Below are 72,089 nucleotides of genomic sequence, written 5' to 3' on the forward strand. Positions count from 1 at the left end.
ACACTACACCACACACCAACCTGACATACACTACACCACACACCACAACCTGATCTACACTACACCACACACCGACCTGACATACACTACACCACACACACCAACCTGACATACAGTACACCACACACCGATCTGACATACACTACACCACACACCAACCTGACATACACTACACCACACACACCGACCTGACATACACTACACCACACACCCCAACCTGACATACACTACACCACACACCAACCTGACATACACTACACCACACACCACAACCTGACGTACACTACACCACACACCAACCTGACATACACTACACCACACACACCAACCTGACATACAGTACACCACACACCGACCTGACATACACTACACCACACACCAACCTGACATACACTACACCACACACACCGACCTGACATACACTACACCACACACCCCAACCTGACATACACTACACCACACACCACAACCTGACGTACACTACACCACACACCGACCTGACATACACTACACCACACACACCAACCTGACATACACTACACCACACACACCAAACTGACATACACTACACCACACACCAACCTGACATACACTACACCACACACCAACCTGACATACACTACACCACACACACCAACCTGACATACACTACACCACACACACCAACCTGACATACACTACAACACACACCAACCTGACATACACTACACCACACACAGACCTGACATACACAACACCACACACACCACAACCTGACATACACTACACCACACACCCCAACCTGACATACACTACACCACACACCAACCTGACATACACTACACCACACACAGACCTGACATACACTACACCACACACACCAACCTGACATACACTACTCCACACACCAACCTGACATACACTACACCACACACCAACCTGACATACACTACACCACACACAGACCTGACATACACAACACCACACACACCAACCTGACATACACTACACCACACACACCGACCTGACATACACTACACCACACACCCCAACCTGACATACACTACACCACACACAGACCTGACATAAACTACACCACACACAGACCTGACATACACTACACCACACACAGACCTGATGTACACTACACCACACACACCGACCTGACATACAGTACACCACACACCGACCTGACATACACTACACCACACACACCAACCTGACATACACTACACCACACACACCGACCTGACATACACTACACCACACACCCCAACCTGACATACACTACACCACACACACCGACCTGACATACACAACACCACACACCCCAACCTGACATACACTACATCACACACAGACCTGACATACACTACACCACACACCGAACTGACATACACTACACTACACACCCCAACCTGACATACACTACACCACACACAGACCTGACATACACTACACCACACACAGACCTGACATACACTACACCACACACACCAACCTGACATACACTACACCACACACCCCAACCTGACGTACACTACACCACACACACCGACCTGACATACACTACACCACACACCAACCTAACGTACACTACACCATACACACCGACCTGACATACACTACACCACACACAGACCTGACATATACAACACCATACACACCAACCTGACATACACAACACCACACACCGAACTGACATACACTACACCACACACACACCAACCTGACATACACTACACCACACACCAACCAGACATACACAACACCACACACCGACCTGACATACTCTACACCAAACACCAACCTAATGTACACTACACCATACACACCGACCTGACATACACTACACCAAACACAGACATGACATACACTACACCACACACTGTCCTGACATATACAACACCTTACACACCAACCTGACATACACAACACCACACACCAAACTGACATACACTACACCACACACACAGACCTGACATACACTACACCACACACAGACCTGACATATACAACACTACACCACACACCGACCTGACATACACTACAACACACACACACCAACCTGACATACACTACACCACTCACCGAACTGACGTACACTACACCACACACAGACCTGACATACACAACACCACACACACCAACCTGACATACACTACACCACACACAGACCTGACATACACAACACCACACACACCAACCTGACAAAGTGTGTCAGGTTGGTGTCTGTGGCGTAGTGTACATCAGATTGATGTATGGTGTGGTATAGTGTACGTCAGGTTCGTGTATGTGTTGTAGTGTATGTCAGGTTGTTGTGTGTGTGTGTGTGTGTGTGTGGTGTATACTGCACCACACACACACCAACCTGACGTACACTACACCACACCACACACCAATCTGATGTACACTACATACTTTCCATACGCGACATGGTGTCCGATAACAATTGGAGCTAATTTTCCATTCAAAAAGTCAAATGGCGCTCCTTCCCTTCCGGACCCTGCCGTGCGCCCAAACAGTGGTTTATGACCACATATGAGGTATCAGTGTACTCAGGAGAAATTGCCAACAAATTTAGGATCCATTTTATCCTTTTGCCCATGTGAAAATGAAAAACTTGAGGCTAAAACAACATTTTTGTTGGAAAAATTAAAATGTCTATTTTTTCCTTCCACATTGCTTTAGTTCCTGTGAGGCACCTGAAGGGTTAATAATCTTCTTGAATGTAGTTTTGAGCACGTTGAGGGGTGCAGTTTTTGGAATGGTGTCACTTTTGGGTGTTTTCTGTCATATTGACCCCTCAAAGTGACTTCAAATGTGAGGTGGTCGCTTAAAAAAAAATGGTGTTGTAAAAATGAGAAATCGCTGGTCGACTTTTAACCCTTATAACTTCCTAAGAAAATTTTTTTTTCCCAAAATTGTGCTGATGTAAAGTAGACATGTGGGAAATGTTATTTATTAACTATTTTGTGTCACATAACTCTCTGGTTTAATAGAATAAAAATTAAAAATTTGGGAACTGTGAAATTTCCAATTTTTTCACAAATAAACGCAAAAATTATTGACCTAAATTTACCACTAACATGAAGCCCAATATGTAACAAAAAAACAATCTCAGAATCGCTAGGATCCGTTGAAGCGTTCCTGAGTTATAACCTCATAAAGGGACACTGGTCAGAATTGCGAAAAATGGCCAGGTCATTAAGGTCAAAATAGGCTGGGTCATGAAGGGGTTAAACCTTATATAAGTCAGTTCAGATATGGTGTACCAAGATGGCGTCTGTGTCTTCAGACAACACCCTGGAAGGAATCCTTGGAATGCAGAAGCTGAGATACTGGATACCATATATAGAAGTGAAGCTGAAATGGACCTATCATAGACTGATACTGGCTACTCAGGAGATTGTGTGACACCCATCTCCTGTCTCTTTGTCTGGAGAATAAACTTCAGTTGTGTGCAAGCCTTTGCTGAGAAAGGAGTAGACATCTAACTCTGTGCTCGGTGTGACTCTTTAAGCGCGCACTTGGCCTTTATTGGGTCAGGTACAAGCAATCATATAGATCTCGCTATAAGGGATCACCCTCACACTAATACCAGGGGGTAGGTGGATCCTCCAGGTTGTAAGTTCTATACAAAAGGACTTTCAATGCCCAAAGTCATTTGAACAGTTTTAGGTGGAGGAGAATGTTGTGGTCTAGAGGCAAAATGGTGATCATGGTAATACGGCCGGACTACACCACCGATAAAGCAGCCACAGCCGGTGACTGAGAGGAATCTGTGACTTCTCTGCATTCAGTGGTTACTACTCACCTGGGTAGTCATATGTGGGAATCTCCTCTTTACACCACTCATCATCTCTCACATATGTCTCTGTAGTATTAATATGGGTCAGATCTTCACCCTGAAACAAATATTGTAAAAGTCACCGACAGATGGAGAAGTCCCATCTATGATCAGCTCTAATCCTGCCATCTCCACCGTTCTCATCACACAAGTATAAAACATATAATACTGGTGGATAAAACAAGACTGAGCACAAGACCTTCACAGCCATCTACACTTCATAGGGGAGATCTCCTGACACCTTCTCTCCATCTACCTGATGATCCTGAGGAGCACTGGGATCTTCTTGTTTACAGTCCTGTGGAAGAAGAGGATGGGGACATCTCTCTGGTGTTGTCCTCTTACTGGATAGATCTGGAGGAAACACATACAGGGACTGAATTCATTCTCTACATACAGATAATTATAGGCCGTGTGTATTTAGTCCTGTCTATTACCTGGAGATGTGAGGGGCTGGGGAACCTCCATTATGACGTTCTTGTACAGATCTTTGTGTCCTTCTAAATACTCCCACTCCTCCATGGAGAAATAGACAGCGACATCCTGACACCTTATAGGAACCTGACACATACAATGATACCGTCATCCCCCCGATCCCTTCATAGTGTTACTGTATAATGTCCCAGCATTCCCAGCAGTGTCACCTCTCCAGTCAGCAGCTCAATGATCTTGTAGATGAGGTCTAGGATCTTCTCGTCATTGATGTCCTCATGGATCAGGGGGTGAGGTGGAGGCCCCGTGATTGGGCTCAGGGGTCTTCCCCATCCCTCAGACACAGGGTCCTGACAGCGATCACTAGAGGTCTTCTTCACCACTGCGTAATCCTGGTTATGGAGAGACACATTAATAAATCTCACTACAGACATTTCCAGAGTCCTCACCTCTCCAGTTCTGTCCATCTGTTATTCCCATAGATAAGAATGATGTAATGTGACGTCATCAGAATCTCTCACCTCTCCAGTGAGACGGAAGAGGATCTCTAGGGTGAGGTGTAACATCCTCTCCGCCATCTTGTCTCTGTCCATATCCATCCTTGGTGGGTAAATCAGGAAAATTCTCTTTTGTAGAAGATCTTCACTGAGAGGATCCGATATTGTAGAGACTTGAATGCGAAGATGAGCCGATGTTTCCAAGATTCTTCTTCTGGGAATTGGCTGCGATATCTAGTATTAATGTGCTCAGTAATGGGGAATCTCCACATCCCTCCACCTGCAGAGCCGCACTCCACATATATGGCTGCTCTGTGCACATGACCTGTGATGAGGTCACAGGAGGGGAGGAGTCAGGGGTCACATGATCTCTGGAGTGAAGACGCTCCATGGAGCCTTCTCCTCAGTCAGTGACATTCCCGCCATTATTTGCCCCTCACTACTGGCACAATTACCCCGCGCCGCCTTCTCTACACAGTGTTATGTGTGGAATGTAGCGTGTGATTTCTCTGGAGGGAAATAGACCCCACACATGAGGGAATTCTCACCAGTCACCGGCCGTCTACTATATGGCGGCATATGATTGTGCTATCGACTCCACACCAGGAGCTAAAATGCCCAAATCTCGGTTATTTCCTCCCTTCCAGAGTCCGGCTGAGGCTCATATACGGCCATGTTCCTCTCCAGTCACTGTGGGGGGTTTGGTAGAAGGATGGAGGGTTGGACCTGTGAGTCACGGTTCCCCATCCCTATCCTTTACCCCTTATACCTGACCTGTTTATCCAATTATCTGGAGCTAAATGGTTTTACAAACTTACCATGAGAGGGGAATATAACCTTATAAGTGTACGTCAGGGTGATGAATGGAAGGCCGCATTCAATACACCTGAGGTGCAGATATTAAACCTGATGCTGCCATTCGGGGTAACCAATGCTCCGGCAGTCTGTGACTGTGTCATTAATTATATTTTTTCTCACTGATTGGTAGATTTGTGGTAATTCTCCTGGATGATATAGTTAGTTACTCCCGTCCTCTGGAGGAGCATGCTGAGCATGTCAGACAGGGTCTCCAGGTTCTACGTGACAACTATTTATTTGGTAACCTGGAGAAATGACAATTTGTGGTCCAGCAGGTCCAGTTCTCAGGACATGTGGCTTCTGCATTAGGGGTTCAGATGGACTCCATTAAGGTCCCAGCAGTCCCTTCATTGGTTTTATCCAAGTGACCTGAAAGTGTTACAGAGATTTCTTGTAGTCGAGATACTGAGGAACAAACAAGCGAAAAATAGGGTCTTACCTGATAACCAGATGTAATGAGAGTAGGGGAGTATTACACTCAGCTGATGGAGTGGCGCCTTTACACCATGCTCAATGCATAAATCAGCTGCTGCAGGACCCGGGGCCAAAGACCGAGCAGGAGAGCTGATCCGGGTATAATGTGTACCTGCGCTGCTGATGGAGACGATCGGAGATGGAGATTTTCACTAAAAATGTTTATTCCAATAGGTTTTCAAAGTCAACGCATTTCACAGTCACGCAGGACGTCTTCCTCAGGACGAAACCTGAGAGCGGATAAACATGTCAAGCCTGGAACGTTTTATATGCAGTCTTTTTGAAAAAAAAAAAAACTCCAACAAAGCACGATATGTCAAAGTTCATGAGAAAGTCCATCACACAAAGATAAATTATGGTTAATGAAAGACAAAAAAACATTTACGTACATTAATTATATTAAAAAGCACTAAATAGTAAGTGAGGTCACGTAAAAGAATGAACATGTATGTGAAATGAATGAAAAAGTTCTTGCCAGTAAATAAATCATTTATAAATGGCGTTATTTAGTTGTGTCAGAAGTTTCCTATATGAGATGTGAGCTGGTGTTCTGTAAGTTTCTGAAGTCACAGGTATAGTGGTGTAAAGCTGTGCACCACTAGTGAGCTTGATGGATCAGCATCGGAGTGAAAACATAGGATTATTGGAAAAGAAACCATTGAACTAGAAGACAAATACGTAACCCAATGGTTAATCCATATATATAAAAAAACAAATGTATGTATGTGTGTGTGTGTATCAAGCCCCGCCCCTCATTATCATGTCACTAGCTGAAGAGCCTGGCGTTGCCCAGGCATAGTAACTAACTGTGGTTAGTTATAACAAATTGTAATGATTATCCGCCATCCCATAGTCCAGTGCCCATATACCCGTCATACATATCCTCCATCCCATAGTCCAGTGCCCATAAACCCATCATACATATCTTCCATCCCATAGTAAAGTGTCTTTATACCCATCATACATATCCTCCATTCCATAGTCCTGTGCCCATATACCCATCATACATATCCTCCATCCCATAGTCCAGTGCCCATATACCCATCATACTTATCCTCCATCCCAAAGTCCTGTGCCAATATACCCATCATATATTTCCTCCATCCCATAGTCCAGTGCCCATATACCCATTATATCCTCCATCCCATAGTCCAGTGCCCATATACCCATCATACTTATCCTCCATCCCAAAGTCCTGTGCCAATATAAACATCATACATTTCCTCCATCCCATAGTCCAGTGCCCATATACCCATTATATCCTCCATCCCATAGTCCAGTGCCCATATACCCAGCATACATATCCTCCATCCCAAAGTCCTGTGCCCATATACCCATCATACATATCCTCCATGCCATAGTCCAGTGCCCATATACCTATCATACATATCTTCCATCCCAAAGTCCTGTGCCCATATACCCATCATATATATCCTCCATCCAATAGTTCAGTGCCCATATACCCATCACGCATCCTCCATCCCATAGTCCAGTGCCCATATACCCATCATACATTTCCTCCATCCCATAGTCCAGTGCCCATATACCCATCATATCCTCCATCCCACAGTCCAGTGCCCATACACCCATTATATCCTCCATCCCATAGTCCAGTGCCCATATACCCATCATATATATCCTCCATCCCAAAGTCCTGTGCCCATATACCCATCATACATATCCTCCATCCCATAGTCCAGTGCCCATATACCCATCATACATATCCTCCATCCTAAAGTCCTGTGCCCATATACCCATCATATATATCCTCCATCCAATAGTTCAGTGCCTATATACCAATCACGCATCCTCCATCCCATAGTCCCTGGCCATATACCCATCATACATATCCGCCATCCCATAGTCCCGGGCCCATATACACATCATACATATATACATCGCAGAAGAAATGCTAGCACAGGCTCACAGTATCCATTGTTTCAGATGCTGCACATCTCGAGTCTTCACAACATAGACAATTGCCTTCACATGACCCCAAAGATAAAAGTCTAAGGGGTCAGATCGGGAGACCTTGGCGGCCATTCTGTGGTGCCCCTGAGGGTTCAGTCTCCACAGTGGTACTGCACCTCCTCCTGATATGTGGTACCCCACCATCCAGGTAAGGTGGAGACACCTGACCACACTCCAACACCTGCATCCCACACAACATAGTAGTGTAGCAAAGCACCTTTGGTGGCTCCCTGCATGGAACACGAAGAGTGCTGGGAGGTGGGTGGAGCTTAGTCTGCACTGAGAAGAGAGGGAAGAAGATAGGATTTAGTCAGTAAGTGTGAAAGATCCCCGGGAGAGGGTTCGATTGATGGAAGTGCTGCAGCAGGCCTCAGTGACCAGGGTCTGCTTGCACGGGAAAGAGACATTTAGAAAGCCTGATTCTCCATAAGAAAGAAGGATTAGTACGGAACGTGAGGAGAAGAGAATTAAGGACCAGGGTTAGAGGAGAGCCCTTCCTAGAAGTTCTTAGCGCATGGCCGGGGTCCGGTCGCCGAGGTTGTATGGATACTAATGGTCCTGCAGCAGACACCGGAGGAATAGAAATTGTCACCCCTGAGGGTTCAGTCTCCACAGAGGTACTGCACCTCCTCCTGAGGTGTGGTACCTCACCATCCAGGTAAAGTGGAGACACCTGACCACACTCCAACATCTGCATCCCACACAACATAGTAGTGTAGCAAAGCACCTTTGGTGGCTCCCTGCTTGGAACACGAAGAGTGCTGGGAGGTGCGTGGAGCTTAGTCTGCACCAGAGAGCGGGAGAGGTTAGGATTCAGGCAGTCTGACTCAGGGAGTCTGAGGCAGAGGGTCTGTGACGAGAGATGGTCTGAGGAGATCCTCGGAGTGGGATGGAGGAGGGAAGTGCTGCAGCAGACCTCAGTGACCTGGATCTGCTGGCACAGGAAAGAGACATTTTCAGAAAGCCTGATTCTCCATAAGAAAGATAGTTTTGTACGGAACGTAAGGAGAAGGAGAGGACTAAGGATTAGGGTTAGAAGAGAACCAAGTTCTGAGCGCAAGGCCGGGGTCCGGTCCCCGAGGTTGTATGGATACTAATGGTCCTGCAGCAGACACCGGAGAAATAGAAGTAGTGACCACTTTATTCCCACACAAGACTTGGGGGCAAAACAGCATCGTAGGTAAGCCAGGACTTAGTAGCAAGGAGTCCCCGAAGCAGGCTACAGCTGTTTGCTGTACAAGTAGAGTTCATAGGAACATCTGAAAGGAGGAACTCCAGTGTAACTCAGTACTGTGAGTACTTCAACTAGGCGCTAAGAGGGAGACGTTCAGGAAAGGCATATGCTGGCGGAGTGTTGGAACGGAGTGCTTCACCTATCTTGGAGGTTGACTGAGCCCCTGACCCGGAGGACATGGCATGGATGCGGGTACCTGTATGTCCAACAGACTGTGAGTAAAGCTTTGGAACTACATGCCCGGGTGTCCTCCAGTTATTCCTGCGCCAACACGCTCAGCACTGCTACATCTCTGTGCCTGGCATTGTACAATCTATATCTCTCCCCTATCGCTTGACTATCTCTTCATCTACACTGCCCTGGGACTACAGCCCTACCTGTGGAGGGCCACAACATCATTGCTGCACCACACATTCTGTCCCTGAGGATCTGCTTGCAACATCGGCTTAACACCTCCCTTTCCGAACACCACAGGTGACGTCACAAATCATTCACTCATAAACTTTAATCATTACTAGCACACTTAACATTCCCCTTTTACAATGGACGCCCAGGGCCACGGGCCGGGACACAGCTGCCGTGACAACTCCCATTGAGATCAACGGGCCCGGTACCGAGTACCCCCACCAGCCCTAGCGGGCGTTGCATTTTAACTGGCCCACGACAACCAATCCACTTTCCAGGAAACTGTTCATGTAGGAATGCTCGGACCTGACACCCATAATTGTTGGTATGGTGTGGTATATGGGGTACAAAGATAGTGGGGCCATTCTTCACCAATGGAAACCTCAATGCCACTGGATATCTGAAATTGCTCCATGATGATGTGTTGCCCTCTTTATGCTCTGAAGATGGCGCTTTCCCTGAGGTTTTCCAGCAAGATGGTGCACCACTACATTATGGGTGTTAGGTCCGAGCATTCCTACAAGGAATCTGACCCCCTTAGACTAGCATTTCTTCTGCAGTGTTGCTATCAGTGTGTCAAGAGTGGGAGAAGAGGGTTGCATTGACAATCCAACACAATGGGCAGCACTTTGAACACATTTTATAAGTGGTCATAAACTTGTAAATAACTCATGAAAGAATAAAGTTACATTAAAAGCAAGCACACCATTGTTTTTCTTGTGAAATTCTCAATAAGTTTGTCACTTATGACCCTCTTCCTATTGGAAAAAATAAAGTTGGATCCAAAATGGCCAACTTCAAAATGGCCAGCATGGTCACCACCCATCTTGAAAAGTTTCCCCCCTCCCATATACTAATGTGCCACAAACAGGAAGTTGATATCACCAACCATTCCCATTTTATTTAGGTGTATCCATATCAATGGCCCACCCTGTACAAGCCAGGAGAAATTCTGCCTATCTGCAGTCACCACTAGAGAGAGCTTAGGAGCTTAATGCATCAATACTATACAGTGAGCTCCTTCTAGTGGTGGCGGAAGGGGATTTGGAACTTTGCAACAGGTAAAAAAAGAAGCCATGACAACAATAAAGTTTTATTAAAAAATTAAATCAGCACACACCTACTTGGAAAAACAAAATAGTGTTCAAGAGTGGACATTCACGTGACCGTACACGTTATATATGATGGATGCCAGTAGAAGTTAGAAGAAAACTTCGGCCTCAAATCAGCAGATAAGGTGGAAAATGTTATAAAGGTGAACTGAGCCATGAACTACAGAAATGAGCCAACGTTTTGGCCACGCAGGGCCTTTATCACGGCAGTCGCTGTGCCCTGAGCAATGCGGATGATAGTTGCACCATGGCTCAGTACTCGTTATATATGATGGATGTCAATAGTATACAGCTGGATGGTCCATAAAAACTAATGCACTTATTATGGTTCTCCGCTTAGCTTAGCCCGTGGTGAAGGGCCGAGTGGGCGATACGTTGCAGGGGAAGGCCACTGCGTAAGGCCCCGTGATGGAGGTACTGTCAGAGTGGAAGTTTTTTCTGGGTGATTGTGCTCGCAGAAGGGGATCTTTTGGGGATAGTGGAAGATCTGCTTGTTGTGAGTTTGACAATGGGTGAAGTAGAGGATTTCTTCCAAATGTAAAACAAAATATTCAATGAAGAGAAAAATCGTGGAAACGAAAATAATAATGTTATGAAGAATGACTCAGCTAGATGAAAAATTAAAAGTGCAATCCTTGGGGTTCCATACAGTGACACCCTCCAGCCCCAGAAAAAAACAATGATTCACCAGATGGTAACAATCTGAATGGTTCTCGCCAATGGAAATCTGTTCTACCCATTAAAAAAAACATTGATGGGATGACCCAGGCATGTCAAAGTGAGGAGACTTATACGCCATGCATGCTTCCCTGGGAAATTAAATATGGAAATTGCCTCTTCAGAGAAGAAGAGGACTTGTGTTATGAATAAGTCACCGAGGAGGAAAAAACAAAAAGCAAGCTAAGCCCAGAAAACCGGAGAGGTTGGTAACTAGCGGACTGCAGACCCCTGATCCTATCCACACAACTAGCAGTAGCCGTGGAGCGTGCCTACGGTGGTCCTAGACGCCTCGTCACAGCCGGACAACTGAATAAGCCTAAAGAAAGAAAGGGAAAATCTAAACTGCCCCAGAGCAGACCCCAAAGCAATAGACAGCCCCCAACATGTATTGTCGGTGAAACAAGATGAAAACACAAACACAGATAGAAAGATAGGCTGAGCAAACAATAGGGCCCTCACTAACTAGAAAGGACAGGAAAGAAAAGCTGCTGTCTGCAATCACGCAAAAAACCCTGCCAAAAAAATGTCCAACACGTCTGATAAAAAAAAGACCCTGAAGTCGCTAGACTTCAATTCCCTATATCAGCACTCAGGTATATTCTGAAGACAGAGCAAAAGAGATCAACTGATCAGAGACAAAATGGGGATTCAGCCCAGTCCCAGCCAGGGCTGGCTGAACACAAAAACTAAGCAAACCAGACAAAAACTCATGAACAATAGCAGAGAAAACTTAGCTTTAAGAAGGCAGGAACCAAACTGGAAACCAGAAGCCACAGTCAGGAGAAATCACCAGCAACAAAACTAGGGAGTCGGCTGCATTAAATCCAAACAGAAACTCCTGGCATCCAATCACAGTCCTCTTCCTCAGGTGGTCGGGCTCTGCCATTTAGATCAGCTTCATTCCCTCACTTCACCAACAGAGGGAGTCCAGATAGAGAATTCACTACTCCTCTGTCAGCACAGCCAGCTCCATAACCCTCACCAGAAGCCAGAGGCAAACCCGAAAATGAGCTCACAACAGTACCCCCCTTGAGGAGGGGTCACCGAACCCTCATTCACGCCACCAGGGCCGATCAGGATGGGCCCGATGAAAAGCACGAATCAATCTATCGGCATGAATATCAGAGGCAGAGACCCAAGAATTGTCCTCCTGGCCATAACCTGTCTACTTGACCAAATGCTGGAGTCTCCGTCTAGCCAGACGAAAATCCAGTATTTTCTCTACCTCATATTCCACATTACCTTTAACAAATACAGGGTCAGGAGGTGCCGCCATAGGAACTATTGGCTCAACATATCTCTTCAACAGCGACTTATGAAGCGCGTTATGGATCTTAAACGTAAAAGGAAGAGCCAATCGAAAAGAAACCGGATTAAGAATCTCTAAAATCTTGTAAGGTCCAATAAATCTTGGCTTGAACTTTGGAGAAGCCACCTTCATAGAGATATTCTTTGATGACAACCAAACCATATCACCCAGTTTAAACCGGGGACCAATGGTCATATGCCGGTTAGAAAACCGCTGGGCCTTTTCCTGGGAGAGACAACTTATCCACTACTTGGTCCCAAATATGCTGCATTCTCTCTACCACAGTGTCGACACCTGGGCAGGCTGAAGATTCCACTTGCCCTGAAGAAAATCGAGGATGAAACCCAAAGTTACAGAAAAAGGGGGACATCAAGGTGGTAGAACTAGCTCTATTATTTAAAGCGAATTCGGCCAAGGGCAAAAATGAAACCCAAGCAGATATAAAACATCTCAAATAGGACTCCAAAGTCTGGTTTGTTCTCTCCATCTGCCCATTGGTCTGAGGGTGAAACGCAGAGGAGAAGGACAACTGAATTCCCAGCATGGAACAAAAGGCTTTCCAGAATCTGGAAACAAACTGAACTCCTCTGTCCAATAAAATGTTCTCAGGAATCCCATGCAACCGAACCATCTGTTGTAAAAACAAGGGTACCAACTCTGAGGAAGATGGCAACTTTGGGAGTGGTACAAGATGGACCATCTTAGAGAATCTATCACAAATCACCCAGATAACAGTCATTCTCTGAGAGACAGGAAGATCAGAAATAAAATCCATTGAAATATGGGTCCATGGCCTCTTAGGCACCGGCAAGGGCATCAACAACCCACTAGAGCGAGAACAGGGTTTAGACCGAGAACAAGTCCCACAGGACTGCACAAAATTCCTGACATCACGAGATAAGGCAGGCCACCAAACAGACCGACTCACCAAATCTCTGGTACCAAAAATACCTGGATGACCTGCCAATGCGGAGCAATGAACTTCAGACATCACTCTCTTCCTCCACTGGTCAGGAACATACAATTTTCCCATAGGACAACGCTCAGGTTTGTCCTCCTGGCATTTTCCAGAGCACGTCTCAAATCAGGCGAGATGGCAGAAAGAACTACCCCCTCACCTAGGATGGTAGTAGGCTTGGTCACAATAGGAGAATCAGCAAAGAAACTCCTAGAAAGGGCATCTGCCATAACATTCTTAGTGCCTGGAAGAAAGGAGACCACAAAATCAAAACGCGTAAAAAACAAGGCCCACCTAGCCTGTCTAGGATTCAAGCGTTTGGCCGAGTCAAGGTAAATCAAATTCTTGTGGTCAGTGAGGACCACAACTTGATGTCTAGCTCCCTCCAACCAATGTCTCCACTCCTCAAATGCCCATTTCATGGCTAACAATTCCCGATTCCCCACATCATAGTTGCGTTCAGATAGGGAGAACTTTCGGGAAAAGAAGTCACAGGGATTCATTTTAGACTTCACCGGATCTTTTTGGGACAAAACAGCTCCTGCACCAATCTCTGAAGCGTCTACCTCCACCTGAAAAGGAAGTGAGACATCAGGTTTCCGCAAAACCGGAGCAGAAGTGAACCTCCGCTTCAGCTCCTGAAAGGCCGAAACAGCCTCTGAAGACCAATTCAGCACATCAGCACCCTTAAATCAGTCAGTAGTTTAGCAATACCAGAAAAATTAGCTATAAATTTACGATAAAAATTAGCAAAACCCAAAAACTTCTGGAGAGCCTTCAAAGAAGTGGGTTGAACCCAATCATAAATGGCCTGTACCTTGGCCGGGTCCATTTCAATAGTTGACGGAGACAAAATAAATCCCAAAAATGAAATTCTCTGTACACCAAAAAGGCACTTCGATCCCTTAACATACAAGGAATTCTCCCTCAAAATCCATAACACATTCCGAACATGTTCCACATGAGAATCCCAATCCCTGGAAAAGATCAAAATATCATCCAGATAGATGATCAAAAACTTATCCACAAAGTCCCGGAAAATATCATTCATGAAGGATTGGAAGACAGATGGGGCATTAGTGAGCCCAAAAGGCATCACCAGGTACTCAAAATATCCCTCTGGAGTATTAAACGCCGTCTTCCATTCATCCCCATGCTTGATGCGAATAAGATTATACGCCCCCCTGAGGTCAAGCTTGGTAAACCAGCAAGCACCTTTAACTCTGGAGAATAAATCAGAAATCAGGGGTAACGGATACTGATATTTAACCGTAATTTTGTTAAGGGAACGATAGTCAATACAAGGCCTTAATGAACCATCTTTCTTGGCCATGAAAAAAAACCTAGCACCTAAGGGTGAAGAGGATGGTCTAATATGACTCTTCTCCAACGACTCCTTAATATAAGATCGCATAGCCTCATGTTCGGGTACAGATAAATTGAAAAGTCGACCCTTAGGAAATTTACACCCAGGTCTCAACTCAATTGCACAGTCATAACTCCTATGAGGAGGCAAAGACGCGGACTTGCTCTCACTAAATACATCATAAAAATCAGCCAAATAGTCAGGAACATCATGTGTCTGGTGAGAGGTGGAGAAAACAGGAGTGTCGCCAAGAGCACACCGACAACCCCAACTAACCACAGACACAGATTTCCAATCCAAAACCGGATTATGGATTTGCAACCAGGGAAAACCCAGAACAATGGTATCATGTAAATTATGCAACACCAAAAATCTGCAATTTTCTTGGTGGTCTGGGGCGACCTGCATTATCACCTGGGTCCAAAACTGAGGTTTATTCTTCGCCAAAGGAGTAGCATCAATACCCCTCAATGGAATAGGCGTCCGCAGAGGTGTCATAGGAAAACCACAATGTTTAGCAAAATCCAAGTCCATTAGATTCAAGGCTGCTCCTGAATCCACAAAAGCCTTGGTGGAAAATGTGGATAAGGAGCAGATCAGAGTAATTGCCAAAAGAAACTTAGGTTGTATACCACCCACAGCAAATGTGTGTGCAAAACGTTTCTCTCATTTAGGGCAGACAGAAATAACATGAGAGGCATCTCCACAGAAAAAAACACAGCTTATTACGCCTTCTAAACTCCTGATGTTGCGCCCTAGACAAAACTCTATCAGATTGCATAGGTTCAGACATTTGTTCAAAAGGTGGCAGCGCCTCCCGTGTAGTCTTGCGTTCACGTAAACACCGATCAACTTGAATGGCTAATGACATAGAATCATCAAGACCAGAGGGAACAGGAAATCCCACCATAGTATCTTTTAAAGTTTCAGACAAACCCTTCCGAAATAGAGCTGCCAATGCACTATCATTCCATGTAGTAAGGACCGCCCACTTTCGGAATTTCTGACAGTATAACTCTGCAGGATCCTGACCCTGGTTCAATGCCAATAGGGCTCTGTCAGCTTGATCAATAGCATTAGGTTCATCATATAACAACCCCAAGGCTTGAAAAAATGCATCCACATTAGTCAAAACAGGATCTTCAGGTGTCAAAGAAAACGCCCAATCCTGGAGATCGCTGCGCAGCAAGGAGATGACAATTTTAACCTGCTGCGCAGAGCTCCCCGATGAGTTAGGCTTCAAGGCAAGATATAATTTACAATTATTCTTAAAATTCAAAAATTTAGACCGATCCCCAAAAAACACATCAGGGATCTTTGGTTCAACAGCATGTGAATGAGTGAGATAGGCGGAAATTCCCCGCTCTTCAGCAGCGAGCTGCTCCACACGATCAGACAATTGCTTAATCTCCATCAAGGAGAAAAAAAAAAGAATCCTCCTACAGCCCCAGAGAAAAAGAGGAGAAAATATACATATAAAAAAAAAAAAATTCCGACACTTTTTTTTTTCTTTACAATTCTCTCCTGCTTTTGAGTACCTTAGAATCTGCGGTATGGCTGGTGATTCTGTTATGAATGAGTCACCGAGGAGGAAAAAACAAAAAGCAAGCTAAGCCCAGAAAACAGGAGAGGTTGGTAACTAGCGGATTGCAGACCCCTTATCCTATCCACATGTAAAATATCAGTATTTCTATAATAAAAAATATATAGATTAATTCTCACATACAGAGTCTAGTCCAGCTAACAGGCTCTGCTTACTTTAGAGAAGTGACTGAGTTATTCTGAGTGCCTTGGCTCATACAGCTGTTTCTTACTTGTCAAACGTATAAGTCACGTGTCAGAGCTGTCAAAATGTGACTATTTAGAGGTAATGAATGGTTCTAAAGATCTCAGGCTTTAGGCTTAAATATCTCAGACTAAGGTAATGCATAAATAACTGTATGCATATTGTTAAAATAACTAGGGTTCACTTAATATGGAAGAAGTTATGAACATAGAGGCAAGCCACCATATGTGGTTGTAGTTTATAGGTCAAAATAGTATATAAGCCGACCTAACTCTTGTTCAGGAGATCTCATAACCCTTGAGACTCTCGAACACCCGGATCACAGCTGCTCAAGACTATATGTAAGAACGATGCTTGTTTCTCTCTCCAAATAATTATTGCATGTCATGAACTTACTTTTCTTCATTTTTGTAATCACTTTTTGAATGAACAATTAAAACAAGATTTATTTTATCCTCAATTCAACATTGCTTTTACTTTTTAATTCTCAACCGAGCACTTACTTGTAAGTAAGTAAGGAAGATATATATTTTTCTTCATTTTGGCGAGCCAAAGCCAGCCTGCTCTTTTGTGCTAATTTTGGCTGGCATTCCTTCCTCGATTGTACAAGGGGGGAGAGCACGAGAACTCTGCTAAAAACACCTGTTGTACAAGCCTCCTCAGGAATTCCACTATTTCACGGCACAAGGATCAGACTGAACCTAGAGACGACGGGTGAGGATCGTACAGAGCTGCATGCGTCTCATCCAGATGGAGATCTGAGGATTGCATAAGGACACAGAGGACCATCCATTGACGGGAAAGACTCTCAATAGGTGAGGAAAAAAATGGATTTTATCTATAATTATTGTAAGAAAAGTAACATAGATTTCAAGTTTGTTCATAATCATACGGATGCCCAATTATGGTCTAGTTTGTATAATCAATGTGAGGCAGAAAATGTTAAAATTGACAAAAGGTTTTTCTCAGTAAGAAAATTACAAAGGAAACTTCAGAATGTTATGCAGCTTGTCCATGTGTATAATAGCTTAGTCTTTGAGAAAACTGAACCTAACACCTATAAAACATGCATTGTCACACAAGACATTAATCACACTGACACACCACGTGACACACAAGAGTCTGACGGGGATTACCTTGATTGTCCAAATTGCTTGATTTTGTCAGAGCACATAGAGCAATTGGAGGATCAAATAGATACCAGGACAGAGTTATTGTCCAAATTACGACAAGATATAAAAAGGGTTTCTGCTAACACAAGATCAACAGGTAAACAGGAGGACAGTGCTGCTGCGTCATCATTTGTACCAAATATGCAGGATCCAGATGCTTCAGTAGAGGAATTAGAGGCAGTAGAATTACAACGGAAAAAATTACATGACAGAGCAGCACGCATTAATCTGAAAATACACGATCAGCTAATGAAAATTGTAAAAGACATTCCAAATTACAATGATAAGATGGATGCCTTTTATAATGCGGACATTTTTGAATCAAACACAGACAAATACAATCTGAATGATGAGCAAAAGAATAAAATATTCAAAGTTTGGTTACCTTCACATATGGGAAAAAGATTACAGACCACACCCAGATTAAATGATGAGAATGAAATGGCACATAGTACAAAAGAAGACAGACTTAGACAATTAGTATTGTTTACAACTGGAGAAGACATGCCTACAGTTGATATTTTAGGGAGTTTACAAACAAATATTTCTGAAGACCCATTCTCTTTTTTGGTAAAGTTTGAACAGGCCTATAGGATGGTAATGGATCTCGGGCCTCACGAAGAGCCGGCATCCATGATCAAATTTTTTGTAAAGAAGTTCAAGTACTTAGATCCTGCCTCAGTGCAATTGGCTAACACTCAGCCATCATTGCAAGAAGCAACAGTTTTTGACAAAATAAGGAGATCCATGAAACAAAATCAGGTCAAGGCTAAAATAGCGGTAGTTCATGAGAAGGAAGACAGTCAACTGAAACCTAGAGCCACAGTATTCTCCAAGAGCAGGGATTACATTGAGCATAGAGGTAAAAATACTACACAAAGGAACAATGTCCATTGTTATTTTTGTGGTATACCTGGACACTTGAAGTGGCAGTGCAGGAAATTTTTGAGAACAGAATCAGAAATAGGTACACAAGGAACAGGTAAGCTTGGAAGGGAAAATGGACTCATGCCAAAATCATACACCACACCTGCATTACAATCATCTGCACCTGCTCATACTGCCAACAGACAAACACAGTCACCATATGCACCATTAATCAGACAGATCAGAGAGATGACAGTGAAGGAGACAGAGTCAAGGGATAGAATTCCAAGGTCTTTTAAAAAGGACACTGGTCTTCTCCCATCTCCTTCATCTTTCTGACAATCACAGACTATTCCTGTACCACATCCATTGGAATTTGTGACTCGAGTTACATTGGATGACTGTGGAAGACCATTTATCAAAGTAAGTTTAGCAGGACAGAATGCTGTATTTCTCATTGACACAGGAGCTCAGTTAAGTGTTACAAACCTTGATTTGAAGCTAAACCCAGATTCACCAGTTTGTACAATTGTCGGTTTCAGTGGAAAAGGTGGAACTAAAGCAACCTTAGTTCCCAATGTGATTTTGGAAATACCTAGTTCTTTCAAAACAGAAATTGACATTTGGTATTGTCGTGATTCTGAAAATATACTTGGCACAGATTTTATGCAGAAATTCGGATGGGTAGTTGACCTAGGAAATCAAGTGATCTGGAAAGATTCCAATGGTTGTAAACCGGTAGTCATTGACCCTAATGATTATAGCCATGTTGGAAGTATTTGCTTAAATGATGTGGTATCATCTGACCATTTGTGGCCTGACACTAATGATGACGAGGTATTGACAGAAATTGTACAGCAATTTCCTTCTCTTTGGACTCAGTTCAGGAATGAGGTTGGAACAATGAAAAATGTGATTGTGAATATGGAAGGACGAGATCCCCCGCCACAGCGTCAGTATAAATTGCCTCCAGAATCAATTGATTCTATGTCAAAGATCATACAGGAATTGTTAGATCAAGGTGTTATCCGAAAGGCTAATTCTGTAAGTAACAATCCTTTGTGGTGTTTTGAAATCTGATGGTTCTTATCGGATGATATTGGATTTACGGATGTTTAACAAGCATACACCCAATGTGGCGCCAATTGTGGCAGATACTCATGACATGATGGCAAGGTTGAATGCAAAGGCGAAATACTCTGCACTGGACATCAGTAATGGTTTTTTCAGTATACCTCTTGAAAAGAGTTGTCAGTATAAGTTTGCATTTACTTTCTTGGACGAGCAATATCTGTTTTGCAGGTTACCTCAAGGAGCACATTTGTCACCTAGTGTTTTTCATCAGGCATTGGCAAAGGTATTATCCAGATTTTCGAGGCCTGATTGCATTCTGCAATATGTGGATGATATTTTATTGTCTACTGAGGATAAAGAGACACATGTTTCTCTTCTGACAGAATTGTTTGAGTTGTTGCATGATGCAGGGTTGAAATTGAACACCAAAAAGGTCAAATTGATTGTGACTGAGGTCAGAATTTTAGGAGTGTTGTTGAGTCCAGGAAAAAGGCAGCCACTGCAGGAAAGAATTGAGGCAATTGCTTCCCTACCAATTCCGACATCACACAAGGCATTGAGACATTTCTTAGGTCTTATGAACTATTCAAGGGATTTCATTGAGAGTTTTGCAGACAAGGCCAGACCTTTATATGATCTTTTGAAAGGTGAAAACAGTGATTACTTTGGTCCTTGGGGTGATGAACAGCAAACCTCATTTGAACAATTGAAAATGAATTTACAGAATGCACCTGCTTTGTCCACAGTAGATCCTTCGGCTCCATTTGCATTGCAAGTGCACACATCAGAGAGATCAGTGTCTGCTGTGCTGTTACAGTTGCAGGGAGAAGAGAGAAGAATTTTGGGCTATTTTTCTAAGCTTCTCTCTCCTGTTGAAAGAGGTTTTGAGACCTGTGCAAGACACCTGGTTGGGGTGTACTTTGCGCTCAAAGCAACCGAACATATTGTCGGGTTCAACAAGATCATTTTGCAAACTCCTCATTCTACCCTGAAACTTCTCTTTGAGAATAATATCCCAGGTGTGTCACATCAGAGATTTGCTCATTGGTTACTTTCATTGTCTCCCAAACAAATTGAGGTAGATTACAAGGCCAAATATGTTGTTCCTCAGCTGATGCAATATGAAGGACAAACTCATGATTGTTTACAGTCTTTTCAGGATCCAAGCCCATCACTTTTCAGATGGAAGACAGAGGTAACAGATGAACTAATTTTTGTAGATGGTTCCAGATTCTATTCAGATGGGCACTATTATTCAGGATATGCCATTTTTTATCCTTAAAGAGGACAGGTTGTGAAGCACAAATTACCGAGTCATTTTTCAGCTCAAAGGGCAGAGCTAGAAGCAGTAAAAATGGTGCTACAGCTGAATGAAGCAGATGATCAGTGTCCCATTGCAATCTCCAGCGATAGCTCTTATGTTGTTACATCACTGACAGATTACTTGCCAGTTTGGGAAAAAAGAGACTATGTAGATTCATCTAATAAGACTCTTGTTCACAGTGACGCACTGAAGACAATTTTCAAGATAGCATCAAAAAACCCTAATGGTTTTGCTATTATCAAAGTTCCGGCCCATAAAAAATCTGAGGATGAATTATCTGTTGGAAATGCAACCGCAGATATGCTAGCCAAAGAGGCAGCCCTGACAGGAGAAGAGGTGTTTGACCCTGATCCTCTCGAGGTTTCAGCAGTTCAAAGAACAGACACGCATATCCCTTATTTTGCGGAAGAACAAGAAAAAGACTCATCTCTTGTTGCTTCCCGGGTTGATCCAAAACCTCCCTTTGTTTGTGAAAACGGGGTTTTGTGTCATGACTTAAACGGGGAGTTGCGTCCTGTTGTCCCAAGACATCTACAGGTTGAGTTCACAAAATACAATCATGAAAGTTTGGGTCATTTGGGCCAACAAAAAATATTAGGCATTCTCAGAGAGAAATTTTACTGGGAAAAGATGGAGGAGACAGTGCAAAGTATTGTTGAATCATGTCTCATTTGTGCCCAAATTAATCCAAGACCAAAAGGACAGAAACCGCCACTACTCCGAATCGCACCTGCAGATGGTCCATGGTCTACGTTACAAATCGACTACATTGGACCGTTACCTTCAGGTAAAAATGGTCTCAGGTATGCATTGGTTGTAGTAGATGTTTTTCTAAGTGGGTTGAAATTTTACCTGTCAGGAAAGATGATGCTTTGTCTACAGCTAGAGCATTAGTTAATCATGTCTTTTGTACTTGGGGGATCCCTAGAATGATCACCTCTGATCGAGGAAGTCACTTTACAGGAAAAATCATGCAAGCCGTTTGTGCTATTCTAGGGGTACGACAGCAGTTTCATGTACCCTACCATCCACAGTCTGCTGGTATTGTGGAAAGGATGAATAGAACAATAAAATCCAGAATTGTCAAGATGTTATTGGACAAAGGCAATACTTGGGTTGATGCAGTACCTTTTGTACTGTTGAGTGTAAGAGGAACAACCTCTGCCACAACTCAGTTTACTCCTTTTGAACTGATGACAGGAAGAAAAATGCCATTGATATTTCCTCATGAACCATTTTTGTCTACACCACAAAAAGATGCTGTTGCAAGGTCCAAATGGTTGCAATTGTTGCAGGAAAATTTGAAAACGATTCTTCCACATGCTGCATCAAGAATGCAGAGAATGGAGCCACCATATGTATCCAAATTCAAGAAAGGGGCTCTAGTGATGATTAAAACTTTCAGGAAGAATGGACCTTGGGAAAGTAATTGGGAAGGTCCCTTTGAAATCATCGAAACCATGGGACAAGTGATGATTCTTGTGGAACGAGCATCTAAGGTGGTTAAAAATACCCGCAGACAACAAAGATTGTGGGTACATGTCGATCAATGCAAATTGTATATTGCAAAATAATGATACTGCATTTCTTTTAGGAAGAAATGGATTCCAATAAGAACTGGAATACGAAACTCCACGTCCTTGATGGAAGGGATTCAACACCAATCCTTCAGGAGGAAAAGACATTTCCCAGGAAAAGCTACTATCTGATGGGAATCACATTTCTGCTGTTTTGTACTGTTTCAACTGTGATCTACGCTGAAGATATTTCACACCATGGAACAAATACTAGTGAAGTGAAGGAACTTTTCAAAGAAACTCTACATTCAAGGAAACCAAGAGGAACGAATCTACAAAACTTAATAGATGAGGACATACCGGACGATTCAGTAGATATTACCGGAAACATTTGCATGGGTTTTGGTGCAAAATGCTGTATTGAGCTACACTTCATACATGACACTGACATAATATTACATGCAGCCACAGGACCTAAGACGAAGCTCACACAGTTACAAGGAGACTATATACACAATAATAAGACAGGCACATGGGAATGCAGTCCTACAGATGTGTTTTTCTGGAATATAGAGATAAGAGGTGAAGAGAGAGCTGTGTGGTCAGGAGATATTACAAATGATATGATCACAAAAGGGAAAGTTGAAACATCCAAAACAGATGCTTGGTTAAAGACACAACTTTTTGGGAAAGTTTTGGATCCTTCATTTCTTTCTATTACAGAAGGAGACGAGGATTGGGTAAAAACATGGAATTTTCAGATAACCAGAGAACCAGTACAAGTACAGGTATCTGTAGTTTTTACAGTTTCAAATACTATAGCTCCAGAAGTAAGGGTTACACCACAAGCAGTATATAGTCAAGAAAATATGTCTCCTTTATTACTAAAATGCAGCACGAGGTTAGAGCTACCTTCAGAATCTTTGTTATCATGGACCAAAGATAAATCATTTTTGGGAAGTTTTTCAAATGGTCCAACAAATGTTATACACAGAGGTCAATCCGGTAACGTGAGATGGTTAAATAAGGATTTTATTTTTTCTGTAGATAATCCATCTCCTAAAGATTCTGGACTTTACCAATGTTGTAACGAAAAATAACTACAAACAATGTAGAGATGTAAAGGTAAATATATGGTCAGCAGTAGATAATGTATGCACACAGACAAGATTTCAACCATCTACTCCTTTTCAGATCAATCAGTTCCAAACTAAACCTCTGTTACGAGATGGAGTGTTTCTGACCATGGTATGGACCTTTAACATGTCTAACTGGAAAATCTCTTCTAGATATCCCCAGTGTCAGTCACATCTCACTAACATGGAGATGGGAATAGAACAATGGTTTGGGAAAAGAACTTCAACACAGGTTAGGAGTAAGAGGGGAGCGTTAGAAGGTATTTTGGGGGATTAGGAACAGTGGGAAGTTTAATTAACACTATGGACATTCATACACTTAAATCAGATCTGGAGAATATTGGGTATATGGGAGGAAAAGGGGTAAAGATTCAGAAAAGCTTGAATCAAGTCCTTGAAAAGATGGTTTTGAACACTGCTGCTGTATTGGGATCTTCTGTATCACATCTTCAAGATGCTACTTTAGCTTTAATTGAAAGTGAACAGGAATCTCAAGTGGCCAAAACATGTCTAGAAATTCAGATTGAATATTCCACCAATCTGACAATGATTGCACAAGCCTTACAAAGTGGAATTACCCCTTTAGGACTAATGAGAAATTTGCCCATAGAATATAACTTTGCGTTAAACCATACAGATTTGTGGGTAAATAAGTGGATAGGATGTGAACAGAACATTTGTGTAGGAACATCATTGATTCCAGTGTCAGGAAGGGAAGAAACCCTGGTTCCTATAGGTGTTCTGGGAATTCCTGTCAGCCCTACACAATTGCTATATTATCAATTACAGTACACAGAGTTTGCATTTGATGGTATAAACACTGAACAATTAGACATTTCGTCATGCTTAAATTTTGTTTCCAAGGTAATGTGTCTACCTGGCCAGGATAAAGTCATTTATCATTCATGTTTCCATAATCATACCTCATGTCATGCCAGAGTTGAGACGGTCCACACGATACATGACTTGGTGACACCAGTAAGTGCTAACAGGATTTGTTTCCAAGTTATGTCAGGAAGAGAAGCAGTCTCTGCATTCTTCTCATCTTGTGTACATGCCGAAAATCTGACAGTAGGTTTATATTGTATAGAGGGAAATGTTAAAGCTCTCACAAAGAAGGAAGGAAGTATTAATATTACGTCAATAGGCTCAAGATGTCTGAAAGTCCTTCCGATCCAGTTCAATTTGTCACAAGTCAATAAATTTCCTTGGGATTTGTGGACAAATGAGATAAACCAGAAAAAATCACTAATTCATGGAGATTGGAAAAAACTTAGTGTACATAAAAAATCCCCTTAAAACACAATTTTATTAATGATCATAAAACACACCTTCCCAGTGACGTTGAAAAAATGTCAAAAAATAGACCTAGTATAAGGTGCTGCATAGCCCTACATTAAGGCCTAACTGATACCTTCCTATCCGTGGAGGTTGGCACCCTAATAGTACGATATTGGCGCCCCCACTCAACGAGGACTATCCCTCACTTCCCTAGTGATCCCTAGTATCACAGAGGGGAAAACAATTTCCAAGATAGAACAGTAATGAAAAGATCAGAATGCCCTAGGACTTATGCAGACCAAACAGATAATACAGCAATAAAAACATTTACCACATCATGATATCATGTGACCCACAAAGATAGCAGCTATTCTCGCTTGGAGAGATAAACATCCTAAGATACAATCAGCAATTAATAAAAGGTCACTTATCATGTCTCATGGGGGACCCTCAACGCGTTTCCCCGCCGTAGCGGTTCATCAGGAGGAATAGTCCTATCAAAGATATTGTTGCTGCTTCATGCCTGATACCTTCAATAATAGTGGCACCAGAAGTCTAGGAAACCGGATTTAAATAACCGGTGTGATTGTATTGCATACCACCCACTATCCGGCAGTCCAATCGGTGTGAAGATGCAAATAACTGAGAGCCAGATGTGCAGCAAAAAATGTCATATACCTGAGAGCCCGCCGCTGCATTCGAAATTCAAAGCGGAAGGGGGGTCATTAGCGTGCGTTCCACCGTGGGGCGTATCCAATATGGCGCCCATACTTCCGGTCGCGCAACCCCCTCAGCGGGCTGTAGCCTCCGGAACCATCCTGTGCGGGCAGGGCGGAGGGGAATCAAAAATGGCGCCGGAACTTCCGGTCACATGTTTCCCCTTTGCTCCCGGACACGCCCATAGTAACCAGCAATGGACGCATCACCAATGGGGCCGGACCTTCCGATCACATGTTTTCTCCCTGCTCAATGATGTAACCATAGAAACAGACAGAGCGCATCACATGAGATCGCCAGAAAATAAAGAGTCTGCCCGCAATACAATGTCCCAGGAGTCAGATTTATCACAGTAAGGATAACCCCATTAAATCTAGTAGTACCAATGTCCTCATATTCGGCATAATGCTGCACATCAGAAATTCAAGGAATATAGAAAAATAAAAATATGTGCATATTGCTATGCGATAAATCAAATCAACCATACAATGTGGCCCATGCCATACAGGCATCATCCAATATGCCAGACATATAGAGCCTCTTATCATAACCCCCTATAACAGAAAAAGGGCAAGTTCAACCAACCAGAGAATCAAAAGATCATAAAAAACAGGCATATGAGATGCATTCATTCATCCCATTAGGGAAAACCGATTGCAGTCTGAACATCCATTCACACTCTCTCAGTTATTTGCATCTTCACACCGATTGGACTGCCGGATAGTGGGTGGTATGCAATACAATCACACCGGTTATTTAAATCCGGTTTCCTAGACTTCTGGTGCCATTATTATTGAAGGTATCAGGCATGAAGCAGCAACAATATCTTTGATAGGACTATTCCTCCTGATGAACCGCTACGGCGGGGAAACGCGTTGAGGGTCCCCCATGAGACATGATAAGTGACCTTTTATTTATTGCTGATTGTATGTGAGGATGTTTATCTCTCCAAGCGAGAATAGCTGCTATCTTTGTGGGTCACATGATATCATGATGTGGTAAATGTTTTTATTGCTGTATTATCTGTTTGGTCTGCATAAGTCCTAGGGCATTCTGATCTTTTCATTACTGTTCTATCTTGGAAATTGTTTTCCCCTCTGTGATACTAGGGATCACTAGGGAAGTGAGGGATAGTCCTCGTTGAGTGGGGGCGCCAATATCGTACTATTAGGGTGCCAACCTCCACGGATAGGAAGGTATCAGTTAGGCCTTAATGTAGGGCTATGCAGCACCTTATACTAGGTCTATTTTTTGACATTTTTTCAACGTCACTGGGAAGGTGTGTTTTATGATCATTAATAAAATTGTGTTTTAAGGGGATTTTTTATGTACACTGACAAATGAGATAAAGAAAGACAAGGGTTTATTAAATCTGTTGACAAAACAATTAAAAGAAGCTGAAATCGTATTCAGACATGAGCAAGGGAATTTACATGATATTGACCATGAATGGACGAGTATGTCAGGGTCATCTTGGTGGAGGAATTTAGGAAAATCCGTAACTAGTTGGTCACAGTCTTCAGCGAAAATGGCAGCAGGAAATGTATCATCTAATCCGATTGTTATCATATTTATTATAGTTTTGCTTTGTATAATATATCAAATAATTATTATGTGTAAAATTAGGAGAATTTATAAGAATATAAAGATAGAAATGAAAAAGGAAGAGGATATTTTAAGAGAGATGTTAAAACGGAAAAATATAACTCTCTGATTTAATTATTACAATAGGTTTGAGAATTCAGATGACATTCAGGGCAGATGGTGATACAAGGTTTTCAGAATAAAGAATGAATGTGATACGAATGGTGAGAGAATGAGCTAGGATTATGATATTTCTCAAATCATAATCAGGGGGGACTGTAAAATATCAGTATTTCTATAATAAAAAAATAATATAGATTGCTTAACATTTGCAGGGAAGCAGAAACTCTGGTTAGTGGGTGAGTGAGCTATTCTGAGTACTTTGGCTCATACATCTGTTCCCTGTTTGTCAGAACTATAGAGCATTTATCAGAACTGTCAATATGTGGCTATTTGGAGGTTGTAAATGGTTCCAAAGGTCAAAGGCCATAGGCTTAAGTTTTTCAGAATAAGGTAATGCATAAAAACTAATATACATATTCTATAAGTTACTACTGTTGTTCTAATTTGGTAGAAGCTATGAACGTAGCGGCAGATCACCAGATCACCATATGTGGTTATGAGACAGGAAAAATAGACACTAATGCAAGTCTATGGGTCAAAATAGTATAAAAGCCGACCTAAGTCGTTTACAGGGAGATTTCTCATACCTTGAGAATCTCCAACACATACCACATGCCTCAAGACCATATGTAAGAACCAATGAATACTTGTTTTTTCCCTTCTTTTAATCTAATATTTATATTCTGTGTGCTGTGAACTTACTTTTCTTCATTTTTGTAATCTTTTTTTGAATGAACAGTAAACAAGATTTGCTTTATCCACACAATTCAATATTGTTTTCCTTTCTATCCTCACTGTGCTCTTACTAAAGAAAAAAGTAAGAAAGAGATATTTTTTCTTCACACCCCATCTCTAGCAAGTAGTCCATCGTATAGGTAATTGACTCCGTGATCCAGAAATCCAAATCGTTGCTGACGGCACCATCGACGTAGCCAGTTGTTCACCTGCAGAATCTTATTCCACCTCCTTGTTCCATGGCCATCCACTGGGAGGATGGAAGAGAAGACCACCTGCGCTCCCAGTTCTTTCACTTTCTTGCCTAAGTCTTCAAAGTCTCTGCAGATGGTTTCCAGGTCGTTTCTTGTGGTGTCATTTGTCCCCACATGTAGTAGCAGGAATGGGTAGTCATCTGTAGGTCTGAAGAGTCCTGATATCCTGTCAGACACATCTTTAATTTTTGCACCTGGAAGACAGCACATTTCTCTTGAAGTTATATCCGGTCTGCAGATAGTGGCCTCTGTTCCTCTCAACAGGGAATCCCCCATGACCACCACTCTCCGTTTCTTCTTCACAACATTTTTCTTTCTCCATCCAGGAGAACTCTGAAGGCATACAAGGTTGCTGTTTGTGGGCAAAGTCTTATCCTGATGTATTTCTTCATCGTTTTCCTGCGTAAGAGCCTGGTACTGGTTCCTGAGCAGTATGGGTGCTGACTGCCTCCTGATCCTCCTGCTTCTCTGGGTCACGTTTCCATTCCTCTGTTTCTTCAGGTGCACTTCGAATTTCATCTCTTTCTGTAACATGAAGAGATAATTCTGCTCTGTCTAAGAACTATTCACCTTCCTTAATGATCTTCAACGTAGCTAACCTCTCCTCGAGATTTTGCAACTTTTCCTCCAACAGGGACACAAGCTTGCATTTGTGGCAGGTGAAGTTTGGCTTTTCCACTGTTAAGTCTGTGAACATGTAGCAAGAAATGCAGCTCACCAAATGGCTCCTGGCCTCTTCCATATTGAGATTGTTAAAGAGATTTCGAATCGATGAAAAATGAGCCAAAATTCACGTGCTGATAGACGCGCGGTTTACCGATTTCCTCTTTTCAGCTGCAACGGCCAAAATCCAGTGATCGTTGAGCTCGCGGAGACTCTTCACTTATCCCAGAAGGCACTGGGAATATGCAAATGATCTCCTCAGGACTCTTCCCCTGCCAAATTCCTGCTATCCTTTTAAAGTGGGCAAAACTCTACTCAGACAGCACAGGGTGAGGGTAAAACAGTGTGGCAATGCTTTATTGTACCACAAAACAGGCAGATAACACATAGAACAGTCCCAGCAAAATACCCAAGATGGGGCACATTACAGAGTCTCACCCTCCACTGACCCGCTGGGATAAGAGCAGCTGTGACTACATATCTTCCAGGGTCGCTACCTCACCTGTGGCACGCACACAGAGAGGAGGTAACGACAAGCGTAGGAAGATGACAGTCCATACACGGCCAGTTGATCCGAAGATCACAACCTGGCTTCATATTCCAGGGTCGGTTACTCCACCTGTGGCACGCACACAGAGAGGTGACAACAAGTGTAGAAAGATGGCAGTCCATTGAGTCCATACAAGGAACAAGGCTAGTTGATCTGAGGATCATAACCTGTCACGAAACGTATCCATAGTTCAGCAATGGTCAATGAAGCAGATCGGTATTCTTCCAACTGAGGCTAAATACCCCTAGGTTGTTTCCTATATAGAATCATAGATCTGTGTCCCTCGCAATGAAGCCATGATGTAAATGGCTGCCGTCCTGTCTCTGGTCCTTTTGGGATGTATGGATGTCTTGGCAGAATCTCTCTGGCTTTTTCCCTCTGTCTCTTTACTCTTTATATACAGGTATGTAACCTATTTTTAGACTTAACAAGTGTCCCACATTCAGTATTTACATAAAGGGTAAGAATGGTGATGAAATCAAATAGCATTACTTGATTATTTAAACTATTTGCATAGTTTTTCCCTCACTGCTTGGAGATTAGTTACAGATCACTTGGAAAACGCTAGCATTTTGAAAACTTATTACACTTGCATATCACTAGTTTTTAAGCGGGAAATAGGTGGGAATTTAAAATACGGTTTTCTCGCATATGTCCCGCGGAATGGAATTCTGGAATTCCTGCAATTCCACACATGTACACATAGCCTCAGGGGGTAAATTATGGGTATAGTTTTACATTTGGAATTAATAAAGTTTAGTTTTATCCTAGTTTGTCAGCAAACTTGAGGAATGACAAGAGACAACCCATTTAAAGAGATTCAATTTTGGTTAAAACTATTCCAACACTATGAACATAAAAAAGGCTTCTCCCCTATGTGACGTCTCTGATGTTTATTAACAGTTGATTTTCAAGTAAAATATTTCCCACATTAAGAAAATGAAAAAGGCTTCTCCTCTGTGTGACTGCTCTGATGGCGATCAAGAAGTGCTTTCCTGTTAAAATATTTCCCACATTCTGAACAGGAAAAAGGTTTCTTCCCTGTGTGAGTTCTATGGTGTTCATTAAGACTTCCTTTCTGGTTAAAACATTTCCCACATTCTGAACAGGAAAAAGGCTTCTCCCCCATGTGACTGCTCTCATGTCTAACAAGAATCGCTTTCTGGTTAAAACATTTCCCACATTCCGAACAGGAAAAAGGCTTCTCCCCTGTGTGACTGCTCTGATGTCTAACAAGAATCGCTTTCTGCTTAAAACATTTCCCACATTCTGAACAGGAAAAAGGCTTCTCCCCTGTGTGAGTTCTCTGGTGAGAAACAAAATGTGATTTCTGTGTAAAACATTTCCCACATTCTGCACACGAAAAAGGCTTCTCCTCTGTGTGAGTTCTATGGTGATTAACCAATTGTGATTTCCAGTTAAAACATTTTCCACATTCAGAACATGAAAAAGGCTTCTCCCCTGTGTGAGTTCTCTGGTGTGTAACAAAATGAAATTTCTTGTTAAAACATTTCCCGCATTCTGAACATGAATATGGCTTCTCTGCTGTGTGAATTCTCTGATGTGTAACAAGAATCGCTTTCTGGTTAAAACATTTCCCACATTCTGAACATGAAAAAGGCTTTTCTCCTGTGTGGGTTGTTTGGTGACTAATAAGATGTTCTTTCCGGTTAAAATATTTCCCACATTCTGAACAAGAAAAAGGCTTCTCCCCTGTGTGAGTACTATGGTGATTAACCAAATGTGATTTCCAGTTAAAACATTTCCCACATTCTGAACATGAAAAAGGCTTCTCCCCCGTGTGAGTTCTATGGTGATTAACCAAATGTGATTTCCAGTTAAAACATTTCCCACATTCTGAACATGAAAAAGGCTTCTCCCCTGTGTGAGTTCTATGGTGATTAACCAATTGTGATTTCCATTTAAAACATTTCCCACATTCAGAACATGAAAAAGGCTTCTCCCCTGTGTGAGTTCTCTGGTGTGTAACAAAATGAGATTTCTTGTTAAAACATTTCCCACATTCTGAACATGAAAATGACTTCTTTGCTTTAGGAGCAGTGTGTTTTTTAATGCCTCTTTTGTGACTTTGATTTTCCTTAGTAGTCAGTAATGAATCAGAAGATGGGACCTGTTTCATAGGATCAGATGACAGATCTTTGCTGTGAATGGATGATGGTATATCTGGAGTAATGGCTTTCACTTCATTTGTATCTTGTAGGATATCAAGATCATCAGATTTAAAAATTGAAGATGTCAGCTGTTTCTCTGATCTCCTGGTACAGTCATCTGCCAAGATAAACAATTTTTTTTAATAAAATATCCTTGAGTTTTATATTTTTGAATATTTCTACTTAAACTGTCCATAAAAATGGCAAGCTATGTAAAAAACTTTAATTATTTACCAAGACAATGACAGTTCACCGTCTAATAGAAAACCTTGTTGGATGAACCAGTAGTGTGTGGTGTTCAACTGTTTGTTCATTCTGCCTCCCAAATATCGAATAAAAAGAAACCAATCAATGTTATGTAGGCAAAAATAATACCAATTCTCATCTCACAAAAAACAAGTCCCCAATCAGGTCCATCATTTGTCAATAGAAAAACAGATAAGGCAGGTTACTGTTAATGCTATAGTTAGGGTTAATGTTGTGGCTAAAGTTAGAGTTAGTGTTTGGGCTAAAGTAACGGTTACTGTTAGGCTGAAGTTAGGATTAGGCCAAAGAATTGTCTCCCCAATAATTGGGTCACGTCACATCAGTCATGTCAGAGTTTTCTTTTTCCGGAAAAAAAAAAATCAAAACGAATAAAATGGCCCGTCAGTATTATAGTGCAGAGGAGGCTTATGCACTTTTATGTTCTGACAGTGAAGAAAGTGCAGTGTCAGATGGCGATGTGGATTTCGAGGGCTTTAGTAGCAGCGACAGTGATAGCTCAGAAATGAGCAGTGATTCTGGTCCATCCTCACACACAAGGACCAGTACAACAAGAAGGACAAATAGCGCTTCTGGAGAAATGTCTCCAACTCAGGGAACAATGCCCAGTACTAGCGCTGTCCCTAGTGCTCGTGAATTGGCGCACACCAATGTCCAAGGGGCTCTGCCTCTTGATGAAGCATTTCCCAGATGGGAGGCTTCGGATTCAGCTACTCCATTCATCCCTAATTTTAATGTCTTTCCAAGTGTAAATGTGGACGTGGAAAAATTTGGACTAATTTTTTTTTCATTTGTTTATGACAGATAGCTTGCTAGAGCATATTGTCCTACAAATTTATATATGTCCCAATTCATCAGCCAGAATCCACGATACTATTATGCTAGGTCATATATGGAAGTGAAGCTGAAATGGACGTATCATAGACTGACACTGGCTACTCAGAAGATTGTGTGACACCCGTTTCCTGTCTCTTTGTCTTGAGAAAACTTCAGTTGTGTGCAAGCCTTTGCTGAGAAAGAAGTAGACATCTAACTCTGTGTTCGGTGTGACACTCGGCCTATATTGGGTCAGGTACAAGCAATCATATAGATCTCGCTTTAAGGGATCACCCTCACACTAATACCTGGGGGTAGGTGGATCCTCCAGGTTCCTAGTTCTATAGAAAAGGGCTTTCAATGCCCAAACAAATTTGAACAGCTTTGGGTGGAGGAGAATGTTGTGGTCTAGAGGCAAAATGGTGATCATGGTAATACGGCCGGACTACACCACCGATAAAGCAGCCACAGCCGGTGACTGAGAGGAATCTGTGACTTCTCTGCATTCAGTGGTTACTACTCACCTGGGTAGTCATATGTGGGAATCTCCTCTTTACACCATTCATCATCTCTCACATATGTCTCTGTAGTATTAATATGGGTCAGATCTTCACCCTGAAACAAATATTGTAAGAGTCACTGACAGATGGAGAAGTCCCATCTATGATCAGCTCTAATCCTGCCATCTCCACCGTTCTCATTACACAAGTATAAAACATATAATACTGGTGGATAAAACAAGACTGAGCACAAGACCTTCACAGCCGTCTACACATCATAGGGGAGATCTCCTGACACCTTCTCTCCATCTACCTGATGATCCTGAGGAGCACTGGGATCTTCTTGGTTACAGTCCTGTGGAAGAAGAGGACGGGGACATCTCTCTGGTGTTGTCCTCTTACTGGATAGATCTGGAGGAAACACATACAGGGACTGAATTCATTCTCTACATACAGATAATTATAGGCCGTGTGTATTTAGTCCTGTCTATTACCTGGTGATGTGAGGGGCTGGGGAACCTCCATTATGACGTTCTTGTACAGATCTCTGTGTCCTTCTAAATACTCCCACTCCTCCATGGAGAAATAGACAGCGACATCCTGACACCTTATAGGAACCTGACACATACAATGATACCGTCATCCCCCCGATCCCTTCATAGTGTTACTGTATAATGTTCCAGCATTCCCAGCAGTGTCACCTCTCCAGTCAGCAGCTCAATCATCTTGTAGATGAGTTCTAGGATCTTCTGGTCATTGATGTCCTCATGGATCAGGGGGTGAGGTGGAGGCCCCGTGATTGGGCTCAGGGGTCTTCCCCATCCCTCAGACACAGGGTCCTGACAGCGATCACTAGAGGTCTTCTTCACCACTGTGTAATCCTGGTTATGGAGAGACACATTAATAAATCTCACTACAGACATTTCCAGAGTCCTCACCTCTCCAGTTCTGTCCATCTGTTATTCCCATAGATAAGAATGATGTAATGTGACGTCATCAGAATCTCTCACCTCTCCAGTGAGACGGAAGAGGATCTCTAGGGTGAGGTGTAACATCCTCTCCGCCATCTTGTCTCTGTCCATATCCATCCTTGATGGGTAAATCAGGAAAATTCTCTTCTGTAGAAGATCTTCACTGAGAGGATCCGATATTGTAGAGACCTGAATGAGAAGAAGATGATCCGATGTAACATCATAAGAATCCTGTGTAATAATACAATTACTGGAGATAATAAGGGAAACATATGAGGAGATTTATTATCTTACAGGGTTTAGTTTTCTTCCCTGACATCTACTAATAAAACCTATATATTTAGGCCCCAGACAACAAGCAGTTTCCTCCTCGGAGTCGGCAGCTGAACACGTTCCTCATAGACTCATCAGCGTCACCATCAATTCCCATCAGAGTGAAGGAACATCGCTCCTCTATTCAGCTCTATGGATCCAGGATGAAATCCACTGCGGCCCCTGCAAGAAAAGAGCGAAGTCTGGTGAGACCCCCGAGGCCGGAGATTTCTACAGCTGCTCTGTGCACAGGACCTGTGATGAGGTCACAGGAGGGGAGGAGTCAGGGGTCACATGATCAGGGGCCTCAGTGTGTGCAGGACTCTGCTGTGCTGGTTGTCATGGTGCTGGATGAGGGGAAGTTTCTGTGTGGGGTCAGGAGGGGTTTACAGGGTGGATGTAGCAGAGCCGTGTGTGTACGAGGTGTACGGAGCGGAGCCGTGTGTGTACGAGGTGTACGGAGCGGAGCCGTGTGTGTACGAGGTGTACGGAGCGGAGCCGTGTGTGTACGAGGTGTACGGAGCGGAGCCGTGTGTGTACGAGGTGTACGGAGCGGAGCCGTGTGTGTACGAGGTGTACGGAGCGGAGCCGTGTGTGTACGAGGTGTACGGAGCGGAGCCGTGTGTGTACGAGGTGTACGGAGCGGAGCCGCGTGTGTACGAGGTGTACGGAGCGGAGCCGCGTGTGTACGAGGTGTACGGAGCGGAGCCGTGTGTGTACGAGGTGTACGGAGCGGAGCCGAGTGTGTACAAGGTGTACGGAGCGGAGCCGTGTGTGTACGAGGTGTACGGAGCGGAGCCGTGTGTGTACGAGGTGTACGGAGCGGAGCCGAGTGTGTACGAGGTGTACGGAGCGGAGCCGTGTGTGTACGAGGTGTACGGAGCGGAGCCCTGTGTGTACGAGGTGTACGGAGCGGAGCCGCGTGTGTACGAGGTGTACGGAGCGGAGCCGTGTGTGTACGAGGTGTACGGAGCGGAGCCGTGTGTGTACGAGGTGTACGGAGCGGAGCCGAGTGTGTACGAGGTCTACGGAGTGGAGCCGTGTGTGTACGAGATGTACCAAGCAGAGCTGTGTGTGTACGAGGTATACTCCCAGCTTCGGTCGCAGACGCCTCTGCGTATGCTGTATACACCCGTATACCCCAGCTTCAGTCACAGACCCCTGTGTATACTGTATACACCTGTATACCCCCAGCTTCAGTCACAGACCCCTCTGTGTATGCTGTATACACCCGTACACCCCCAGCTTCAGTCTCAGACCTCTGTGTATACTGTATACACCCGTATACCCCAGCTTCAGTCACAGACCCCTGTGTATACTGTATACACCTGTATACCCCAGCTTCAGTCACAGACCCCTGTGTATACTGTATACACCTGTATACCCCCAGCTTCAGTCACAGACCCCTCTGTGTATGCTGTATACACCCGTACACCCCCAGCTTCAGTCTCAGACCTCTGTGTATACTGTATACACCCGTATACCCCAGCTTCAGTCACAGACCCCTGTGTATACTGTATACACCTGTATACCCCAGCTTCAGTCACAGACCCCTGTGTATACTGTATACACCTGTATACCCCCAGCTTCGGTCGCAGACCACTCTGTGTATGCTGTATACCCCCAGCTTCGGTCGCAGACGCCTCGGTGTACGCTGTATACACCCGTACACCCCCAGCTTCAGTCTCAGACCTCTCAGTGTACGCTGTATACACCTGTATACCCCCAGCTTCAGTTGCAGACCCCTCTGTATGCTGTATACACCTGTATTCCCCCAGCTTCGGTCGCAGACCCCTCAGTGTGCTCTTTATACACCCGTATACCCCCAGCTTCGGTCGCAGACGCCTCTGTGTACACTGTATACACCCGTATACCCCCAGCTTTGGTCACAGACCCCGCGTCTCTCACACTGTATACACCCGTATACCCTCAGCTTCAGTCTCAGACCCCTGTGTGTATGCTGTATACAACTGTATACCCCCAGCTTCTGTCACAGACCCCTCTGCGAACTCTGTATACACCCGTATGCCACCAACTTCGGTCGCAGACCACTCTGTACGCTGTATACACCTGTATACCCCCAGCTTCGGTCACAGACCCCTATGTTCACTGTATACACCTCTAAATCCCGAGATTGGGTCGCATACCCCTGTGTACGCAGTATACACCTGTATACCCCCAGCTTTGGTCACAGACCCCCTGTGTGCTATACACCCGTACACCCCAGCTTCAGTCGCAGGCCCCTCTGTGTATGCTGTATACACCCGTATACCCCCAGCTTTGGTCACAGATCCCCCTATGTACGCTGTATGCACCCGTATACCCCCAGGTTCGGGCATAGACCCCTCCGTGTATGCTGTATACACCCGTACACCCCAGCTTCAGTCGCAGGCCCCTCTGTGTATGCTGTATACACCCGTATACCCCCAGCTTTGGTTACAGATCCCCCTATGTACGCTGTATGCACCCGTATACCCCCAGGTTCGGTCATAGACCCCTCCGTGTTTGCTGTATACACCCGTACACCCCAGCTTCAGTCGCAGGCCCCTCTGTGTATGCTGTATACACCCGTATACCCCCAGCTTTGGTCACAGATCCCCCTATGTACGCTGTATGCACCCGTATACCCCCAGGTTCGGTCATAGACCCCTCCGTGTATGCTGTATACACCCGTATATCCCTAGCTTCAGTCGCAGGCCCCTCTGTGTACGCTGTATACACCTGTATACCCCCAGCTTTGGTCACGGACCCCCTGTGTACGCTGTATAGACTCGTATACCCCCAGCTTGGGGCATAGACCCCTCCGTGTATGCTGTATACACCCGTATACCCCCAGGTTCAGGCATAGACCCCTCCATGTATGCTGTATACACCCGTATATCCCCAGCTTCGGTCGCAGACCCCTGTGTATGCTGTATACACCCGTATACCCCCAGCTTCGGTCGCAGACCCCTGTGTACGCTGTATACACCCATATACCCCCAGCTTCAGTCGCAAACCCCTGTGTATGCTGTATCCACCCGTATACCCCCAGCTTCGGTCACAGACCCCTGTGTACGCTGTATACACCCGTATACCCCCAGCTTCAGTCGCAAACCCCTGTGTATGCTGTATACACCCGTATACCCCCAGCTTCGGTCACAGACCCCGCATATCTCACACTGTAGAACTGACGCCGGACTCACACGGTAAAACTGCAGTCGTCGGTCTCTCATCTCTCGCACTTATACTGATAACATAAGATGGAGTCAGACGAACCCTCCTGCAAAACGTGAGAACAAAGTCATTACTACAGGACTGTGTGAGAAAGGGAGTTATTCTACAAGAAACGCTGGGGCCACAAATGAGAATAACATAATGTCGCTCATCTTCTCTTTCACCATAGATATTGACAGTGAGGGCGACTTCCACTTTGCCGCAATGTGGATTTTAGTGGCCATAAATAAGTAGTTTACTAGCTTCTGAAAGCTTTCTGGAAGCCGAGAAGGCCTGGTTCCCAGTAAAAGGGTAGAAGGTTCCAGATCAACTGGTCCACCATACATCTGTGCTATCAGACGCTTCACCTTCTCCCAAAGCTCAGAAACCACCATACAAGACCACCAAATATGTCTCATGTCACCAGATATTCCACAGCCCCTAAAACAGTCTCCCGAGATTTTAGGAAAAATGTTGTGAATTTTTTCCTGTGCAATAGTTTTAAGGAGGTCTCCACAAGGGAAGTCTGGTGACTACCTCATGATATAGTGTCACAGCTACAATACCATTCATCAATTGACTGTTCAAACCCCAGATCCTCCTCCCACTGTAACATACTGTATACTTCAATTTTTTATCATCTTGTGGAGAATTTATAGCATAGTAGATCAATCAGATCGTTCCCCTGCCCAAAGGGTCATTTAGACATTTATTTTCAAAAATAAAACTCGTTGCCCTGAGAGTAGTACCGCTCGGGAGGATCTGCTTTGCAAAGTGGGAGATCTGGTTCAATCGCATTACCTCCCGAACTGGAGGGTCAAATATTTGAACAAATTCCTGTCTGTCAAGTAAGATATTAAATGGGGAACACAAATGTTTAAGTATATGAATACCTTTCAGCTTCCACCAAGAAAAAATTAGTGGCTCAAGGCCTGGCGGGAACATGGGGTTTTGTAATATAGCTGTCAGGGGAGAAGGGCTTGATTGTAAGTTATATTTAAACCGGACTTTCCTCCAAAGAAGCAACGAGTGGACTGTAAAAGGAGCCACATTCATTAACCCCCGTGGAAGTCGGTCTGTGGTCCACATTAGGCCTGATAAAGAGAATGGTTTGGAGAGAAATGATTCCAGAATAACCCATCTCGGACTATTGGGATATGAACACGCACTTATTAATGGAGTAGTCTGTGCCGACTTGTAATAAAGTGTAAAATTAGGGAGGGATAAACCCCCTTCTTTTCTGTGACGGAACATAAGTTTTTGCACAATTCTGGGTTGTTTTCCGAGCCAAAGAAACTTAGACATCGTAGAGTGTAAATGAGTAGAGTTGAGCGAAACGGGTCGAAAAATTTCAAAAGTCGCCGACTTTTGGCAAAGTCGGGTTTCATGAAACGAAACCCGACCCTAGGATGAGGTCGGCCACGAGGTCGGCGACTTACGCGCCAAAGTCGCGTTTCAAAAGTTTGTTTTGCGCTCTTTTTCAGCCAATCAGGATCCACGGACACTGTGGGCAACGTGATGACATAGGCAGGGGTCACCACCATCTTTCAGAAGGGCATGCAAGTGATTGGCTTGCTTTGGTGGGCATCAAAGGGGGTATAAAAGGGCGTGCACGCCGACCGCCATCTTACTTCTGCCGATCTCAGTATAGGGAGAGGTTGCTGCTGATTCTGTAGGGAGAGCATTAGGCAGGGAAGAAGACAAAAAAACTGCTTCTGCTGCTAGCGATTTGGCCTGCACAACACACCAGTCACTGTGTGTGCAGTGCAAGGGGAGGCTATATAGTGGTGTATCAGTGGTGTTGGTTGTTGGGCTGCCTTCTAAGGCTTCCTGACATTCCTGCATTGCTGTTTACCCACTGCTCCGCAAACTGCTTTTTTAAAAGCAATCCCAATTTTTTTTTTTGTCCTGCTGAGAAGAAAAAAAAACTGCTTCTGCTGCTAGCAATTTGGCCTGCACAACACACCAGTCACTGTGTGTGCAGTGCAAGGGGAGGCTATATTGTGGTGTATCAGTGGTGTTGGTTGTTGGGCTGCCTTTTAAGGCTTCCTGACAGGCTGGCATTGCTGTTTACCCACTGCTCTGCAAACTGCTTTTTTAAAAGCAATCCAATCTCCCTTATCCTCTAGTCACTTTTGTCACAGCTGTGCCATCGAGCCTGTCACATAGCGCTCAGATATTCATTGGGCCTCACACAATCCAAAAGTGTCCAGTGTCCAAAAGTGTGTGCAGAGATTCAAAATCTCCCTTATCCACTAGTCACTTTTGTCACAGCTGTGCCATCGAGCCTGTCACATAGCGCTCAGATATTCATTGGGCCTCACACAATCCAAAAGTGTCCAGTGTCCAAAAGTGTGTGCAGAGATTCAAAATCTCCCTTATCCTCTAGTCACTTTTGTCACAGCTGTGCCATCGAGCCTGTCACATAGCGCTCAGATATTCATTGGGCCTCACACAATCCAAAAGTGTCCAGTGTCCAAAAGTGTGTGCAGAGATTCAAAATCTCCCTTAGCCTCTAGTCACTTTTGTCACAGCTGTGCCATCGAGCCTGTCACATAGCGCTCAGATATTCATTGGGCCTCACACAATCCAAAAGTGTGTGCAGAGATTCAAAATCTCCCTTATCCTCTAGTCACTTTGGTCACAGCTGTGCCATTCAGCCTGTCACATAGCGCTCAGATATTCATTGGGCCTCACACAATCCAAAAGTGTCCAGTGTCCAAAAGTGTGTGCAGTGATTCAAAATCGCCCTTATCCTCTAGTCACTTTTGTCACAGCTGTGCCATCGAGCCTGTCACATAGCGCTCAGATATTCATTGGGCCTCACACAATCCAAAAGTGTCCAGTGTCCAAAAGTGTGTGCAGAGATTCAAAATCTCCCTTATCCTCTAGTCACTTTTGTCACAGCTGTGCCATAGAGCCTGTCACATAGCGCTCAGATATTCATTGGGCCTCACACAATCCAAAAGTGTCCAGTGTCCAAAAGTGTGTGCAGAGATTCAAAATCTCCCTTATCCACTAGTCACTTTTGTCACAGCTGTGCCATCGAGCCTGTCACATAGCGCTCAGATATTCATTGGGCCTCACACAATCCAAAAGTGTCCAGTGTCCAAAAGTGTGTGCAGAGATTCAAAATCTCCCTTATCCTCTAGTCACTTTTGTCACAGCTGTGCCATCGAGCCTGTCACATAGCGCTCAGATATTCATTGGGCCTCACACAATCCAAAAGTGTCCAGTGTCCAAAAGTGTGTGCAGAGATTCAAAATCTCCCTTATCCTCTAGTCACTTTTGTCACAGCTGTGCCATCGAGCCTGTCACATAGCGCTCAGATATTCATTGGGCCTCACACAATCCAAAAGTGTCCAGTGTCCAAAAGTGTGTGCAGAGATTCAAAATCTCCCTTATCCTCTAGTCACTTTTGTCACAGCTGTGCCATCGAGCCTGTCACATAGCGCTCAGATATTCATTGGGCCTCACACAATCCAAAAGTGTCCAGTGTCCAAAAGTGTGTGCAGAGATTCAAAATCTCCCTTATCCTCTAGTCACTTTTGTCACAGCTGTGCCATCGAGCCTGTCACATAGCGCTCAGATATTCATTGGGCCTCACACAATCCAAAAGTGTCCAGTGTCCAAAAGTGTGTGCAGAGATTCAAAATCTCCCTTATCCTCTAGTCACTTTTGTCACAGCTGTGCCATCGAGCCTGTCACATAGCGCTCAGATATTCATTGGGCCTCACACAATCCAAAAGTGTCCAGTGTCCAAAAGTGTGTGCAGAGATTCAAAATCTCCCTTATCCTCTAGTCACTTTTGTCACAGCTGTGCCATCGAGCCTGTCACATAGCGCTCAGATATTCATTGGGCCTCACACAATCCAAAAGTGTCCAGTGTCCAAAAGTGTGTGCAGAGATTCAAAATCTCCCTTATCCTCTAGTCACTTTTGTCACAGCTGTGCCATCGAGCCTGTCACATAGCGCTCAGATATTCATTGGGCCTCACACAATCCAAAAGTGTCCAGTGTCCAAAAGTGTGTGCAGAGATTCAAAATCTCCCTTATCCTCTAGTCGCTTTTGTCACAGCTGTGCCATCGAGCCTGTCACATAGCGCTCAGATATTCATTGGGCCTCACACAATCCAAAAGTGTCCAGTGTCCAAAAGTGTGTGCAGAGATTCAAAATCTCCCTTATCCTCTAGTCACTTTGGTCACAGCTGTGCCATCGAGCCTGTCACATAGCGCTCAGATATTCATTGGGCCTCACACAATCCAAAAGTGTCCAGTGTCCAAAAGTGTGTGCAGAGATTCAAAATCTCCCTTATCCTCTAGTCACTTTGGTCACAGCTGTGCCATCGAGCCTGTCACATAGCGCTCAGATATTCATTGGGCCTCACACAATCCAAAAGTGTCCAGTGTCCAAAAGTGTGTGCAGAGATTCAAAATCTCCCTTATCCTCTAGTCACTTTGGTCACAGCTGTGCTATCGAGCCTGTCACATAGCGCTCAGATATCAGTGGGCCTCACACAATCCAAAAGTGTCCAGTGTCCACAAGTGTGTGCAGAAATTCAAAATCTCCCCGTCCTATAGACACCTTGTACCTTGTTTTACATTACTATATAGTTTGTTGGATTTTGTCTACATTTCTACCAAAAATGAGGAAGGCTGGTTTAAGAGGCCGTGCAATTGGGCGGGGGTTGGCAGCTGGTAATGATGGTGTTGGTGGTGGATCTGATGGTAGTGGCAAGAGCAAAATAGGACCGAATGCAGGAGGTGTTGAGCCTGCGTCATCGTCTGGCTACATAAGGCCTCGAATGCTTAGTTTTCTAGGAGTTGGCAAACCGCTTTTAAAGCCAGAGCATCAGGAAAAAGTTTTGTCTTACATTGCTGACTCAGCCTCCAGCTCTATCGCCTCCTCTTCTTCAGTTGTAAAAAGCAAAGCACTGAGTCGTCATTGGAGGCTCATGTTCATGAACCACACCTTTCCTTGTGTCCTTCACCCCAACCAAGATTGAAGGATGACGCAGACCATACTACTGATTACTCCATGGAGCTGTTTTCACATACCATGCCTGGATTATCAAGTGAAATGGTGAATTACCCAGGCCAAGATGAATCTGACATGGAGTGCACTGATGCACAGCCGCTGATGGATGATTCTGCTGGTACATTCACTCAGAGCACTACATTGTCCTCGCAGTGTACAGAGCCAGATTCTGACCCTGATGAGACTCAGGTGCCCCTTCCCGCACACTATACCACCATACACGGTGACACAGAGGAAGGTGCACATGACATAGAAGAGGAGGTGATGGATGACCCAGTTGTTGACCCAGATTGGCATCCATTGGGGGAAGAGGGTGCTGCTTCCAATAGCTCAGATGAGGAGCATCCACAGCAGACATCGACATCGCAACAGCTGTTATCTGGCAGGCCCGGAGCACTCCAAAGACAAGTTACAAACATCAAAAGAGTTGCTGGACAGCTTGTCCAGAGGGTCAAAAGATCACAGCGTGCTAGGCCGCAAAATGTCTGCCAAAGTAGGAAGAGTGCAGTGTGGCACTTTTTTGAACAAAATCCTCATGATCAGGCCAAGGTTATCTGTAAGAAGTGCGCAAAGACCTTTAGCCGAGGGAAAAATCTGAAAAATTTGAATACCAGTTGCATGCTTAGACATTTAACCAGCATGCACTTGCAAGCATGGACACAACACCAAACCTCAAGTGCCACATGTGCAACTGATCACAACGAAGGTAGTCAGCAACGCTACATTGTTTCCCCCACTGTAAGCCCACCGGTTAGCACAGCAGCAAATGTTGAGGTGTTGTTGCAAGGCCACAGCAGTCAGGGAATCCCACTGTTATATCAACGAAAGACTGATTCTAGGCCATCAGAAAGAACACCAACTCCATCACCATCATCAACCCTCTCTCAGTCCGCCCTGTCCACCGCTACTTCCACCATATGCAGCTCTCAAGTCCAGCTCACCCTCCCAGACACTATGAGTAGGTCAAGAAAGTACTCAGTCTCTCATCTGCGTACACTGGGTTTGAACGCCCACATTGCCAAACTAATCTCGTTTGAGATGATGCCCTTTCGGTTGGTGGAAAGCACAGCTTTCCGCGAACTCATTGCCTATGCAGTACCACGCTATGACCTACCCAGTCGCCACTTCTTCTCTCGCAAAGCCATCCCAGCCCTCCACCATCATGTGAAAGACCGCATTGTCCATGCACTCAAGCAGTCAGTGAGCGGAAAGGTGCACCTCACAACTGATGCATGGTCCAGTCGGCATGGCCAGGGCCGTTACGTGTCCATCACTGCACACTGGGTTAATGTGGTGGATGCAGGGTCCACAGGGGACAGCGGTGGTGGGGCAGTGCTGCCTAGCCCACGGTATAGGAAACAGTTGGCTGTAGGCGTTCGACCCTCCTCCTCCTCCACCTCCTCCAGAAGCGAAAGCTCATCCACAGAGCGCAGTCGTACGAGCACTCCATCTGCAGCTGCCACTGTTGCACACGATGTGTCCCCCTATCGAGCAGCTAGTGGAAAGCGTCAGCAGGCTGTGTTGCAGATGATGTGTTTGGGCAACAGACACACCGCCGAGGTGCTGGCCGAGTACTTGAAGCGACAAACTGAGTCATGGCTGGGCAGTGTACATCTTGAGGCAGGCAAGGTAGTTAGTGATAACGGCCGTAATTTTGTGGCAGCCATAGCCCTTTCAAAACTCAGCCATATACCTTGCTTGGCTCACACCTTGAACCTGGTGGTGCAGTGCTTCCTCAAAAATTATCCGGAGTTAACAGCCCTGCTCCAGAAGGTGCGAAGACTGTGCGCGCACATCCGCCGGTCGCCTGTACACTCCGTTCGTATGCAGAAGCTGCAGCGATTGCTCCACCTTCCCAACCACCGCCTCATTATCGACATTGCAACAAGGTGGAACTCCACCCTGCACATGGTGGAGCGGCTGTGCGAGCAGAGGCAGGCCATAATGCATTTGTGGGAGGATACACGGCCAGGCACTTTGAGAGCAGACATGGAGTTGACAGGTGTGCAGTGGTCGAAGCTGAAAGACCTCTGTAAAGTCCTTCAGTGTTTTGAGGAATGCACACGGCTGGTAAGCGCAGACGACGCCATCCTAAGCATGAGCATCCCACTTATGCATCTGCTCATGCAAACTTTGACGCACCTTAAGGAGCAGGCGTCTGCAGCCAATGTTGATGAGGAGGAAGAGGAGGAGGGAATCCTTGATGACATTCAGCCATTGTCTGCTCAGGGACCTCTCCTGGACGAGGTGGAGGAAGAAGAGGAGGAGGAGGAGGATGATGGGGATGATTACTTAGGGGAGGAGGATGCATCTCGTGGGGCAAGTGAAAATGTTGGCGTGGCAAGGTCTGGTACAGGGTTTGTGCGTGACTGGAGGGATGTGGATTTGCCAGAAAGTGCTCCTCCAACCAGCACTCGCAGTGCATCATTGACACCGGGAACATTGGCCCACATGTCAGATTATGCCTTGCAGATCCTAAAAAGGGACCCACGCATTGCTAAAATGATGAACGATGACGACTACTGGTTGGCCAGCATCCTGGATCCACGCTATAAAGGCAAATTACAAAACATCATGCCACAGGAGAACCTTGACCTAATATTGGCTAATAAACAAGCAACTCTGGTAAATCGGTTGCTTGAGGCATTCCCAGCACACAGCAGCGGTGATGGTTCTCACACGAGCCGTACGGAACGGGGGCAGCTTGGCAGAGGTGTTCGTGGTGCACACAGCAGAAGTGGCGTTGGAGACAGGGGTTTCATGACAATGTTGTGGACTGATTTTTCAAGTACCGCTCACACAACTGGTAATACTGCATCGATGGAAAGTGACAGGAGACAGCAGTTGTCAACTATGGTTACAAACTACTTTTCCTCCCATATCGATGTTCTCCCACACAGGTCATTCCCCTTTGATTATTGGGCCGCTAAACTGGACACCTGGCCTGAATTGGCACAATATGCCTTACAGGAGCTCGCTTGCCCAGCTGCAAGTGTGCTATCGGAAAGAGTCTTCAGTGCAGCTGGATCAATCCTGACAGAAAAAAGGACCCGTCTGTCAACCCAAAATGTGGATGATCTAACCTTCATTAAAATGAACCACGCATGGGTTTCCAAGGATTTTGTCCCACCTTCCTCTGATGACACATAGGGTGACAGAAAAATGGCTTGCTTTGGTCCACCTCTTCCTGGGACTTGACCTATTTCACCTTTTGCATCAGCTGAATGTCCAACATCAACATATGCCACTTTCTAAAACTCCCTAACTGTGCTGCCCCCCCCATGGCCGGGGTCACCACCTAGCGCACGACACCGTGCGAGTGCCGTTGCCCTGGACAGGTGGGTAGGCCGACTCTTGGGCGCGGGCACTGGTACAGGGTCCTTCATAGTGCAATCAAGTGTCTCTGACGGTGGTGGTGCACACCCGCCGTCAGACACACCGCCGTACTATGAGGGGCCCAGTGCCAGTACTGACGCCCACGAGTTGGCCCCCCTTGCTTGGGCAGGGCCCCAGCATTTGCAATCTTTACCTCTCCCTGCTCCTCCGCTGTGTAGTCTGGGCCGTCAAATCCATACTGTGCCTGACACCGTCTGAGCCTGCCTCCTGAGACATACTGTATATTTTGAATGTGTACGCTATCCATACATGTTATCCGGGGAAACGGTACCCTTTCTAACCTTTGTGCAATCACGTGCAATCCATACTGGGCCTAACACCGTCTGAGCCTGCCTCCTGAGACATATATTTTGAATGTGTACGCTATCCATACATGTTATCCGGGGTTACGGTACCCTTTCTAACCTTTGTGCAATCACGTGCAATCCATACTGGCCCTAACACCGTCTGAGCCTGCCTCCTGAGACATATATTTTGAATGTGTACGCTATCCATACATGTTATCCGGGGAAACGGTACCCTTTCTAACCTTTGTGCAATCACGTGCAATCCATACTGGGCCTAACACCGTCTGAGCCTGCCTCCTGAGACATATATTTTGAATGTGTACGCTATCCATACATGTTATCTGGGGATACGGTACCCTTTCTCACCTTTGTGCAATCACGTGTAATCCATACTGGGCGTGAGAACGGCTGGCGAGCTGTTAAGCAAGCTACAGCACCTGTGGTTTGCACACGTAAGTTTGTCATTTTTTCAGGAATGACGGTTAGGGCTAATTCCGGAACTGCGGTTGACCTGCACTTACTGGGAAATCATTGTTCGCGGGTAATAATTGTAATCAGTGATCCCCATCACTAACGTTGTTCAGCGGGTTATCTGCACCTGTAAGCGACAAACGCTGGCCTTTTCAGTGTAGCGCACATGCAGCCACGGACATGTAAGGGCATGACACACCAGTTATTGGCCAATCTCATGTGCCAGAGCCTCACGTGTCCATCTAGTAAGCTGGACTCGGACCGCGGGGCATGACGGAGTCTCGTTCGTTAACGGAATTAAGCTTGCAATGTGTGCATCTGTTCTGTAGCTGGCATGGTTGAGGTTTCCCAGGTGGAGTCGAATTTAACCGTAGGCTCCACTCCTGGTGGTGCCCTTCTGGACATTCCTTTAAGGTTCAGCTTTGCAACCATACTGCCCACGTAAAACAAACACTTTGCCTTCATGAACGCTGTTTGGAGGGTCATGACTCGTGGGAATAACGCCGCCCAATCAGTTAACCTGCTAGAGAGATCCTTCGTTGCTCCCAAGCATGACATCACACTCCCTAGGAAGAAGGTAATGCCACTGTGGCGACCGTACTCCTGGGGGCGACACAAGTGCACTGATGCCCAGCCACTGCTCGATGAATCTGCTGGTACATTGACCCAGACCACTACATTCCCCTCGCACGCTACATGACCTGAATCTGACCCTGATGAAACTCAGGTTACCCTTCCCATATACAGTTCCATCTTACACGGTGACAAAGAGGAAGCTGCAGATGAAAGTGCAGGTTCGGCCCACCCGCCATCAGACACACCACCGTACTATCAGGGGCCCTGTGCCAGTGCCGTCGCCAACGAGTGGGCCCCCCCTGCTTGCTCAGGATCACAGCACTTGCAAAGTTGAAATACTGTGCAGTGAGATGGAAGATGGGGACGACGAGGAATCCAGACAAGTACAGGGATTCCCTAGCGAGGAGACTTATTTGATTGTTTTCAATGTTGGGACAGCAATTTTTGTTGGGCACTATACTCTGGAGAATGATAGATGGGGCCCACCATACACTGGAACATTCCAAAGGTGGACATCAGACACTGGAGCAGCATTTACAGGGCCCATTATACACTAGAGCATTAGAAATGGGGCCCATTATGTTTGGAGCTTTATTTGGGCCCATAAGACAGTGGAGCTTCATCCATGGGGACCAACATATACTGTAGCATTATGTGGAGCTCATCATATACTGTTTCAAACATTATATGGGACCAATGATTCTGTATGGAGAAATAGATGGGCCTCGTCATGAGATGTAAAAAGTGAGGTATTTTTCATTGTACTATACCGCTATTTCTCTGCCGTATCGGAGCATGATGAGTTGTGGTATGTGTTAAAGGGGCGCTCTTTCGCCCAGGGCACATGAAATCCTGCAGCCAGCCCTCCCCCCCACAACTTTAGCCAAATAACCCCCATTTTTCAGTGCGTAACTTGTATTATGAAGTTAATTAAGGTTGACAAGCTTAAGTAAGAAGAATTGATGCTTTTGGCATTCAAATGGGCACTGTAGGTGTGTTTCCTGTCCTCCTCTCACTGCCGACTTTTATTCCCCATTGACTTACATTGGGTTTCGTGTTTCGGGACGACCCCGACTTTTCCCTATAATCGGACGATCTTGCTCGACCCGACTTTTGGAAAAGTCGGGTTTCACGAAACGAAACGCGACCCTAAAAAAACAAAAGTCGCTCAACTCTATAAATGAGTGAACGTTCTGGCTGGTACCATAATTGGGAGGGACCTAAATAGATATAAGAAGCGAGGCAGTGACACCATTTTTAATGCATGTATTCTGCCGAGCAAGGATAACTTTGAGGAAGCCCATCTATCCAGGTCCCTCTGGAAGTTTTGGATCAGTGGACAGTAGTGTTGAGCATTCCGATACCGCAAGTATCGGGTATCGGCCGATACTTGCTGTATCGGAATTCCGATACCGACTTCCGATATTTTTTCAATATCGGAAGTCGGCATCGGAATCGGAAGTTCAAAGTTGATTGACAGCCTGACGTCATCATGATGCGCGGTGTGTGCGCATCATGATGCGCCGTCATTTCGGGCCTTCCGGGGGTCTCTGCCGGCCTGCCGGGGGGCTGTGCCGGCCTTCCGGGGGGCTGTGTGGACTGCCCGGGGTCTGTACCGGCCTGCCGGGGGGCTGTGCCGGCCTGCCGGTGGTCTGTGCACCCTGTGGGGGTCTGTAACGGCCTGCCGGGGGGCTGTGCCGGCCTGCCGGGGGGCTGTGCTGATGTCCGGGGGTCTGTGCAAGCATCGTCCGATGGGACTACAAGTCCCATCTGGCGATGCCTGCTACCATGACAGTGATTGACACATTAGCCAATGATGGGACAGTAGTAGTCCCATCATCTGGCTAATGTGTTAAATGTTAAAAAAAAAAAAAAAATACTACATACATACTACATACATACTACATGCATGCTACATACATACTACATGCTACATACATACTACATACATACATACATACTACATAACACATATATACTACATACATACTACATACATACTACATACATACTACATGCTACATACATACTACAAATATACTACATGCATGCTACATACATACTACATGCTACATACATACTACATACATACTACATACATACTACATGCATGCTACATACATACTACATGCTACATACATACTACATATATACTACATGCATGCTACATACATACTACATGCTACATACATACTACATACATACTACATACATACTAAATGCTACATACATACCACATACATACTACATACATACTACATGCTACATACATACTACATATATACTACATGCATGCTACATACATACTGCATGCTACATGCATGCTACATACATACTACATACATACTACATGCTACATACATACTACATACATACTACATACATACTACATGCATGCTACATACATACTACATATATACTACATGCATGCTACATACATACTACATATATACTACATGCATGCTACATACATACTGCATGCTACATGCATGCTACATACATACTACATACATACTACATACATACCACATATATACTACATACATACTACATACAATACATTCATACAATACATACATAGACATACAGTACATATAACATAGAGTAACATACTTACCAATACTTGTCACATTGTTCCCCGAAGCCATTGTCGTCTACGGAATAAATATTAACATAACAAACCACAAAAATACTCACCCACGATCCGAAGCAGTCCACGAGTGTGTCCCACGACGATCTTGGGTAGAGAACTGCAGCATCAGCTGTTGCTGCCGTTCTCTACGGGCTGCAGGAATCCAATGACGGAAGGTAGGTATCCTTCCGCACTGTATTCCTCCGCCACTTAAAAAAAAAAAAGTCCCTAGTCTCACTTTATGCCATTGCTGCGTGGGAATTTCCCACACAGCAATGGCATAAAGTGAGACTAGGGACTTTTTTTTTTTAAGTGGCGGAGGAATACAGTGCGGAAGGATACCTACCTTCCGTCATTGGATTCCTGCAGCCCGTAGAGAACGGCAGCAACAGCTGATGCTGCAGTTCTCTACCCAAGATCGTCGTGGGACACACTCGTGGACTGCTTCGGATCGTGGGTGAGTATTTTTGTGGTTTGTTATGTTAATATTTATTCCGTAGACGACAATGGCTTCGGGGAACAATGTGACAAGTATTGGTAAGTATGTTACTCTATGTTATATGTACTGTATGTCTATGTATGTATTGTATGAATGTATTGTATGTAGTATGTATGTAGTATATATGTGGTATGTATGTAGCATGTAGTATGTATGTAGTATGTATGTAGCATGCATGTAGCATGCAGTATGTATGTAGCATGCATGTAGTATATATGTAGTATGTATGTAGCATGTAGTATGTATGTAGTATGTATGTGGTATGTATGTAGCATGTAGTATGTATGTAGTATGTATGTAGTATGTATGTAGTATGTATGTAGCATGTAGTATGTATGTAGCATGCATGTAGTATATATGTAGTATGTATGTAGCATATATGTAGTATGTATGTATGTAGCATGTAGTATATATGTAGTATGTATGTTGCATGTAGTATATATGTAGTATGTATGTTGCATGTAGTATATATGTAGTATGAATGTAGCATGTATGTAGTATGTAGTATGAATGTAGCATGTATGTAGTATGCATGTTGTATGTATGTAGCATGTAATTTTTTTTTATTTTTTTTTTTACATTCAACACATTAGCCGGATGATGGGACTACTACTGTCCCATCATTGGCTAATGTGTCAATCACTGTCATGGTAGCAGGCATCGCCCGATGGGACTTGTAGTCCCATCGGACGATGCCTGCACAGACCCCCGAAGCCTGCACAGCCCCCCGGAGCCTGCACAGCCCCCCGGCAGGCCGGCACAGCCCCCCGGCAGGCCGGCACAGCCCACCGGAGCCTGAACAGCCCCCCGGCAGGCCGGCACAGCCCCCCGAAAGGCCCGTACAGACCCCAGAGAGGCTGTACAAGGGAAAAACAGGATTTTTCTTATTCCGATACCGGAAGTCCCATAGACTTGAATGGGACTTCCGGTATCGGAATCGGCGATACCGATACTTTTTTTTAAGATCGGCCGATCCATTCCGATCCGATACTTTGAAGTATCGGATGGTATCGCTCAACTCTAGTGGAGAGTAATTCCACCTAAACAGAGGTGACCTGTTGGCTGTTAAGTTGATACCCAGATATGTTAGATAATGTTCTTTGTGTATAAACCCAAAATGGGAGGCTATATTAGTTTGCTCTTAGGAAAATTTACAAATAATGCTTCGGAATTATTAATGTTAATCTTTAACCCTGAGATCTTCTCAAATTCGTGAAGGAGGGAAAACAAGTGAGGGAGTGTAGTGTGGGGACTTATTAATGTTAGCAGGAGATCATCCGCAAAGAGGCTGACTTTATATTGGTCTCCCATATTCTCAGGGCCCAGGATATTCTGATCTCTCCTTATTGCTTCCCCAATGGGATCCATTGCAAAAGCAAAAAGATCCGGAGATAGAGGACAGCCCTGCCTGGTACCCTCTGAATATTAATTGGAGGGGGATGTGGTGACGGGAGTTTTTCATAAGCGATAGGGCTATCATATAACAATTGGAGGCACTTTATAAGTTTAGGGGAGAATCCGACTTCCGATAGAACAGTAAAGAGATATGTCCAGGACGCCGAATCGAAAGCCCTCTCAATATCTAATGCAAGCAGGAGAAGTCGCTTTTGCTGTAGGTTAGTTGTATGAATAATATTTCACCCTCTCCTAATATTATCTGGGGCCTGTCGCGCTGGTATAAAACCAACCTGACCCTGATGGATGAGGTGAGGGAGGATTTTATTGGTCCTGTTAGTCACAATGGATGTAAAGATTTTGAAGTAAATGTATAAGAGGGAAATAGGTCTATAATTTGTTGTGAGATGATCTTTCTTAGGATTAGGGATTACGGTTACATGCACCACGTAGAGCTCAGGGGGCAGCTGTGAGCCATTTAGTAGTGAATTACAGAGGTTTTTATATGTGGTGTCAGCACATCGCTGCATTTTTTATAATATATTGCTGTAAGACCATCCGGCCCCGGGGCCTTTCCTTTTTTAGTTTTTTGATTGATGAAACTATTTCCTCCTCAGAGATGTGTAAATGGAGTTGTTGTGCCGCGGACTCAGTCAGGTTAGGTAGATGTAGTGTGTGAAGGAATGACTCCAGTAGTGGGGGGGGGGGGTGATTGTGGGGCGAATACAAACTCTGGGGGTATTCATTATAAGTGCTATACATGACATCGGGGTGGGCTGAGATCTGACCCTTAGGGTCTTTTATAGAGGAGATTATATGCAGTGACTCTCTCATTCTGAGCTTACGAGCGGCATCTTATTAGGCTTATTGGCATGGTGATAAAACGCAGCTTTACTCCAAGTTAGCGCCTCTCCGTTCTGGTGGTGAGAATGGCGTCTAATTGTCATTTCATATCTTGTATTTGTGTAGATAAGTATAGGGGTGAAGAGCGCTGATTGGCCAATTCTCACTCCTGCAGTTTCTCCTCCAGTCTGGGCTGTAATTCAGACCTTTCTTCTTCCTGTCGGCCGATAACTTATCACAGAACCGGGAATAGATTTTCTGTGCGCGAGTCACATTGCTCCAAGTGAGGCCTCCTCCGCTGTGTGAGTTTAGGCGAAATTTGTTATATCTTCTCTTATAGCGGTTACATTAGAGATTTGGGCATTTTAGCTCCTGGTGTGGAGTCGATAGCACAATCATATGCCGCCATATAGTAGACGGCCGGTAACTGGGGAGAATTCCCTCATGTGTGGGGTCTATTTCCCTCCAGAGAAATCACACGTTACATTCCACACATAACACTGTGTAGAGAAGGCGGCGCGGGGTAATTGTGCCAGTAGTGAGGGGCAAATAATGGCGGGAATGTCACTGACTGAGGAGAAGGCTCCATGGAGGTCAGCACTCCGGAGATCATGTGACCCCCTGACTCCTCCCCTCCTGTGACCTCATCACAGGTCCTGTGCACAGAGCAGCCATATATGTGGAGTGCGGCTCTGCAGGTTAGTGATGGGCAGTCCGGCTCTTCTGGCTCCTTTCCCCAGTTTTTTCACTCCTGTCCCTTCACTATAAGGCCTGGGCCTCATTATACAGCTGTACAGGGGTCTAGTGAAGGCTTTTTAGCCCTTTCCTCAGACTGTAGCTCCTGGGAACAGGCCCTCACTCCTGTCCCTTCACTATAAAGCCTGGGCCTCATTATACAGCTGTACAGGGGTCTAGTGAAGGCTTTTTAGCTCTTTCCTCAGACTGTAGCTCCTGGGAACAGGCCCTCACTCCTGTCCCTTCACTATAAAGCCTGGGCCTCATTATACAGCTGTACAGGGGTCTAGTGAAGGCTTTTTAGCTCTTTCCTCAGACTGTAGCTCCTGGGAACAGGCCCTCACTCCTGTCCCTTCACTATAAAGCCTGGGCCTCATTATACAGCTGTACAGGGGTCTAGTGAAGGCTTTTTAGCTCTTTCCTCAGACTGTAGCTCCTGGAAACAGGCCCTCACTCCTGTCCCTTCACTATAAAGCCTGGGCGTCATTATACAGCTGTACAGGGGTCTAGTGAAGGCTTTTTAGCTCTTTCCTCAGACTGTAGCTCCTGGGAACAGGCCCTCACTCCTGTCCCTTCACTATAAAGCCTGGGCCTCATTATACAGCTGTACAGGGGTCTAGTGAAGGCTTTTTAGCCCTTTCCTCAGACTGTAGCTCCTGGAAACAGGCCCTCATTCCTGTCCCTTCACTATAAAGCCTGGGCCTCATTATACAGCTGTACAGGGGTCTAGTGAAGGCTTTTTAGCCCTTTCCTCAGACTGTAGCTCCTGGGAACAGGCCCTCACTCCTGTCCCTTCACTATAAAGCCTGGGCCTCATTATACAGCTGTACAGGGGTCTAGTGAAGGCTTTTTAGCTCTTTCCTCAGACTGTAGCTCCTGGGAACAGGCCCTCACTCCTGTCCCTTCACTATAAAGCCTGGGCCTCATTATACAGCTGTACAGGGGTCTAGTGAAGGCTTTTTAGCTCTTTCCTCAGACTGTAGCTCCTGGGAACAGGCCCTCACTCCTGTCCCTTCACTATAAAGCCTGGGCCTCATTATACAGCTGTACAGGGGTCTAGTGAAGGCTTTTTAGCTCTTTCCTCAGACTGTAGCTCCTGGAAACAGGCCCTCACTCCTGTCCCTTCACTATAAAGCCTGGGCGTCATTATACAGCTGTACAGGGGTCTAGTGAAGGCTTTTTAGCTCTTTCCTCAGACTGTAGCTCCTGGGAACAGGCCCTCACTCCTGTCCCTTCACTATAAAGCCTGGGCCTCATTATACAGCTGTACAGGGGTCTAGTGAAGGCTTTTTAGCCCTTTCCTCAGACTGTAGCTCCTGGAAACAGGCCCTCACTCCTGTCCATTCACTATAAAGCCTGGGCCTCATTATACAGCTGTACAGGGGTCTAGTGAAGGCTTTTTAGCCCTTTCCTCAGACTGTAGCTCCTGGGATCAGGCCCTCACTCCTGTCCCTTCACTATAAAGCCTGGGCCTCATTATACAGCTGTACAGGGGTCTAGTGAAGGCTTTTTAGCCCTTTCCTCACACTGTAGCTCCTGGGAACAGGCCCTTCCTCCTGTCCCTTAACTATAAAGCCTGGGCCTCATTATACAGCTGTACAGGGGTCTACTGAAGGCTTTTTAGCCCTTTCCTCAGTCTGTAGCTCCTGGGATTAGGCCCTCACTCCTGTCCCTTCACTATAAAGCCTGGGCCTCATTATGCAGCTGTACAGGGGTCTAGTGAAGGCTTTTTAGCCCTTTCCTCAGACTGTAGCTACTGGGAACAGGTCCTCACTGCTGTCCCTTCACTATAAAGTCTGGGCCTCATTATACAGCTGTACAGGGGTCTAGTGAAGGCTTTGTAGCCCTTTCCTCAGACTGTAGCTCCTGGGAACAGGCCCTCACTCCTGTCCCTTCACTATAAAGCCTGGGCCTCATTATACAGCTGTACAGGGGTCTAGTGAAGGCTTTTTAGCCCTTTCCTCAGACTGTAGCTCCTGGGAACAGGCCCTCACTCCTGTCCCTTCACTATAAAGTCTGGGCCTCCTTAAACAGCTGTACAGGGGTCTAGTGAAGGCTTCTAGTGAAACCTACAGACATAAAAAGGGCGGCCCTCTCTCCCTCCTCAGTTGCATTACAGAGCATGAGAGGGGATCCCTAAGAAAGGTGTCTTGGTGAAGGTTCCTGAGCTATAAAGAGGTAAGGGGTTCTACTCCCCCCTCTTTCTAGTTAAGAATCCCGACTGCTCCTTCCGCACCATTATTAATCTCAGAAGCCTCAAGAAATTAATTGAAATTCACTCTTTCAAAATGGAGTCTGTGAAATCGGCGATTAAATTGCTTTTCAGTGGGTACTTTATAGTAGTCTTAGACCTTAAAGACGCCTATTATCATGTTCCGATACACGCAGATCATCAGCAATTCCTAAGGGTGGCTGTTTCAGTGGGCGGAGTTATAGGCCATTTTCATTACAGGGCACTTCCCTTCGGGGTGGCGGTGGCACCCCGGGTCTTCACAAAGATAATGGCGGAGGTTATGGCTCATTTGCACGAACAAGACATTCTTGTGATCCCCTATCTAGACGATCTACTAATTGTGGGGCACTCGGAATCTCACTGCACCACCCGATTAGGGAGGGTCATGGGCTCCTGAAAAACACCGCTACCAGTAAGTAGCTGAGCATTTCTCCTTCCCATGTGCATAACCTTACACTTATCTGTGTTAAACCTCATTTGCCATTTTTCAGCCCAATTCTCCAATTTACTCAAATCTGTCTGTAGTTGCAAACTGTCCTCCTTTGTGTTAACTACCTTACATAGTTTTGTATCATCTGCAAATACTGATATTTTACTGTGTAAGCCATCCACTAGATCATTAATAAATATATTACATAGTAGGAGGCCCAATACAGACCCCTGTGGTCCCCCACTAGTAACCCTGGCCCAATCTGAGGATGCCCCATTATTAACCACTCTTTGTTTTCTATCACTAAGCCAGCTCCCTACCCATCTACACACATTTTCCCCTAGCCCAAGCTTTCTCATCTTACTGACCAATCTTTTTATGTGGGACAGTGTCACATGCTTTAGAGAAGTCGAGATAAATGACATCCAATGATTCTCCTTGGTCCATTTGAGAGCTTACATCCTCATAGAAGCTGATCAGGTTAGTTTCACAGGAGCGATCCTTCATAAATCCATATTGATATGGAGTTAAACATTTATTAACATTGAGATATTCCATAATGGTATCCCTTAGAAACCCTTCAAAAATTTTACCCACAACAGATGTTAAGCTTACCGGCCTATAGTTTCCAGGTTCCCTTTTACACCCTTTTTGAATATTGGTACCACATTTGCTTGCCGCCAATCAAAAGGAACAGACACTGTTTCTATAGAGTCTTTAAACATAAGAAATAGAGGTCTGTCTATCACATTACTTAACTCCCTTAATACCCGAGGGTGAATGCCATCAGGGCCTGGTGATTTGTCAGTTTTAATCTTACTAAGGCGGTCCTGCACTTCTTCCTGGGTTAGGCAGGTAATACTTAATGGGGAGTTTACATGATCACTCTGCATTTCCCCTGGCAAATCCTTTTCCTGTGTGAACACTGTTGAGAAAAAAGTATTTAAAACATTTGCTTTTCCCACATCGCTCTCTATGATTTCACCCTCATTGTTCTTTAAAGGGCCGACACCATCAATTTTAATCATTTTACTGTTTATATGGTAGCATAAACAGTTCTTAGTTCCACATTTAAAAGCCCATTTAATAGTGTTTGAAATATGCCCCTCATGGCTGTTGATTACTAGCTTGAGGCGACTAGGTGCTATGATGCTCCTGGTAGTAGGTGCTATGATGCTCCTGATAGTAGGTGCTATGATGCTCCTGATAGTAGGTGCTATGATGCTCTTGATAGTTGGTGCTATGATGCTCCTGATAGTTGGTGCTATGATGCTCCTGGTAGTAGGTGCTATGATGCTTCTGATAGTAGGTGCTATGATGCTCTTGATAGTTGGTGCTATGATGCTCCTGATAGTTGGTGCTATGATGCTCCTGGTAGTAGGTGCTATGATGCTCCTGATAGTAGGTGCTATGATGCTCCTGATAGTAGGTGCTATGATGCTCCTGATAGTTGGTGCTATGATGCTCCTGATTACAGTTGAGCGATTTTGGTCAGATCGGGTTTCATGAAACAAAATTTGAGTCGGATGAAACTGGTCCGACTAGGGCAAAAAAAGGCCGGAATTTCATCCGAAACCCGACTTCAATGCAAGTCAATGGGCAATAAAAGTCGGCATAGAGCGGATGACATTCATCCACTCAATGCCAACTTTTATTGCCCATTCACTTGCATTGGGGTCGGGTTTCGGACGAAACTCCGACTTTTTTTGCCCTAGTCGGACCAGTTTCATCCGACTCAAATTTTGTTTCATGAAACCCGATCTGACCAAAGTCGCTCAACTCTACTCCTGATAGTTAGTGCTATGATGCTCCTGATAGTTGGTGCTATGATGCTCCTGATAGTAGGTGCTCTACGGTACGTTATTCCAGGATTTCTTTGGAGGATTTTACTGAGGGACAGGGTCATCAAGTAGGATGTACCAATTTTTCTGTGAAACCTCGCGGATTTCCTTGTGTTGATTGCTATATTGAGTTATAAAATTCATGCAAAATTTATTGTCACTCAGTATCATTTTTAACATTTTTATGCAGCTTGAAAATGAAACGATTATTTTACATTGGAAAATGAGTTTTACCATCAAACAAATGGGACCGCGATGGGCTCGAAAGTAGCACCTACGTTTGTGAATCTTTTCATGGTTTTTTAAGAAACGTGGCAAAAATATATTGTATTTTATAAGAGATTTATTGATTACTTATTTTTTATTTGGGACACTACAGAAAACAATATTAATTATTTTATCCAACAAATGGGGTATCTCCTTTACTGCTTTTTATGATGTTTTTAGTATTAATTTTTTAGATGTCACTCTTTTCGTAGAAAATAACAAGATCTGCAGCAAAACCTTTTTTAAGAAAGTTGACTCTAATAGCTATATCCACTTCAGCAGTGGGCACTATCCTAAGTGGCTGAAAAATATCCCGAACAATCAATTTCGCCATATCAGAAGAAACTGTACCATTGATACTGATTTTAGTTTCAATAAATTTATATTTAGAAACTTATTAAACCAAGTCCAAGTTATGAACTCCCATGCAAGGGAGCGTAAACTAACAATTTAACGTACATTCAATAAACTTCAAATAATATAAGGGAGACAGGACATAGACAGGCATAGGGAAAGGCGCAAAGGATTTAATTATACGATATCCAATAATCTATAATGGTATCATCAATAACCAATCCAGGGCGTTTAAAGCGGTTATGCAACCCCCTATTGTAGGATCATATATGAATCCCGTCCCAGGCCGTGATCAGTTCTCAATTGGCTACAGAGAGAGCCTCCGTGCCTGATCCAGTCGAGGATCTGAGTGAAACTCCATCCACGGATGCCAAACCCTGAAGAAAGAATCCCACCTGTCGGTTATAGTTGCTTCTATTCTTTCATATAGCATAATGTCGTTCATCTTCTCTTTCACCATAGATATTGACAGTGAGGGCGACTTCCACTTTGCCACAATGTGGATTTTAGTGTCCATACATAAGTACTTTACTAGCTTCTGAAAGCTTTTTGAAAGCCAGGAAGGCCTGGTTCCCAGTAAAAGGGTAGAAAGTTCCAGAACAACCGGTCCACCATACATCTGTGCTATCAGATGTTTCACCTTCTCCCAAAGCCCAGAAACCACCATACAAGACCATCAAATATGTCTCATGTCACCAGATATTCCACAGCCCCTAAACCAGTCTCCCGAGACATTAGGAAAAATGCTGTAAATTTTTTCCAGTACACAATAGACTCTGTTGTGAGTTCATTTTCCCCTTCACCATTGAGGTCTGAGGAACTCCCTCTTCTGGTGAAGGAAGGTAATGAGGCTGATTGCCAAGCACCTGGGCAGATAGATGATGACTGGGTGACGGGAATTGCTGACTGGATATAAGGCAGCCGACGCCCTTCTGCCTGGCTGGTGATTTCTCTGAGGGATTCTAGGAGACCAGTCTGATTCTTGCTCCTCAAAGCTAAGTTTTCTGCTCTGCCTTTTGCATTTGTGTTTTGGTTTTGTTTTGCCTTGTTTTTCTGGATTTCTGCCATTCCCTGCTGGGGGTGAGCCGAATTCCTTTGTGTCTTTTTGCTCTGCCTTCAGAAAATACCTGAGTACTGATATAGTCTTTTTGAAGCCTAGCGTCTTCAGGGCCATTTTCCCTATCAGTCTGTTGGCTCTTGTTTTGATAGGGTTTTGGCGGATTGCAGACAGCAGCTTTTCTATCCTGTCCTATTTAGTTAGCTTGGGCCCCATCATTTGCTCAGCCTATCTTTCTATCTGTGTTAGTGTTTTTTCATCTTGCTTCACCGTCATTATATGTTGGAGGCTGCCTATTGCTTTGGGGTCTGCTCTGGGGCAGTTTAGATTTCCCTTTCTGTCTTTAGGCTATGTAGCTCTCCGGCTGTGATCGAGGGGTCTAGGGCACCGTAGGAACCCCCCACGGCTACTGTTAGTTGTTGTTGATAGGTTCAGGGGTCTGCAATCCGATAGCTGCCAACTTCTCTGGTTTTCTGGACTTGGCTAGTATTTTTGTTTTTGCCTTCTACGGTGACTCATTCATAACAGAATCACCAGCCATACCGCAGATCCTAGGGTACTCAATAGCAGGAAAGAATTGTAAAAAAAAAAAAAAAAATGTGTATATTTTTTCCTCTATATCTCTGAGGCCTTAGGAGGAATTTTTTTTTCTCTCAATGGAGATAAAGCAATTGTCTGATCGCGTGGAGCAGCTCGCTGCGGAAGTGCGGGGAATTTCCACCTACCTTGCTCATTCACATGCTGCTGAACCAAAGATCCCTACTCCTGATGTGTTTTTTGGGGATCGGTCTAAATTTTTGAATTTGAAAAATAATTGTAAATTATTTTTTTCCTTGAAGCCCAATTCGTCAGGGAGCTCCGCGCAGCAGGTTAAAATTGTCATCTCTTTGCTGCGTGGCGATCCCCAGGATTGGGCGTTTTCTTTGAAACCTGATGATCCTATTCTGACTAATGTGAACGCATTTTTTCAAGCCTTGGGGTTGTTGTATGATGAACCTAATGCTATTGATCAGGCTGAAAAGACCCTGTTGGCATTGAGCCAGGGTCGAGATTCTGCAGAATTGTACTGTCAAAAATTCCGAAAGTGGGCGGTCCTTACTACCTGGAATGATAATGCCTTGGCAGCTCTCTTTCGGAAGGGTTTGTCAGAAGCTGTAAAAGATACTATGGTGGCATTTCCTGTTCCCTCTGGTCTTGACGATTCTATGTCATTAGCCATTCAGGTTGATCGGCGTTTACGTGAACGCAGGACTGCACGAGAGATGTTGCCACCTGTTGAACAAGTGTCTGAACCTATGCAATGTGATAGAGTTTTGACCAGGGAGCAACGTCAGGAGTTCAGAAGGCGTAATAAGCTGTGTTTTTTAGTGGAGATGCCTCGCATATTATTTCTGTCTGTCCTAAACGAGAGAAACGTTTTGCACACACCTTTTCTGTGGGTGGCGTTCAACCTAAGTTTCTTCTGGCAATTACTCTGATCTGCTCCCTGTCCACATTTTCCGCCAAGGCTTTTGTGGATTCGGGAGCAGCCCTGAACCTAATGGACTTGGATTTTGCTAAACGTTGTGGATTTCCTATGACACCTCTGCGGACGCCTATCCCTTTGAGGGGGATTGATGCTACTCCTTTGGTGAAAAATAAACCTCAGTTTTGGACCCAGGTGGTAATGCGGGTCGCCCCAGACCATCAAGAAAATTGCAGATTTTTGGTGTTGCATAATTTGCATGATACCATTGTTCTGGGGTTTCCCTGGTTGCAAATTCATAATCCAGTTTTGGATTGGAAATCTGTGTCTGTGGTGAGTTGGGGTTGTCGGTGTGCCCTTAGTGAGCGTCCGGTTTTTTCCACCTCTCCTCAGTCGCATGATGTTCCTGACTATTTGGCGGACTTTTATGATGTATTTAGTGAGAATGAGTCTGCGTCTTTGCCTCCTCATAGGAGTTATGACTGTGCAATTGAACTGAGCCTGGGGTGTAAATTTCCCAAGGGTCGGCTCTTCAATTTATCTGTACCCGAGCACGAGGCTATGCAATCCTATATTAAGGAGGCATTGGAGAAGGGTCATATTAGACCATCCTCTTCACCCTTAGGTGCTGGGTTTTTTTTCGTGGCCAAAAAGGATGGTTCATTAAGGCCTTGTATATCGTGCCCTCAACAAAATTACTATTAAATATCAGTATCCGTTACCCCTGATTTCGGAACTATTCTCCAGAGTTAAAGGTGCTTGCTGGCTTACCAAGCTTGACCTCAGGGGGCGTATAATCTTATCCGCATTAAGCATGGGGATGAATGGAAGACGGCGTTTAATACTCCGGAGGGACATTTTGAGTACCTGGTGATGCCTTTTGGGCTCACTAATGCCCCTTCTGTCTTCCAGTGCTTCATGAACGACATTTTCCGAGACTTTGTGGATAAATTTTTGATTATCTATCTGGATGATATTTTGATCTTCTCCAAGGATTGGGATTCTCATGTGGAACATGTTCGGACTGTGTTCCGGATCTTGAGGGAGAATTCCCTGTATGTCAAAGGATCGAAATGCCTTTTTGGGGTACAGAGGATTTCATTTTTGGGATTTATTTTGTCTCCGTCAACTATTGAAATGGACCCGGCCAAGGTGCAGGCCGTTTATGATTGGGTTCAGCCCACTTCTTTGAAGGCCCTCCAGAAGTTTTTGGGTTTTGCTAATTTTTATCGGAAATTTATAGCAAAATTTTCTAATATTGCCAAGCCATTGACTGATCTGACTAAGAAGGGTGCTGATGTGTTGAATTCGTCTCCGGAGGATGTTTCTTCCTTTCAGGAGCTGAAGCGACGATTCACTTCTGTCCCGGTTTTGCGGCAACCTGATGTCTCACTCCCGTTCCAGGTAGAGGTGGACGCTTCTGAGATTGGTGCAGGAGCCGATTTGTCCCAAAAGGATCCTGTAACATCTAAAATGAATACCTGTGCTTTCTTTTCCCGAAAGTTCTCCCCATCTGAACGTAACTATGATGTGGGGAATCGGCAACTGTTAGCCATGAAATGGGCATTTGAGGAGTGGAGAAATTGGTTGGAGGGAGCTAAACATCAAGTCGTGGTCCTCACTGACCACAAGAATTTGATTTACCTGGAGTCGGCCAAACGTTTGAACCCTAGGCAGGCTAGGTGGGCCTTGTTTTTTACACGTTTTGATTTTGTGGTCTCTTTTCTTCCTGGCACTAAGAATGTCAAGGCTGACGCTCTCTCTAGGAGCTTCGTTGCTGATTCTCCTGTGGTGACCAAGCCTGCTACCATCTTAGGCGAAGGGGTAGTTCTTTCTGCCATCTCGCCCGATTTGAGACATGCTCTGGAAGAGTTCCAGGAGGACAAACCTGAGCGTTGTCCCAGTGGAAAGTTGTATGTTCCTGACCAGTGGAAGAAGAGAGTGATGTCTGAAGTTCATTGCTCTGCATTGGCTGGTCATCCAGGTATTTTTGGTACTAGAGATCTGGTGAGTCGGTCTTTTTGGTGGCCCGCCTTGTCTCGTGATGTCAGGAATTTTGTGCAGTCCTGTGGGACTTGCTCCCGGTCTAAACCTTGTTGTCGCTCTAGTGGGTTGTTGATGCCTTTGCCGGTCCCAGGAGGCCATGGACCCATATTTCAATGGATTTCATCTCTGATATGCGTGTCTCTCAGAGAATGACTGTTATTTGGGTGATTTGTGATAGCTTCTCTAAGATGGTTCATCTTGTACCACTCCCTAAGTTGCCATCTTCCTCTGAGTAGGTGCCCCTGTTTTTGCAACAGGTGGTTCGCTTGCACGGGATTCCTGAGAACATTGTATCTGACAGAGGAGTTCAGTTTGTGTCTAGATTTTGGAGGACTTTCTGTACCAAGCTGGGAATTCAGTTGTCCTTCTCCTCTGCTTTTCACCCTCAGACCAATGGGCAGACTGAGAGAACAAACCAGACCTTGGAGTCGTATTTGAGATGTTTTATTTCCGCTGATCAGGATGATTGGGTTTCATTTTTGCCCTTGGCCGAATTTGCTTTAAATAATAGAGCTAGTTCTGCCACTTTGATGTCACCTTTTTTTTGTAACTTTGGGTTTCATCCTCGATTTTCTTCAGGGCAGGTGGAGCCTTCTGCCTGCCCAGGTGTTGACACTGTGGTGGAGAGAATGCACCAGATCTGGGACCAAGTGGTGGATAAGTTATCTCTCTCCCAGGAAAAGGCCCAGCGGTTTTCCAACCGACATAGGACCATTGGTCCCAAGTTTAAGGTGGGTGATATGGTTTGGTTATCATCAAAAAATATCGCTATAAAGGTGGCTTCTCCTAAGTTTAAGCCTAGATTTATTGGACCTTACAAGATTTTGGAGATTATTAATCCGGTCTCTTTTCGGTTGGCTCTTCCTGTCACATTTAAAATCCATAATGTGTTTCATAAGTCCTTGTTGAAGAGGTTTGTTGAACCAGTAATTCCTGGGGTGGCACCTCCGGACCCTGTATTGGTTGAAGGTAACATGGAATATGAGGTAGAGAAGATACTGGATTCCTGTCTGGCTAGACGGAGACTCCAGTATTTGCTTAAGTGGAAGGGTTATGGTCAGGAGGATAATTCCTGGGTCTCTGCCTCTGATATTCATGCCAAAAGATTGGTGCGTGCCTTTCATCGGGCTCACCCTGATCGCCCTGGTGGCGTGGATGAGGGTTCGGTAACCCCTCCTCAAGGGGGAGGTACTGTTGTGAGTTCATTTTCCCCTTCACCATTGAGGTCTGAGGAACTCCCTCTTCTGGTGAAGGAAGGTAATGAGGCTGATTGCCAAGCACCTGGGCAGATAGATGATGACTGGGTGATGGGAATTGCTGACTGGATATAAGGCAGCCGACGCCCTTCTGCCTGGCTGGTGATTTCTCTGAGGGATTCTAGGAGACCAGTCTGATTCCTGCTCCTCAAAGCTAAGTTTTCTGCTCTGCCTTTTGCACTTGTGTTTTGGTTTTGTTTTGCCTTGTTTTTCTGGATTCTGCCATTCCCTGCTGGGGGTGAGCCGAATTCCTTTGTGTCTTTTTGCTCTGCCTTCAGAAAATACCTGAGTACTGATATAGTCTTTTTGAAGCCTAGCGTCTTCAGGGCCATTTTCCCTATCAGTCTGTTGGCTCTTGTTTTGATAGGGTTTTGGCGGATTGCAGACAGCAGCTTTTCTATCCTGTCCTATTTAGTTAGCTTGGGCCCCATCATTTGCTCAGCCTATCTTTCTATCTGTGTTAGTGTTTTTTCATCTTGCTTCACCGTCATTATATGTTGGGGGCTGCCTATTGCTTTGGGGTCTGCTCTGGGGCAGTTTAGATTTCCCTTTCTGTCTTTAGGCTATGTAGTTCTCCGGCTGTGATCGAGGGGTCTAGGGCACCATAGGAACCCCCCATGGCTACTGTTAGTTGTTGTTGATAGGTTCAGGGGTCTGCAATCCGATAGCTACCAACTTCTCTGGTTTTCTGGACTTGGCTAGTATTTTTGTTTTTGCCTCCTACGGTGACTCATTCATAACAAGACTCTGTGCAATAGTTTTAAGGAGGTCTCCACAAGGGAAGTCTGGTGACTACCTTCTGATAGGCTGTCACAGCTACGATACCATTCATCAATTGACTGTTCAAACCCTGAATCCTCCTCCCACTGTAACATATACTTTAATTTCTTATCATCTTGTGGAGAATTTATAGCATAGTAGATCAATGAGATCGTTCCCCTGCCCAAAGAGTCATTTAGACATTTATTTTCAAAACTCGTTGCCCTGAGAGTAGTACCGCTTGGGAGGATCTGCTCTGCAAAGTGGAAGATCTGGTTCAAGTCCATTACCTCCCTAACTGGAGGTTTAAATTTTTGAACAAATTCCTGTCTGTCAAGTAAGATATTAAATGGGGAACACAAATGTTTAAGTATATGAATACCTTTCAGCTTCCACCAAGAAAAAATTTGTGGCTCAAGGCCTGGTGGGAACATGGGGTTTTGTAATATAGCTGTCAGGGGAGAAGGGCTTGATTGTAAGTTATATTTAAACCGGACTTTCCTCCAAAGAAGCAACGAGTGGACTGTAAAAGGAGCCACATTCATTAAACCCCGTGGAAGTCGGTCTGTGGTCCACATTAGACCTGATAAAGAGAATGGTTTGGAGAGAAATGATTCCAGAATAACCCATCTCGGACTATTGGGATATGAACACGCACTTATTAATGGAGCAATCTGTGCCGACTTGTAATAAAGTGTAATATTAGGGAGGGATAAACCCCCTTCTTTTCTGTGATGGAACATAAGTTTTTGCACAATTCTGGGTTGTTTTCCTAGCCAAAGAAACTTAGACATCATAGAGTGTAAATGAGTGAACATTCTGGCTGGTACCATAATTGGGAGGGACCTAAATAGATATAAGAAGCGAGGCAGTGACACCATTTTTAATGCATGTATTCTGCCGGGCCAGGATAACTTTGAGGGAGCCCATCTATCCAGGTCCCTCTGGAAGTTTTGGATTAGTGGAGTGTAATTCCACCTAAACAGAGGTGACCTGTTGGCTGTTAAGTTGATACCCAGATATGTTAGATAATGTTCTTTGTCTATAAACCCAAAATGGGAGGCTATATTAGTTTGCTCTGTCTTAGGAAAATTTACAAATAATGCATCGGATTTATCAATGTTAATCTTTAACCCTGAGATCTTCTCAAATTTGTGAAGGAGGGAAAACAAGTGAGGGAGTGTAGTGTGGGGACTTATTAATGTTAGCAGGAGATCATCCGTAAAGAGGCTGACTTTATATTGGTCTCCCATATTCTCAGGGCCCAGGATATTCTGATCTCTCCTTATTGCTTACACAATGGGTTCCATTGCAAGTGCAAAAAGAGCCGGAGATAGAGGACAGCCCTGCCTGGTACCCTCTGAATATTAATTGGAGGGGGATGTGGTGACGGGAGTTTTACATAAGCGATAGGGCTATCATATAACAATTGGAGGCACTTTATAAGTTTAGGGGAGAATCCGACTTCCGATAGAACCGTAAAGAGATATGTCCAGGACGCCGAATCGAAAGCCGTCTCAATATCTAATGCAAGCAGGAGAAGTCGCTTTCGCTGTAGGTTAGTTGTATGAATAATATTTAACCCTCTCCTAATATTATCTGGGGCCTGTCGCGCTGGTATAAAACCAACCTGATCCCGATGGATGAGGTGAGGGAGGATTTTATTGATCCTGTTAGTGATAATGGATGTAAAGATTTTGAAGTCAATGTATAAGAGGGATATAGGTCTATAATTTGTGGTGAGATGATCTTTCTTAGGATTAGGGATTACGGTTACATGCGCCACGTAGAGCTCAGGGGGCAGCTGTGAGCCATTTAGTAGTGAATTACAGAGGTTTTTATATGTGGTGTCAGCACATCGCTGCATTTTTTATCATATATTGCTGTAAGACCATCCGGCCCCGGGGCCTTTCCTCTTTTTAGTTTTTTGATTGTTGAAACTATTTCCTCCTCAGAGATGTGTAAATGGAGTTGTTGTGCCGCGGACTCAGTCAGGTTAGGTAGATGTAGTGTGTGAAGGAATGACTCCAGTAGTGAGGGGGGGTGATTGTGGGGCGAATACAAACTCTGGGAGTATTCATTATAAGTGCTATACATGACATCGGGGTGGGCTGAGATCTGACCCTTAGGGTCTTTTATAGAGGAGATTTTATGACTCTCTCATTCTGAGCTTACGAGCGGCATCTTATTATGCATATTGGCATGGTGATAAAACGCGGCTTTACTCCAAGTTAGCGCCTCTCCGTTCTGGTGGTGAGAATGGCGTCTAATTGTCATTTCATATCTTGTATTTGTGTAGATAAGTATAGGGGTGAAGAGCGCTGATTGGCCAATTCTGACTCCTGCAGTTTCTCCTCCAGTCTGGGCTGTAATTCAGACCTTTCTTCTTCCTGTCGGCCGATAACTTATCACAGAACCGGGAATAGATTTTCTGTGCGCGAGTCACATTGCTCCAAGTGAGGCCTCCTCCGCTGTGTGAGTTTAGGGGAAATTTGTTATATCTTCTCTTATAGCGGTTACATTAGAGATTTGGGCATTTTAGCTCCTGGTGTGGAGTCGATAGCACAATCATATGCCGCCATATAGTAGACGGCCGGTAACTGGTGAGAATTCCCTCATGTGTGGGGTCTATTTCCCTCCAGAGAAATCACACGTTACATTCCACACATAACACTGTGTAGAGAAGGCGGCGCGGGGTAATTGTGCCAGTAGTGAGGGGCGAATAATGGCTGGAATGTCACTGACTGAGGAGAAGGCTCCATGGTGGTCTGCACTCCGGAGATCATGTGACCCCTGACTCCTCCCCTCCTGTGACCTCACCACAGGTCCTGTGCACAGAGCAGCCATATACAGTGGGGAAAAAAAGTATTTAGTCAGTCAGCAATAGTGCAAGTTCCACCACTTAAAAAGATGAGAGGCGTCTGTAATTTACATCATAGGTAGACCTCAACTATGGGAGACAAACTGAGAAAAAAAAATCCAGAAAATCACATTGTCTGTTTTTTTTTCATTTTATTTGCATATTATGGTGGAAAATAAGTATTTGGTCAGAAACAAAATTTCATCTCAATACTTTGTGATATATCCTTTGTTGGCAATGACAGAGGTCAAACGTTTTCTGTAAGTCTTCACAAGGTTGCCACACACTGTTGTTGGCATGTTGGCCCATTCCTCCATGCAGATCTCCTCTAGAGCAGTGATGTTTTTGGCTTTTCGCTTGGCAACACGGACTTTCAACTCCCTCCAAAGGTTTTCTATAGGGTTGAGATCTGGAGACTGGCTAGGCCACTCCAGGACCTTGAAATGCTTCTTACGAAGCCACTCCTTCGTTGCCCTGGTGGTGTGCTTTGGATCATTGTCATGTTGAAAGACCCAGCCATGTTTCATCTTCAATGCCATTGCTGATGGAAGGAGGTTTGCACTCAAAATCTCACGATACATGGCCCCATTCATTCTTTCATGTACCCGGATCAGTCGTCCTGGCCCCTTTGTAGAGAAACAGCCCCAAAGCATGATGTTTCCACCACCATGCTTTACAGTAGGTATGGTGTTTGATGGATGCAACTCAGTATTCTTTTTCCTCCAAACACGACAAGTTGTGTTTCTACCAAACAGTTCCAGTTTGGTTTCATCAGACCATAGGACATTCTCCCAAAACTCCTCTGGATCATCCAAATGCTCTCTAGCAAACTTCAGACGGGCCCAGACATGTACAGGCTTAAGCAGTGGGACACGTCTGGCACTGCAGGATCTGAATCCATGGTGGCGTAGTGTGTTACTTATGGTAGGCCTTGTTACATTGGTCCCAGCTCTCTGCAGTTCATTCACTAGGTCCCCCCGCGTGGTTCTGGGATTTTTGCTCACCGTTCTTGTGATCATTCTGACCCCACGGGGTGGGATTTTGCGTGGAGCACCAGATCGAGGGAGATTATCAGTGGTCTTGTATGTCTTCCATTTTCTAATTATTGCTCCCACAGTTGATTTCTTCACTCCAAGCTGGTTGGCTATTGCAGATTCAGTCTTCCCAGCCTGGTGCAGGGCTACAATTTTGTTTCTGGTGTCCTTTGACAGCTCTTTGGTCTTCACCATAGTGGAGTTTGGAGTCAGACTGTTTGAGGGTGTGCACAGGTGTCTTTTTATACTGATAACAAGTTTAAACAGGTGCCATTACTACAGGTAATGAGTGGAGGAAAGAGGAGACTCTTAAAGAAGAAGTTACAGGTCTGTGAGAGCCAGAAATCTTGATTGCTTGTTTCTGACCAAATACTTATTTTCCACCATAATATGCAAATAAAATGAAAAAAAAACAGACAATGTGATTTTCTGGATTTTTTTTTCTCAGTTTGTCTCCCATAGTTGAGGTCTACCTATGATGTAAATTACAGACGCCTCTCATCTTTTTAAGTGGTGGAACTTGCACTATTGCTGACTGACTAAATACTTTTTTCCCCACTGTATGTGGAGTGCGGCTCTGCAGGTGGAGGTATGTGGAGATTCCCCATTACTGAGCGCAGGGGACATTAACCCCTTCTGCACTGAGACTCTGTATAAGAATCATCACGTTTCTGTTTCCTGTAATAGATACATACGACCCCACTATGGAGGACAGGCAGTGAGGAGACGGAGTGTTCTCATAGTACAGGGCCCCTTTCTTGGCCCCACACAGTGTAATGCCCCCATTATGCCCCTGTAAGCAGGGTTCTGCCCCACACCCAGCTGCCTCGGGCACTTTACCATGGCCGGTACCTCACATTCCTCCCCGCACCCCTTTCCTTTGGGGCTATGGCTACCATGGCAGACACTGAGGCCCCTGATCATGTGACCCCTGACTCCTCCCCTCTTGTGACCTCATCACAGGTCCTGTGCACAGAGCAGTCATATATGTGGCGGACGCTCCTGGACCTTCTGCTTTCTGGGCCGGTTCCTCCTGTGAGTCCTATTAACCCTTTCGCTCCCTGTCTTCTCCTTTCTGACAGGACAATCTCTGAATTCGGACAGTGTGACAGGAATTTCAGCAATGTGGAAGGAAAAAATGACAATTTTCCTGTTTTCCTCACAGAAATGTGACTTTCCCCCCAATGTATCATTGTCCTAAAGGTGACAGGAGAGCTGAGGCCGCACAGTGCGCTGTGTCTCCTGAGTGCCGATACCCCACAGGCTCGGGAGGGAAGGGGCGCCATTGTGGCTGGGATAGACGGCGGACGCCGTGTGACGTGTGAAGAGCGCTGACACCAGAACAGCAGAGACCCCACAAGTGGCCCCATGTTACCCCCTCCACCTCTGGGGGGCTCATCTAGGGGGCCGGGAGGATTATTAACCATCAGGGGGTCACAGAATTGTGTAACATTGAGCGGAGGAATGAAATGTTCCCACTAAAATGTCGCTCCGTCCCCAAGTCTGTAATTATCAAATGGGAGAAGAGGAGAAAACAGAAACCACTTGTTCCACAATTTCCCCTGAGCGCCGATACCCCATAAGGGGCCGGACACTCCTCAGGAGGGAAGGAGCGCCGTCTGACCGGGCAGAGTCTGCTCTTATGGTGTTAGAGGATCACATTATCAGAGCCCCCAATAAGAGGTGCCATGTTACACCCGCCACCTCTAAATTACGCATCTTTCTCCTAGAATTTTATACCATTGGGCGATAAGGAAAAAATAATTACATTTTACCAGAAAAAACAGTTTTCTCCCCAGAGCAGCCATAGAAGCTGTCAGTGCTGAGAGAGACTGGATTGTTACAGGAGCTTGAAGAAGGAGCCGCTGTGCTCTGCAAGCTGCAAACATACTATTATCTGGTTATAAAGGCGTCACTCCTAGAATAGTTATATCATCATTGGGCAGAAAAGTCTTCACATCGATCTTGTAATATAGGAAAGTCTAAGGCCAGAAATAAACCCCATAAATCACTGTACATGGAGACTTTGGGATCAGATCATTTCTGTCCGTTGTGATTGTGGAAACAAAAAATCTTTTCTAAAAGCCTCAAACTTCTGTGTGTGACTCAGAGCTGAGATCTAACGTGAGAGAAGATTCCAGTGCGGGGAAGACGGGAAACCTTCATATAGATGGCCGGTGGGGATGGAGGCAGTGACCGACTCTGCCCAAATCTGTCTCTAGAGCCGCAGTAGAAGATGAAGATGTCGTCCTCATCATGAAGGAGTTATTTCTCATGTCGCGTGTAATGAATATCTCCTGCAGTATTGCTAATGCCGATTCCAGGGTCGGTAATGAGACGAGAATTAGCGTTATGGAAGATGAGTCTATGAGGAACGTGTTCAGCTGCCGACTCCGAGGAGGAAACTGCTTGTTGTCTGTGGCCTAAATATATAGGTTT

At 44.8% G+C, this 72,089-nt stretch overlaps 2 protein-coding genes across 2 annotated transcripts in view; one reads left to right on the forward strand and one right to left on the reverse strand.

Moving 5' to 3' along the window:
- Window positions 1-29,737: 29,737 nt before the first annotated feature.
- On the reverse strand, window positions 29,738-59,618 carry LOC141082445 (uncharacterized). The gene is made up of 7 exons (XM_073566387.1): window positions 59,569-59,618; window positions 34,710-34,920; window positions 34,401-34,580; window positions 34,194-34,317; window positions 34,013-34,110; window positions 33,724-33,814; window positions 29,738-32,237 (listed from the first exon to the last, which is right to left on the reverse strand). Exons 1-7 carry the CDS (start codon window positions 59,616-59,618, stop codon window positions 30,880-30,882), a joined length of 2,112 nt encoding a protein of 703 aa, XP_073422488.1. The 3' UTR covers window positions 29,738-30,879.
- Window positions 59,619-70,547: 10,929 nt separating this feature from the next.
- The window catches only part of LOC141082446 (uncharacterized), a 15,568-nt gene continuing 14,026 nt past the window's right edge, over window positions 70,548-72,089 (forward strand). The window contains exon 1 of the mRNA XM_073566388.1: window positions 70,548-70,574. Within this exon, the coding sequence (XP_073422489.1) occupies window positions 70,548-70,574 (27 nt within the window). The remainder of the gene's footprint in view (window positions 70,575-72,089) is intronic.

Source organism: Dendrobates tinctorius, unplaced genomic scaffold (assembly GCF_039654945.1).
Source record: "Dendrobates tinctorius isolate UK_male_01 unplaced genomic scaffold, ASM3965494v1 ptg000017l, whole genome shotgun sequence".
NCBI classification, from domain to species: domain Eukaryota; kingdom Metazoa; phylum Chordata; class Amphibia; order Anura; family Dendrobatidae; genus Dendrobates; species Dendrobates tinctorius.

Coding starts and splice junctions, on each gene's coding strand:
- LOC141082445 (XM_073566387.1), bottom strand. CDS start 59,618: ATGAACGACATTATGCTATATGAAAGAATAGAAGCAACTATAACCGAC. Junction 34,581..34,709: donor TCTTCCGTCTCACTGGAGAG/GTGAGAGATTCT, acceptor CTCCATAACCAG/GATTACACAGTGGTGAAGAA. Junction 34,318..34,400: donor TTGAGCTGCTGACTGGAGAG/GTGACACTGCTG, acceptor TGTATGTGTCAG/GTTCCTATAAGGTGTCAGGA.